Source organism: Adiantum capillus-veneris, chromosome 14 (genome assembly GCF_014529385.1).
Source record: "Adiantum capillus-veneris isolate H3 chromosome 14, ASM1452938v2, whole genome shotgun sequence".
In the NCBI taxonomy this organism is placed as follows: domain Eukaryota; kingdom Viridiplantae; phylum Streptophyta; class Polypodiopsida; order Polypodiales; family Pteridaceae; genus Adiantum; species Adiantum capillus-veneris.
In genome coordinates, this window is record NC_140944.1 from 43189568 (window position 1) to 43261656 (window position 72089).

A 72089-nucleotide genomic window follows, 5' to 3' on the forward strand; every position below is an offset into this window, starting at 1 on the left:
TGAACTCGGCAAGAGAGAACTAGACAACTCAAACTTGACGCTGAGCTCTAAAGCCAAGATGTTGCACTGAAAAATTCAAACTTGATGTTGAGCTCTAAAGACAAGAAAGTGCATTGAAAACAACACAAATGTGAGTTTAGCTCAATGCCAAGACGTAGTGTTGAGAGCAACTCAAACTTGAGGTGGAGCTCAAAAGCCAAGAAGTCGTGTGCTAAAACGACTTCGAACTTGAGGTTGAGCTCTAAAGCGAAGAGGTCACGTTGAAAAGAAATTGCAAGACCACATTTAGAAAACAAAGCCTAAGACCACATTTAAAACATTCATCCAAAACCATGAGTGAGACAAAACTATGCTGCTCATATTGACGGTCCGTCAAGTGTGCCGCCTCTACATGGAAGAATTAGGAACTGCAAGACGGCGGTTTGAGCATGGGTAGGTTTTTTAGATAGTGGACATAGCACAATATCAATTGGAGGTGATAGAGATATGGCCAAGAGTTTAGAAGCATAGCCAAGGGTGGTATGGGATGTGGTGGCAACTGGTTGGCCAACACAATACAATCAATATTGCTCTAACATCAGGCTCGCGTTTGATGCTGTGCAACTAATCCCTCTGAAGATCAAAGCAAAGGGAAAGAGAAGATCCGAGAGAAAAGATCTCTCACTGAGACAGGCTCTGGATCAACCAGCAGGAAGTACAAAACTACTGAATTGCTGAAACAATTTGAGGCTAGAACACAAAAACCAAAGACATTGACACTACAATAGAAACAACACAAGCCACTACTAAATAACAACAACAAGAAAAGTGTACTGAGCAAGCAACAACTACCATGCACCAAAAAATAGGTGGCAATAGTGGAGGAGAGGACACCAGGCATCTGACAATGGCCCAATGTCTAAGACTAGCAATTTACGCAGTGTAAGATTGGACAGGTTGCAAAGTTTACAAAAAGACCCTCTCCAAGGAAGACTAGTCATAAGGAAACCAGATTGGTATGTCTTACCCTACCCTTTTTCCATGACTGTATATGAGACATACTAGATCGATCCGGATGTCATCACCCAAGGATGTGCTGTAGCTATCCAATCTGGCTGGAATACCATTGCCAACGCCATTGGCCATATGGTAGAAGTACATGCTTCTAGTTCCAGCTCAGACACAACAAGGCTTAAGGAAGAACTACATCAAGTCAATGATGAGTTGGAAAGACTACGCAAAGAGAGTGAGGGATAGCCAACCAAACTTTTGAAATTACAAATGCAGCGACAACAAAATGAAAGAGAGATGGACAGACTGCAAAAGAAAATCAACAAGCCAACTGAGGAAAACAAGGTCCAGAGAGAAGCTGATTGCTTCAAAACCTTGTTTGAGGCCAAAAGATTAGACTACAGGAATTGTACAGGAAGCATAACCTCATGAAGGATGCAACAATGTAAAAGTACATTTATCATGAAGTAGTACAAATTTTTAAGAAGAATGGTGATCTGACCCTTAATCTGAGTGATTTGGAGAATTTTATTGAGACAACTTATTCTGATCTCCAAGGAAGGGAAACTCAGTACACCACATCTTTGGCCAATCAAGCACTCATGGAATATCTGGAAAGCCCAAAAGAATCCAGATGAAGACCATGAAGATGAGGAAGAAGATGATGATGATCAAACCCACGACCAGAGGACTCAGAAGAAGGAGGGTGATGATGATGAAGATGAGGATGATGTTCAGGGTGGACACAATACAGGGTCAGCTGCAAGCTCAACAACCGCTAGGAGTAAACCTCCAGATTATGCTAAAGACAGGCCAGTTGAGGATCAGACACCACTTGATGGGGACAAATAGAATCCATCTGATCAACAAAATGGCGGACAAGCAGACCATAGTCAGCATAAGGCTAAAGCCATTTTGTTGGAAACTGACAATGAGTCTGACCACACTCACTCCAATGAGCCGTTGACACAAAATAAGAGCCCGCAGAAATGGAAACATCTTCAAATTCAGAAATTCTTAGATGATGAGTCACTATATTTTGATCTAGAAAGATATCGAATTCTCTATATTGGAGCCAGATGCATGGTTGCAACATGGAAGTTAGCTAGTTATCACGACCAGATAGTCTGCCAGCTACCTCCAAATCCTAGCTGTGTAGAAAGAACTCCAAAATGGGAACTAACGAATGATGAAAGAGTTGTCAACCCAACGAGCAAAGACTTAACAACATCAAAATCTTAATTCATTGGGAATTCAGGTAGAATGCTATTAGGGTAACATGCCAACCTATAAGTGCATGAAGGATAAACCCATTTACAAGGTAGAGCCTTTTTGCCTTGTGGTAATTTAACTAGCTTCCATGTCTGGTTTTTATGCAGAGCTGTCATCTCTGACTGCATGGCCAATTGCCAATTCCCGGAGTCCTTCATTTGCACTGCTTCCTTGTAACATGAAGGCTCATTGCAATCAGTCAACATGACATAGTTCATAGATGGAACAAACCGATCAGGAGGTCACGTGATACGTCCAGATCTACGCAAAATAGGTGGCTCAGGCTCAGCCACAACCTGTGGTTCCAATCTATCATGTCCTTGCTCCTCTTGAGCCCTGACATTTTGTCTTGCACGTGCAGGTCCATCTTCTTGGAAGACAACTCTTCTAATCTCCTCAACCCTCTTTGGTTCAGAATGATATTTGGATTCATTAAAGTGAACATCATTGCTGCGGATAACCTTTCTGGATTCGGGATCCCAAAGTCTGTACCCCATCTCACCAGAATTACCATAGCCTAGAAAGATGCACTTTCTACTCTTTGGCTCAAGTTTGTTCCTAAATTCCTTTGGAACGTGAGTATATGCCTCATAGCCAAAGACTTTGAGATGCTTGTATGAGGGCATTTTGCCTGACCATACCATCTCTGGCACTGAATCCTTCTGCAAAACCTTGCTAGGAGATCTATTTATAAGATGAACAACTTTTGATACAGCTTCAGCCCAAAACCCATTTGGCAGCTGTGCATTAGACAACATACTTCTGACCTTCTCTTGTATGGTCCTATTCATCCTCTCAGTAACACCATTTTGAGGAGGATTGTAAGGAGTAGTAAGTTCACGTTTTATACCTTTTGACTCACAAAAGTCCAGAAAGGCCTTTGAAACATACTCTCCACCATTGTCAGTGCGTAAGCATTTAAGCTTCTTGCCACTCTGATTCTCCACAAGTGTCACAAACGTTTTGAAAACACTAAACGCTTCATCCTTGTGCTTGAGAAAGTAAACCCATACTTTCCTCGAGTAATCATCTATAAATGTCATAAAGTAAGAAGCTCCACCTAGAGATAGGTTAGGCATAGGTCCACACAAATCACTATGAACAAGTGCCAACCGTGTATCTCTTCTACTGCTTCTATGCTTATGTGGCTGCTGTGTATCTCTTCTACTACTTCTATGCTTATGTGGATGCTGTGTTTGCTTACCATACAGACAATGTTCACAGAATTCAAAATCATTAAATGAAAAGCCAGGCAAATAACCAAAACGAGACAAGATTTCCATTCCCTTCTTAGACATATGTCCTAACCGGCTATGCCGCAAAGAAACGTTCGGCTGCTCAGTTACATTGATTACATTTTTAGAGACATTTGATACATAAATCATGTAAAGTCCTCCAGACTTTACTCCATGTGCTACTGTCATCGAACCCTTGGATATCTTCCACATGTTTTGTCCAAACGTGGTGACGTAGCCAGCATCATCAAGTAAACCTGTGCTGATCAAGCTCTTTGTAATTGCGGGAACATGTCTCACATTCTTCAGCGTGAAAGAAGAGCCATTCTCAAACTTTAATTGAACATCTCCAACACCTAAGATCTCACATGTCTGCCCATTGCCTAGCCGAACATGATCTTTAGTGGTCACATAAGGGGTAAACCACTCCTTGTTTGGAGACACATGAAGTGATGCCCCTGAGTCTATAATCCAGTCACTCAGTGCATTTCCATCAGATGCTGTAAGAAGAGCTGAGTCCATTATATTCTTCAAGAAGTAGATGTCTCCTGACACTAGACTGCCATCCTCTGCAACAGTGTTTGTCACATTTATTTATTGAATCTTCACTGAGGACTTGTTCTTCTCACCATGGTCTTCAGATTTCTCTTTGCCTTTTTCTGCTTTCCATTCTCTGCAGTCTCTTTTCATGTGACCCTTCTTGCCACAATGGTAACATTCTATGTCACTCTTGCCTTTAGCATTGCGGGACTTGCTACGAGACTGATTCCTCTTTCCACCTTTGTACTTTTCTTTGGTCCTTCCCCTGACAACTAAGGCTGTTCCTTTGCCTTTGTCCATTGTCTTTCTATTGGTTTCTTCAGTAAGCAGACTTCCTTCTACACCTGCTATGTTCAAACCATCTGGAGGTGCAGAATTACTCAAAGTTGTGCGAAAAGTGTCCCAACTTTCCGGCAATGTGATCAACAGAAACATAGCTCTAACAGGTTCATCAAACTTGACACCTTGAGTTGACAACTGACTGTAGATGGTGTTGAATTCATTTAGATGATTGGACATAGGTGTCCCTTCTTTCATCTTCAAGTCAACAAGCTTCTTAAGCCAGTATACCTGTGAAGCTGCACTCTGCTTCTCATAAAGATCACTCAGCTTTGTCCATGCTTCATAATCCGACATCTCGTCTGCTACATTGAAGTAAACGCTTTCTGCCAAAGTTAGCATAATGGTAGAAAGTGCCAATTCATCCATTTTGCTCCATTCATCTTCGTCCATATCTTGTGGTTTTATCCCCTTGAGCTTTATAGGTTTTATCTGCTTCTTTTGTACCAACACGTGCCAAATCTGCTTCTTCTACAATGGGAAATTGGTTCCATCCAGCTTCTTGATATTGTAAAGAGCAGTGTCCTGTGATCCAGCCATAGTTACGCTTCACAGTAGTTTACTTTCCTGGGAAAAATTTGGCAGAGTTTCCCCTGTAAACTGACCTATGAACCAAGAAAAAATTGGCAGAGTTTTCCCTGTAAACTGACCTATGAACCAATATCAACCTGTCAAATGAACCAAGAAAGCTTCAGATTCTGTAGAAATTTCGACAGAGTCTCCTTTGTAAAATGGCTCTGGTGTACTCAAAAAACAGACCAAAAAACAGCTCAAAAAACACTGTCTCTTTGACACTGTAAGTTGCAGGTAAACCTGTCCTGCACCTGTACTGTCTCTCACTGTCTTGTCTCACTGTCCTGTAAGCATAGACTGCGACAATGCCTCAACGGTAGTAAAGCAAAGATGCAATCCCAATTGTCTAACTCACAGTCAATACATCCTAACTGCCTATCTAAGGGTGCTCGAGGGATCGCTCCAAGACCTGTATCACCGAAAGGATCTCAACATTCGAGAATCCCCCAGCTCAATAAAACCTCACTCGACCCTCAACAAAGGTTGCAGTAAATCTGACAATACATAGACTTCCCACAAAATCATACATCCACAAATTTCCCACTATATGCGGTAACCGCTGCGGCGGTTGTTTGCTGCGTGACTCACAGCCAACAAACCCTCAACAGACATACATCATCTCTGACAATACATCCCATGTGGAAGTACCTGCAATGTCAGGATGAAATCTGGAATATCAAGCAGCAAACACAAGCTACCTGATGAACTAGTGGATGTCGCCTACAGTCTGTCTGTAGATGCGCCCATGTCGTATGTGACACGCCTCCAAGAACTGTGAGCCGTCCTTCGATGTGTAGACAGTCACAAATCAACACTCTGGGAGTGCCGATATCCTCAGCACCCGCAGTCGTAGGTCGAAACCCCAAATTTGCAGAGTCGGATCTGCACCCACCCGCTGAGACCACGTAGTCGAAAATGGCCTGCGCAGAACTTTGTCGAAGCCGAACGGTGGCCGAGATGACCTCAAAATGAAATTCTGAGAACACCAAGCCCTTCGGGCAAGCCCTTCGGGCTTGCACAATATTTGGGGCCGTGTCTTCGCCTGTCAAATCTCACTCCAATCTGAGCAGGTGACTCTGGCTACCTACAAATGGTGCCCCGAGCCTCGATCTGAGCTCTGATACCAGTTGAAGGAGTACAAGCGGAAGTGTGACGCGAGAGAGAGTGCGAGAAGAAGAGCACGACGATATGGCGAACTCTCTCTACTGTAATGTGTGGAGCATAGTGAGTTCTTATTAGGTTTTTACAAAAGAATATGTGTACATACCTGGCGGCCTACCCACTTACCTGGGCGACCACATTGGGCTTTATACCCCAACAATACCCACATTAAGCTAACACCTGGCACCAAACATAAGCTTACCTCTTTCATCCAAAGGGATATCTCGTCGGATTCTTGCTAATGAACCACGACTTAAAATCCATTAGTTTTTATGGAATTTCCCCCCCCCCTCTCTCTCTCTGTCTCTCTCGGGGGATAGTTTCCCACGACGTTAAAATACTCTTCTTCTTCTCTCACAAAACAAAGTAAAAATCCAGCTGGTAGGCCGGCCTCGTTTATAAGTGACACGGGGTGGGACTCGCAAGATCTACGGTAGGGGTGATTTAACAGCAAAACGCGAGCTATGGGCCGTCAGATCGACGCAACCGGGGGGGGGGGGGGGGGGGGGGGGCAAGTTTTTCATTGCGCAAAGGCGCATTGCTTTCAACAGCGCGTGGCAGCGCAGGTGGTTAGAGCTTGAGGTTGTAGAGGGGGAGGTCGTGGGTTCAACGGGGCGACACGACGCGACGCAGGGAACCCTAATCTTTTTGTTTACATTGGGGGAGATCAACGACTCATCCATCTCCAGCCGTTGATCCCACGAGTTTTGCCCGTGTCCTTTATCGACAAGGGTAGGCCATCTCATATGCATGCTCGTCGCCCCATTCCAAGCTGAAATCTGTCATGCACTCCACCACCGAGGCACAAATTGTCAAGGCGCAGAGCTGCCCTGCAGCTCAAGTATGAGACTGAAGAGGATGAATTCCCCTGCCGTCTGCACCACCAAAACACAGACAGCGTCCTATAGCCTCCTTCATGCTCATCTCCGTCTCCTGTACAGGGGGCCTCCCTATAGAAGAGAGAGAGAGAGAGAGAGAGAGAGAGAGATTCTCCGTCTGCCATACCTCCTTCACGCTCGTCTTGATGATCTACTCAAGTGCGATTTGCTCCTCTCTCCACTAAGGCTTGCAGGGCAAGAAGCACGTAACTGCATCTTACCTTGGCACCCCTCCTCCTTCGCAATGCTCGCAGGGTGCATATAATCGCCTGTTGTCATCAAGGATGAGCTAAAAAATTCTCGTCCTCCCTCTCTTCTCAAAGCACATGGCATCTCTTTCTCTCTTTCTCTCTCTCTCTCTCTCTCTTTTTCGCATGACGTCTCTCCCTTTTTGCTCCTCGCATAAAGGAGGTTGCACAGAGGTTGGCATCTTCCTCTCCCATTGTGTGCCAATGCTACCTCACGCTTTGTGTAGCCCAACCTACTGTATGAGATCATTTGCACGAAAATTATCTCATTCTTTTAGTCTGTCATCCTCGCCTCAACACATGGCCTCTCTCTCTCTCTCTCTCTCGGTGCGAACATGCACTCAAAAGGATCGTCCGATGGGAGGAGATTCTGTGGTCCACTCGTTTTTTGGACTTTTGCTCACCTTTTTACCATCGGAGCTTCGCCGTTTGCTGCGGATCAGCTACTAAATTTAGTGAATGCATCTTCACATTGTTGTCATGTAGTGCCTGTGAACCTCTGTCGCCTACCCCAGGCTACTGGTCGGCAACTTGTCGTATGCATGTGCACTGAATGCCGACAGCTTAAATACACCACTGTCGCACCACCGTTTGTGCATGTGTGCATGGATGGGTCGTTCGGTGGATGCAGATTTGTGGCTTGCACACCGACTTGGGAGTCGCATGTGCGCAGACTCTCTCTATCTCTCTCTCTCTCTCTCTCTCCACGTGCCCTTTGGTCCCTTTCTGCCCTGAAAGGATCAAAGGTTCTCTTTAGATTTCTCTTAATCAAGCATGTCAAAAAGAATTGGGCACACCCGCCAAGATTCCTGCCCCCTTCGCTTGCAAAAGGAAATTTGGGCCTGCCATGTCGTAGTGCAAACCGGCCACTGCCCTATTGCCGTGTTGCACTTCCCATCCGCATTCCTCTCCCCCTGCCTATCTCAAGCAACGGCATTTTGTCAACCCTAGAACGCATGTTTCACCCTTTCCCAACTGCATGCGTCAACCTCTTCAGACAGATGCAGTCGACTTTGCTTGTTGCACCTGAAAACCAGGCCGGCATTCTTTAGGCAGTTGGCGACTTCCCTCTCTTATGCCGCTTACCTCGAGAGTGTGGGACAATGGAAATCTCTCTCTCTCTCTCTCTCTCTCCTGGTTTGTCCTGCTGCGCCTAGCGCATCTCTCTCTCTCTCTCTTCCTTTCTTGTCTGCTACAACACCGCGAGTTTCGTGTTCACGCTCAGAGAGAGAAACTTCCTATCTCTCTCCGTGTTCATGCTCAATTCTTTGTCCCTTTGTGCGTTCCCCGTCAGAGATGGCATCTCTCTAAACGGCATCGGCCCTTGATCTCTCTCTGTGAAATCCATTGATTTTTCTCATGTATTCTGTCCTCCCACCCCTTTCCCCACAAAATCCATGTGGTTCTCTGCGAGTCCGTCACCTCTTGCCGCCCCGTCTACAAAGTTCGTTGCCTCCCTTCTTCCAGCACGTTCCATCTTGCCCTAGAGCGCAAGGAGCAAAACTACTTCCCCATCCAATGCCCTTGCCCACATTAGCTCTACAACAGGATGTTCTGCATGCTTGCTGTCTGCTACTCCTTGGGCGACCTCCCACACACCTCCCCATCCAATGTTCCTGCAGTGCGATGCTTTGTAGCCCTACTACTTCTTCTCTCAGCATCTATTGTACCCCCCACACAGTACAGAGAATTTGGCGTTAGCAGCTCAGATCACACTATTTGTGTGTGAGAGAGAGACTCTAGTGTTGGGGGGAGAGAGAGAGAGAGAGAGAGAGAGAGAGAGAGAGAGAGAGAGACTCTAATGCTCCTAGACACACAATACAATACCTCAGCACTATATGGCACGGGCACCTTCAAATAGGATCAAGGGTTCGGAGGTTAGAATGGTGAGGTGCGCGCATTGTAGGCCGTGTGATCAGGGATTTCATTGACGTAATCACAATCATGTGATTACGTTAATAACTCTAGTATTTACACAAGAAAATCACGTGATCACGTTAATTGTTAACGTGATCTTGATGGTGACTTGCAAAAACCAATAGAGCCGGTAGGTCCGTCGGGCTTTCCCATTTTTCCGGTGGGTCCGGCCGGGTTGTAGTGTTTCATCGGCGGGCCCGCCAGGGAAATGGAAAAGCCCGACGAGCCAGACTGTATATAGTAAACCTCTTCTTACTTTGGCATTTTAACTAGGCAAATCCCTGGGGAGTATATCCGAGCGCCGGGTATAGTCATGTCCTTGTGAATTGACCTAAGGTTACAGAGTCACAAGTCCTTTTCTTGGGCCGAACGTGATTCTTAATTCGATAACCACTTCTAAAAATATTTAAATCCTTCACCGAACATAAAGGTACTAAACCAAAACAATTGAGAATTTGGAGAGTCATGCTCATCGTGACGAAACCATTGGTCCATAAAAGGGCTCTAGTTGGTTTTGGAAGATGAGCATATTCAAATAACGAGTTGATAGTCAAGGGTCAGATGTCCTGCACTAGTGTACTGGGTATATAAAGATCCTTGAAGTCTTGCATTTTTTCACATCATAGATTTGAACATTTCCACTGCACAATATGAGAGCTATAATCTTTAATTGGGTGAAAGCAGCTTTTATATATTGAATTGGATGCATAAGGGGGCTACAATCCTTGATTGGGTACAAGTAGTCCTCATTGCTTAATTGTGTAATTGTATTGAATATTTCATTGCCTTGTTTTATGCATTGGTTTATATAGGGAGTGAATTATGTATTATATTTAAAAGATTGTTAGTGCATGAGATGGTCAATCATCGACATTATTTCTTTCATGTGTATTTTGCAAATAATTATCATCATTTCAATGTAAATGTTGATGATTCTTTATAGCATGTGAAAATAGTTGTGTCTTCTTGTTTTCAGATGGCAGAGGATATATAAAATTATATTTATAATTACATTGACAATTTCATATTATTTTTGTTTCCATAATGTCATGTAGAGAGTGCATTGCAATGTGTATGTTCTCTCAGAACATATGTGGTCGATATGTGGAATTGACTAGAGTGCATTGCAAATCTCATATTGTGTAGATTTGATTGTTTTCTTAGTGATTGTTTTTCTAATATATTGAAAAGTTTTTTTTATTTATTTTAACTGAACATCTAGTTCTTATGTCTGCAGTATTAAATTGAAAGCAATGGAGAAAAATGTCGGCACCAGTGATACGAAGAAGACAAAGAATTAAAAAGCCCCTAGCAAACATGGGTTTTGAATCTCAAATCAAAACGATTGTATTTCATCCATTGGAAGTTGTTTAGTAACTTGATCACAACCTCTTTTTGTTTCCATAAATATGATCACTTTACTTCCATCCATCATTTGCTTTAGAATGAGAAATACTCAAAATTGCCAGATTTACTAAAGCGAATGATGGATGGAAGTAAAGTGATCATATTTATGGAAACAAAAAGAGGTTGTGATCAAGTCACTAAACAACTTCCAATGGATGCATTTGCAACTTTATCTGTCGATGATGATAAGAGTCAAGCTGAACGAGATTGGCTTCTTTTGAATTTAGATCTAGCAATAGCCCTATAATGACAACAATAGATGGATATGAAGGACATAAATCACAAGAAAGAAAAACAACAACAAAGACCGCACCGACATTGACAATGAGGTGATGTCAGAGAGGACATGAATTCGGAGGGGGGGAGTGTTGACCCATGGGTCAACAACACGACATAACTCAATTTCCGATATCAAAGTCTTATTTTTTGATAGTTATGATATGATGCGGATTATGGTTAAAAACATCATTTATAATGAGTAGTTATTCTACTTGTAGAAGCCAGGGTGCAATGGCACTTCATCCTAACTCTACTTCTTGCCTCCTCGTTGCATTGGAGATTCAACTGCACCATCACAATTGGATCGGAGAGAGCTACACAACAATGCCAAGCATTCCTTGCAAATTGGAGCACATGTGCTAACGCATCTACGAGCTATTTGTGGTTGTAAGTGTATCAAATGATGTTTGTTTTTTGCGTGCAAGTAGTCATTATAATTGTGGCGACACTACATAGCTCCACAACGAAGATAGTCATTGATCTCTCTCTCTCTCTCTCTCTCTCTCTCTCTCTCTCTATGTGTGTGTGTGTGTGTGTCTCAACAAAAAACACCGTACGTGCCCGATTTGGGTCCTCTATGATATTAAGCTGCAGCCCACCGGGCTCTAGGGTATTCCAGGAGGGCCCGTAGAAAAAATGCATAAGCCCGGCGGGGCCTGGCAGGAAATGGGTTTCTAGGTTGCTCTGAACCGGCTTATTTGTGATCATGTTAACTGTGATTATGTAAATATGTCAACAAGACCTTGTGATCACACAATTTTTTTGGTAATTACGTAAATATTAAATCCCTGCATGGTGCGATCGGCGACCCGAATTTACAAATTTGCACGATCCAAATATATAAGATTACGCGGCCCGAATTTTCTCGAATTTACAAATTGATCGGCATTTACATATGTGACATTGAAATGCCACATACTTCAATGAACGCATGCGGATGTAGTGGTTAGAGCACATGCACCGCACGGGGGAGGTCGTGGATTTGAGGCTCAAGGTACGGACTCGAATTTACCTATTGGCCCGAATTTATGTGTTGGCCCAAATTTACTTTTCGTCCAGAATTTACAAATCGACGTCGTCGAATTTACAAAAATGCATCCCTGACAGCTTGAATGATCCCCACCGTTGATCCCATTTAAAGGTGCCCGTGCCAAATAGTGCGGAGGCAATACAATCCTTGTTCTTGCTACCATGATTAACGTCTGCATTTGTGCCTCCATGGAAAAGACGCACACAAAATATCTCCTCTACTCTCTCTCTCTCTCTGCTCCAACATGTACACCTCTCTCCTCTCTCCACGCGCTGATAGAGGTTGATTTCCAAAATACCCCTCAAATTTCAAAAATTCTTAGAGCACCCCCAATATTTTGTCATAAATTCCCAAAACGCGCTTCAAATTTTTCGGACTTACTGTCTATCAATACAAGATGATAAAACTAGAATTTAAGTTGGTTATGTAGAGTTCAATAATTCTAGACATAATTCCTTTTCTATGACGCAATCAAGCACTCAAAAAAGATCTCAATTGTCAAAGAGGAATAAAGATTTTAGGGGTATTTTGGATTTTTTCACAAATTAGAAGCGTATTTTGGTATTACATCCCAAATTTAGCTGGAGAATATTTGACCTTTTTTTACCCAATCATGCATATCCTTGTTTCCCTTCCCTTTTAAACTTTTCACTCCTTCAAGCCTTGAAGCATCACCCAAGATACCCCTTAAAACAAATGAAAAAACGATTGTAGCAAGTAGTTGTAGCTACTAGCACTAGTAGTACTACTACATTACATTACTACTATGTCTATTCGAATCACTTCTCATTAGGTGGAATCTTCACAAGATGTTGAAAATCTCACCCACTCTCCATTTCAAAAGCCACTTTTCATTACTCACATTTGAACCCATCACGTTGTGTGCCCAAGGGTCAAGTTAAACTAGTAGGCTACAAGCCTATGAGTTTTACAATAGCTCGAGCAAGATTTCTCGAGCGAACTAAAATCCGAGGAAATATCAAAGCTTTCTTGCATTTCATTCCATGTCTTTAACATGTATTTGAGTCAATCTTTGTAGAGAGAGTATGAATAGGAGCCATCAAAAGTTTCCCAAAGTTGAGTATCCACAATACATATATTTGCGCATTATGGTTGTCTGTTTAGTATTGTCTTGCAAGGAAGGAAATAGGTTGTAGAAAACTCTTAGACATCAAGAATGACATGAGAGAGAATGATACTTGAATGGGAATTGTCCTACTACTATTTTTCTTATTTATAAAGCACGGAGCTTTTGCCATATTGATGGCTGCCATTCTACTATGAGTTAACCCACAGGATGATACATGGGGATAGAGATAACTAACAAGCCTCTTCTACATATCGAGTATAAGCTAGGCATTATATTTGTCTTGAAGTATGAAACTATATGGTAAGTAAGCATATTTAAGGCCTCTAGGTTTGTGTTGTCAAAAGAAAATAAATTTAGGAACTTGGGCTCGTTAGTGATGCACATTTAAAACTTGGGCTTTCTTATGTTGTGTGTTTTATGTGTAACATTGTGGTAGAGCAATGTGTGAAACTCTAAAATAATGGATAGATTGAGAAAGCAATGTTGACCAAAAAGGGAGGCTAGGAGCTGTCTCTAGCCCCTTGCACAAACATGAAGGATCATAGAAAACTCCTTGCTTTCATATTATTTTTAAAAAGATTTATAGCTGATCAAGTGACTTGTGGAACCAACTCAAATCAAATCGAAAATTTGATCACTAGTGGAAGGATGCAAAAAAAAATTACCTGCAAAGTGGAATTATTTTTAGAAAGTGACATTGTCATGGTAGCACAATACATCAGTCGGTCTCTCTCTCTCTCTCTCTCTCTCTTTGGACATTGAATACTCAGCAATCTCAATCATATGTAGGGAAGAAGCCATTTACAGACATATCACCATTGATTGTGATAAATTGACCACTCTGAAATCCTACAGTGGGGAGACAAAAGAATTCCACTGCAACTAAGGCAACTTGAATGGTTCTCCAACTCGCCTTAGAGGTGTCCGACATATAGTTTGCCTTGTTAAGCCCTCATCTTTAAGCACAAGGGAGCCACAATGGTTACTTGAATGCCATCCTTGGCCCACTCATAGGAAAGATTAATTGCAATTCATAGAACCTCTACTTGTAGCGTACAGAGAACCAAAACAAATTGCAACAACACCTGCAAGCTGACTGATGAAACAAAAACAACATTTCCCTTTCCCGATGCTTCTAGAAGAGGATGGGCTAGCTGAGCATTATGATAGTATGACTAGAAATTTGTGGAAATGATCAGAGAAAAATATTTTGCCGTGTACTCGACAGTAGGCAGTAGGCTTTCTTATATTCATGCCCACATTATTCACCAGAATATTGAGCTTTCCATTGAAGGCTGAGAAAACATCACGAAATAAGGCCTCTGTCTGCTCCTGAGATGAAGCATCTTCCTCGGGTGGTCCGTTAACATTTAAACTAGCAGCTTCTCACTCTTCCTCTGATCGTGCACATGTGTACACACTCGCTCCGATATTGGCCAGCTCTTCAACTATTGCGAGTTCCTTTTTTGCTGCTGGCCTCTGATCACTATATTGACTCTGCTCTTGTGAAACCTGCCGAAACCAGTCCACGCCGGCGCGGAACGGTTCCAGCAGGTTCACCAATCCAACAGGTTTTTGTTTTTTTATACAATCACCTACTTTGTGCTGCACTGCTTTAGCTTTGTTGTAGGAATCAGCTTCAGCCGACCCATTGCAGCGACCATTAGACCCCGCAGGTTACCGCGCCGCTGGGTAGAATATGAACAACAGCAAATAGGACCCAGCCCATGGCCATCTTCAAGCTTCCAAAGCGCAGCAAGCACGCAGTATACTATTAATGAGATTTTGAATCAATATGAGTTTTAGGGGCAGCAGACGCCATGTCCAAAAGTAGAGCATTGGATGAGACGTGCAGCCATTTCCCACTGTTGTGTAGTAGGTTAAGGAAGCGGTGCCTCCTTCCAATGTACAGAAAGATGAGTCGGTTATTAAGGTCATTAAGGTCGAAGAGCATGCGAAAAACGTGACAGAGCATCAAAAGGTACAAGGCCGTTTGCGCAGTTGGCAACAAGGCCGGTCGCGGCCAGTCAAGCATGGCATGCGAGTTGGCAACAAGGCAGGTCGCGGCCAGTCAAGCATGGCATGCGAGTTCCAGCAGGTTCACCAATCTAGCTGTTTTTTGTTTTTATAAAATCACCTAGGAGATGAAGTAGGCCATTGCGAGAGAAGCATCCTACGACACACACAGAGAAGCCAGGGCTGTACCAAGCGGACCACCGCCACTTTGAAGACCAACATAATACTTTTTTGTCAATAAACCCACACTACCCTCATGACCCTACCCTTCCCTGGTTTGTTGTTGCAACCAGTCCGCGCCCTCATGACCCTTCCCTCCCTGGTATGTTGCTGCAACCAGTCCGCGCCGGTTCCCTCCCTGGTATGTTGCTGCAACCAGTCCGCGCCGGCGCGGACTGGTTGCAGCAACAAACCAGGGAAGAGTAGGGTCATGAGGGTAGGGAGAATACTAGGGAGGGGTAGCCGGCGCGGACTGGTTGCAGCAACAAACCAGGGAAGAGTAGGGTCATGAGGGTAGGGAGAATACTAGGGAGGGGTAGCGTCATGCGTGTCATTTTTTCAAAACAAAAACGGGACTAGGTCATGCGGGTAGGGAGAAGACTAGGGAGGGGTAGGGTCATTTGTTTTTGAAAAAAACACCAAGAAAACCAGGGATGTGTTGTAGCATGCGGTGCCACTAGCAAAGAAAGCGGCGCATTAGGAAGAGAAAGTGGCGCTACAGACATGCAGCTAATTCAAGTGTGTGCCTCTTCGGAAAACGATGGCAAGATGGCATGACATTGAGGTGTTGACAACGGAAGACAATACAACGACACCTACAATGTGATGGCGAGCAATGCAAGGGCTTTTTTTTCATGATTAAAGGGACTAGGGCATAGGACCAAATGATCAAATCAAGCACCCTGCACCCTTCTGGAGGTCCCTGCAAGGCACCTATTCAAGCTTTATTTTAACCTTAAAATTTGCAATTAGGTCTCAAAGAATTAAGAGATAGCTTAGAAACCAATGTTACACAAGTTGCGAGGGAACTCAAGTGAGACAATAACTTTTGGTAACTAGTAAACTAGAGCTTGCCGCAACCCTTTTACCGCCTCTTTGCTTTTAAATGGACTCCTCCCTAAAATATTGTCTAAGACCTCATGCATATTAGCAGTTATGTTCATAAATCTAGAAGACAACAATTAGATCCATGATAGCTAGACATGTTAACCTCTCAATCAATTTAGCTTGCTTGTACAAGCACCTGCTAAATTTTATGAAATTAATTTTGTATAACTCAAATTTTCCACTATAACTATGATTGTATTAAGATGGTAGCTGGGAGGATGAGCCCACATCCTATGGCAAGTAGTCAGATTCTAATGAGCCTTTGCTATCGAGGATGGCATGTAGCACCATGTTGATTTTCATTCTAATGAGGGTTGCAGTGGAAAGCATTATAGCGGTGCAACTAGTTCGCAACTTTGCAGAGAAGGGCAAGGCCACGTCTATGGATGGCCAAGATGGCCTACAAGGTCGACAAGGAGACGACAATGAAGGGGAAACCAAGGGAGTTGGGCACCCTTCTAGTGCTCATAGGCTGCGTCCCCCTCTGCGCTATGGTAGTTTTTCTCTCTCTCACCTTGTTCACTGAACTCTCATGTCGCGCCCTGTCCGCTCTGCCATTAAATGTCCACACGCACCACCTCAAGGCCTTCTCGTGCATGCCCAATCGTCTGACAAGAACCTTCTAGACAAAAATCAAATTATAGAAAAAATTACCAAAATACTGTGGAAACTCTCAAAATGCCCCCTCAATTTCAAAACAGTCCCCAATATACCCCCCATATTTGTCCAAAATTAGCAAAATGCCATTCGATTTCTCCAAAATCCCCATTATACCCCTCATTAACTTCTCAAACATCTGTAACAACAAATATTTTGCAACTCTTTATGGGAAAATTGGTTCTGTCTCGATAGAAAATGATGGGACCAGGATTTAAAATGACACATCATATGAAATGGTTCATCATTTTTAACTCGACACGAACATCGATGAGACCTTGCTGCTGCTCTCATGCTCCCCCCTACGCATGCACCAACATCCTCCCTTGCCAGCCTACCTGCACGCCAACTTCTGCTGTGCACTTCAACGCACCAGCATTCACGCCTTCACCTCTGCCGTTCGCCTTCACCCTCTAGGATGGCGGCCCCTGCCCCACCTTAGAACAACTCTACAGAAGCCCCCTTGCCCGACACCACAGAGCCGACCCTTCTACCTCCTCTCTTGCTAGAAGAGCAAACGAGCTTGACTACCAAGGTGGAACGCTTGCAAGCCACCTCGGTCATCTGCAAGATCATTGGTACTCACCCAATCGAGGTGAGGTTCGGGATTTGCTTCAGGCCTGTCTCCTCTCCGATGTGGACAAGATCACCAATATGTCCAGATCCTCAGGAGAGGGTACTACCAGGTAGAGTTTGAGTCTCCAGAGACGACGGCCAATGTCATTTCGATGGTTCTGGAGTCACCGGGCACGCCAAATTCATTTTTGGCCAAGGCCGCAGGTTTGCCTACTGTGCGGGTTCTTGTTCAAGACACACACTTCTTTCCAAGGTGATAACAGTACCTCATGAGAGTGGGGGTTGGATCACACAAAGTGTCGAGTATTCGGGTCTCCCGAATCAATTCTTCATTTGCAGACAGATGGGCCATTTGACCAAGGTCTGTCCTTGCAAGAGATCTCGACCCACAACGCATAAACAACCTCTTAAGGCTAAGCATGCCCAACAACCAGACACTCAGGGCACGCAGGTTGGTACCTCGACAGAGGCCAGCGATCAGACAATTGACGGTTGGGTGGCTGTCGAGACAGGAACGGGCTCGTCACATTGCTCCCCTTGGTGGCCGACCTCCTGCATCTCAAGAGATCTGGGTTCCGATAGGGAACCACTTTGATCCCCTTCAGCAAGAACCCCCCCCCCCCCCCCCCCCCCCCCCCCCCCCCCCCCCAAGGAGGCTCCACCTACTTATTTCCGAAAATCAATTATTTTTGCAGGCTGCCATGACATAAAAATTTGCAACCCCTATGGAGATTGTAGTTTCCACCCTACTTATACACTTACAGAGAAGGTTATCCAAGCTAGTAATGAGCTTAGAGGTTTCAAGTTTGGGTTGACCTAGAAAAATCTAGACCTTGTCTAACATCAAATTGAATTTAGCTCCATCATCTAAGAGTGCTAATTACAGGCACTAGAGCCCATATGTGCCTTTTCTACCATTTGATAGCCTGGTTGGGAGGGTTGAGGTTTGACCCTGTTTTATCTCACTTTTATGGCTCAAATTTCACCTCTTCATAGGTTCTTGATGGTTCTATGAGTCTGATTTTTGTGGCCTTTTTACGAAGTTCTCTTCAAGAACTTGTGGTGTGCATGCTTCACTTATAACAAAAAAATAGCAGGTTCCTCAATAGAGCTAGGCTAAGGGGTTATGGGCATTGGATACCACATGAAAACTAGCTCCCAAGCATCAATCCGGCACATCAATGTTAAGAAAATCCATCTTTTTAGCTTGACTTAGCATGAATGTGGATTTGGGTGAAACCGTCATCGCATGAGGTGGAATTTGCCTCTTTGTTAGTGATTTAGGAGGCAATTTTAGAGGTGATGACCTATGAGATATCTTAGGCTTTGGTGCCTTCTTGTTTTTGGGCCTAGGGTCTACTTGATTTGTTCTACATTCAAATCCTTACAAGCCAAATGTTGATTTCATTTGTGCATTTTTGTCAAGCTGGTATATTTTGATTATTGATGTGTTTGCTCAATTTTGCTAGGAATGATGAATCCATTGATTTTTATGCTAGAAATGATGTCGATTGGGTGGGATTTGTTGAGAGGAAGGGTGGAATGGTATTAACGGTGGAATGGCACCTTGACTTGGGTATCGAGTGAGAGGAGGCCCCCCTTTGAGAGCTCCCTCACCCCACGGAATGATCCAATTGGATACCTTACATGCTTGATGGGGTAAAGGGAGTGTGCCTTACCTTGGAACTTGACAAAGTGCTCGCTTACCCATACCTTATTCTTTGTAAGAGTATGGGACTCCTCTCAGTTGTGAGCTTGGATCCACCCATTCTTTGTGTGTTATCTCTTTCAATGCTTACCATGCATGAATGGTGCACACTCCCACACTATGGTCCTTTCAAATGTCAGTGGAAAGGGAGCGGCATGGCTGACACGGACTTGGTAATACCATCCTCTTTGCGGCCACTTATTTGTGCACGGATCGAGCTCAAATTTGGCTATGGAAGCTCAAGCAGATTGAGGAAGGAGGTCAGGAGAATCATGAAGAACACCCTCACTCTCGGCACATACAACCCCTTCGAGGTGGCTAAGGTTCACTCTGAGCAGAGGCTTAGGTATTTGTGAGTGGATAATTGGAGTAGATTGAATAGATGGCTCAAATTTTGGCAACTCGATAGTTGTTCATGATAGTTGTTCAGTGTTTTTGCCATAACTTGAGTTAAAAAGCTCCAATTTGAAAAAGGTTTTTTACATGTGTGGAGATGATTTTGAGATCTACAAAAGAGAGTGAATTTTTCTAGGGCTTCACAATTGTGCATAGAGTGAGAGAGAGGAGGAGAGAGAGGCTGGTCTCGGCTTCCTTCGGCACTCGACATCGAACTACAATATAGCGAGAGTGGCTTGGCTCTCCTCCAATCCATCATCCTTGCCATTGATTATCTAATTCAACCTCCCACTTCGACATCGCATCATTTCTTTGGAATTGGCTTTTTGCTTTCAACTTTGACATTGTGCTTTCCACATTCAGATTTTAACTCCAGATTCACCTTGGATACATATTCCAACACACCTTGATGACACCCACTCCCCTCAGTATTTTGACACATACATGCTTTCAACTCTAGTATAGATCAAGATGGGGACTACTTGCAGTTCGTGGGAGATGTTAATGCCTGATGTGTCAAGGCACTTACTTTTTGATTGTAACTAAGGTCTTAGCTTTAAGTCTTAGGGGTTTGTTTACACAAGGACTTTATGCCTAGGTAGCTTTAAACATTCAAATGGTCATATGGAGTGTAGCAATTTTTTGGATGTAATTGACATGCAATTTTTGGCAGTTCCTTGTAGTCGTACTGTTGTTTTTGCTCTGTAGTTCAATGATGATGATGAATATATAGTGAATGCAGTACTTTCTTATCTTCATTATGGTGTTCCTTTTCATCTACTCTGCAGTTTTGTGATTAAATGTGCGTCTCTTGCCTCGTTTATCTTTATATTGTATCATTCTTGTATTGATTACCTGTTAGGGCTATGAGTCCCTAACAGGGGACAGGGGGGAGAGAGAGTGGTGGGAGACGTGCGGGGAGAGAGAGAGAGAGAGAGAGAGAGAGAGAGAGAGAGAGAGGACTTCATCTCTCCTTGTTGGACCCGCATTCGAGTCTCTTGAGAGCATTTCTTGGAGGCAGAGATTCTACATTGGCATTATAGGTGGAGAGCATTGGAGCACCAATTGAGGGACTTCTTTTCAACCAAGACATAGACTACTTCATCGACACCACAGATGGGGTTAGAGACCTGCAACATCTAGGCATTTTGTTACTGTGTGTGGCTTTTAGAGAGGGTTTTACTTGGTATCAACCATATGCATTTTTCTCTTAGTTTTTGCTCACAAATTTAGATTCCTCATAGAGTTTTGAAAATGTGGACATGGCATCACGTTTTATGCTTATGGATTTTAGCACTCATGGCAGGTCTTGCACCAATAATGAACATCTCGCACTACTGAAGGCCACCAAAAACCAGATCTAAGAACACAAAAAAGTACCCGGTCTTTGCCGTGATGTCCTTTTTCCTCCAAAACCATACCAATCTCCTCTTTGTAGAGGGCTCTCCTTAGTATCCCATCACGACCACAAACCATCATATCTTCTCCCACCAAACTGAACCTGCGAGCTTTTTGAACAATTCTTCTCTTTTGTAGCTTGGACATATCCGACGAGCATTGAATTGTACTAAAAAAATCCTCAGTCTCCTTCAAAATATCCCTACATGCATAGGTGGTGGGTGCTACATATAGCCCAATTGGTTTTGCTGTCTCTTGACATGCTTGAATTGTACTGCTTCAAAAAACCTCAACAACTTCTTTTCTGAAAAAAACTAATTCTTAAGAGAGTCCCTCTATACCTACCACTATCTCAAAACTTTCTTGATGACCAATAGTGCATCACCTTTCAGTATGAGCTTGGAAATACGAAAATCCACACTCTAGTTCAAACTCACATGGAGAGCCTAGTACTCGGCCTCATTGTTTGTGTGAACATCTCGAGATCATAAGCCTTGGAAAATATTACCTTACATGGTGGATCCTGTTTCACCGCTCCTCCTCCAAGTTTTAGCACCACCCTCCTATATGCTATGTCAAACCACATCACAAAAGCCCCTTCAAAATTAGGCACTTCACTCACTTCTTCTTGCACTAAAGAGTGTCGTGGTGCAGAACGTATGCGGTGTGTGCGTGGAAAGGGGAGAGGGAGAGAGTAGACATTGTGTGGGTGGAGTAGGGCTGAGAGTGAGCTACTCCTTATTGTTGTATATATGTACACACAATAAGGTAAGCAGTGGGCGAGCGTCCATAGCCTGGGCGATCAGGCAAGGCACAAACGTCTTTAGCCCAATAATCTTCCACTTAAATACGAATGTGCCGATAAGTGAGTCCTACTAGCAAAACTACTAGCATGTACAAGAAAACATGTGAGAGATCAACCTACACCCAGTGGCTCGCTCAGTGGATCTACATGCAATCGTATTGGCTCCAGTAATAGGCAAGTGTGTGTATCCATGCTAGAGCCTACATGTAAATCTTGCAGACAACTCTGTTTGGTCTATAAAACTCCACTATGCATCATGCTTGTGTCAGTCATCGTACGACTGACAATCCCTGCTACAAATGCTCCCATTGTAGCTGCTAGGTTGGGCCTCAACACTAGTAGGTTGTACATGAGACGCCTAAACGCTGATAGAATCTGCACAAAAGCTTGGCTATACTTGCCTCACCTGCGCTACCGGCATGTATGCATCATCATGACTTCTCATCGCGTATGGATGTGTTGATGCCGACACTGGGATGGCTATGTCCCTTTCACGCATAGGCGAAACTGTGCATCCTGGCACCAATTCATCAGTCTCTAGCATGAGCATATCAAAGAACTCCATGTCTGTCATCTCTGCTTCTGTCTCTAGGGAGCACAGTTCCTAACAACACTTGTTGTGTCTCACTAGAGCACTACCGCTCTACCTCTATCTCTACAGAGTCTACTATCACGTCTTACACAGTTAAATGCTCTGTTTTGTGAACATGGTGGAGCTCACCCATGAAGGAGACACGTCTCGTCTCTCGCTCAAAGCATGCCAACAACAAAATCGAGACCATGTTGTTTCGAACATCAGACACATGTATAGGATATACCAAGCCACTGTGGGTTACTCTGGCAATCACTAATAATCTGCAATGTATGTAGAAAGAGTGCTCTCTAAGCAATGTCTGACACCCACAATCTGGTAATTGTCTCACTGAGATCAAGCTCTGTCTCGACTGAGGAACATAACGCACATGTCGTAGACTATCGACAAACACTCAGTGTCTCAGTAAACAGATCCACAAATGGTATACATGCACTGCCAAAACCCTGGCAAACTGGCTCACTCCTGAACGAGTGACTCTATGGATGTGTACTTGTCCAAAAACACTGTAAACCTAGTACTTGCGAGCTATACCTAGCTCAAACTGTATCCGCAAATGCATACATAGCAAAAAACGCACAAAGTCGTGCTGAAACTACTCTCTGAAATGCCCCACACAATCATACGTAATTTGCATTGCAAGAAAGCGCAACCTGTGAGCAAAACTGCCTGGAATGTGGCACACTACCTCATCAATCGATAAAACACGTCGATCAAAAACCAAGTGCAAAGCACAATCAACCAACTGCGCGTGGTCGAAATCGTCGTCCGAGAGTCGCGCTCACGGGAAAAACTGCTCCGAAATGGTCCGTCGGAGCCACTATGCGTTGGTGTGTACTGTCGAAGCTCGAATCCTATGGAGACTACACCGGAGCCGGGCCGCTCCGGATGCAGGCTAGAGGAGAGCAGATGCTGCTCTCGCTCGTCTACCTCTTGGTACGTCGAAGTCAAAATGTCGAGGGATGTCTAGGATGTCCATCGGAGCCAAAACCGCTCTGGATGAGCGCATGGGATGGTAGTCGATGGTGTAGCTACTCCATAGGGGAGCCCAACTGATCCCTTGCTCTCGCTATGTCGAAGCCGAGAAAGTGTTCGATGTCACCTTCCGCCTTTGCCATCGGGCGGAAGGCGACGATGTTGTAGTCACCAAATCAATGTCGAAATCGATGGCGAGTCGATTTGAAGCCGATAAGAAAACTACCGAAAACCAAGTCGATGTCGAGCCATAGAAGAACGCCGAAGAGAAAACCGTCAATGTCGGACGTCACGAATGCGAGGGCTTACTTGTTGACGCTCACACGTGATATCTGTGTGTGCACACGACGCCGAGAGTGCATGTACCGTCGCTCGTGACCAAGAAGCTCTCTCGCTTGCTCTCTCTTTCCGCTTTCGTACCGATTGCGAGTTGTCAAAGTTCTACAATCGTCGAAGCGGGCTCTTCATCCTTGTGCTCGCTATGGAGTGTGTCTGCACACTCTTAAGAGAAAAAATGTAATTTCTCCTCTGTATTCCTCTTTGCTGAGCATTACTCAATAGTATCCTATATACATCATAAATTAATCACTTCTAAAGTGAGCCAGATATGGGCGCCGCCAGCATGGATGCTGACATTGTTGAGGAGAAAGAAAGCCTGGTCCCCAACCACAGGGACCGTTTCTCAATCTCCCACAATGCTGTTCAAGCCTTGGATTTTCAAGGCCTCACATTGCCCTTCAATTTTTCCTTGCTAATGCTCCATGGCCTTCAAGCTTGCTCAATTTCTCACGCTGCCCTAGTTGGCTCTCAATTCACTTCCTGTGAGCTCTAAATGGTGGGCTCCAATGTTTGCTTTGGCAAAGTGTGTGTGTGTGTGTGTGTGTGTGTGTGTGTGTGTGTGTTCACACACAACCTCTCCTTCCAATTCCAATTGCTTTGCTTCCAAGCTCACAGATGTGCTCAGCAGACTGGCGCGCGCGCCCCCACCCCCGCCCCCCACCCCCATTCTTTGCACACTACCTTCAATTTCTTGCTATAATTTTCTGTCTGATTTAACTACACCTTAGTAGCGCTACCACACTGTTGAAAATTCTCCTTTCGACTGCTTGGATTTTTTATTGTTGTATGGTGTGTATGTGCGTGACCTTTAGTAGCGCTACCACACTGTTGAAAATTCTCCTTTCGACTGCTTGGATTTTTGGTTGTTGTGTTGGGTGTGTGTGTGTGTGTGTGTGTGTGTGTGTACACACACGTCCATGCTCCTTGCCGCAGTTGTGTAAGAAGCTCACTCAGAGCTTCCTATCATTGGCTACTCTGTCCTGGTTTTGCAAAGCTTCCTCGCACCTTCCGCGTGGGCAACCCTCCCGTGCAAGAGATCGAATCTTGAGAGTTCTCATTGGCATCTTTGCATAAATGGAGCACTCGAGGTCTACAGATGTTGGAGGCTTTACCACCGATCCGGTTCCATGTCTGATCCAGATTTGTTGCCGCCAAGCTCAAGCTGCCATGTCGCACGCGTGTCTAGTCGTGGTGGTAGGTCTGATACCAATTGAAGAGTGTCCTGGTGCAAAATGTGTGCATTTGTTGATGGTTCCATCAGCACTAGCCTTCACCTTTTCAAGATCAACCTCTATACCATTCTGCAAGACTATATGACCCAACAAATGAGCTCAAGGTTGAGTCAACTTACACTTCTTGGGATTTAATTGACCACCTTCCTCATCATCCACCTTGGGGGTTTCTCAAATACATCAAAGAAGAGCGAATGCAGAGAGAGAGTGAGAGAAATCTCGCGTTCCCTCTGTTGTCGGCTCAACAATCGCGTATGAGTGCATGCACAGAGAGGGGGAAGCAAGCCGCCCACCGCCCTGGGAGAAGTCCACAGAGAGTTCAAGAGAGAGGGACATTTCGAGAGAGCCCACACTGCTTTGAATACCTTGAGACACGTAGCTCCTCTCACTTGTTCCTTTTTCCCTCATTACTTTGTTAGCGTAGTGGGCAATTTCAAATCCCTGGCTTGTCGTTAGCCCACATGGCTCCTCTGTAAAAACAAAAACCCAGCACTGAATAGCTCTAAAAAAAACTACGCTGTCAAAAGCTACCAAGTAAATAAAATAAAAAAAGCATTCTGCGTTGCTCTCAGGAGCAATTTGATCTTCTCCACAAGTAGTTCGCAGGTTCCCACAAGTAGCTCTACTGAAGAAATTGTTATGGCAACAGAAAGTGCTTGAGTAGCTTCCTGTCCAGAATGTCGCCTCTTGAAATGCATTGAGTGCGGAATATGCACAACAAGAACATGGCTGCTGAAAGAAGATGCCATGCATGAGACTTTCTTGGTCAATATGTATGCCAAATGTGGTGTGTTTGAGAGAGCACAAAAAGCAGTTTTCTATCCGGAATGTCGCCCCTTGGAATGCACTAATTACGGGATGTGCGCAACAAGAGAAGGGCAAGAAAGCTCTAGGTTGTTTTTAGCGGATGCAAAGCAAGTATATCTCTTCGAATTTATTCACTGCATGTGCCTTTGCGCAAGTGCTTGTAGACGGCTGGCGCATCACCATGTGGGAACGTGTTCTTAGAAGATGGGCAGTGAATCACTTAGTAATTACTAGAGTAATTACTATGGTAAACCCGAAGCATATAAATAGGGCCCATTACTTTGATATCGGGGGGCAATTGTTATCACTTGTATTAGCGCTTTGAGCTATAATTGCACTTGAGCATCAGTGGCAGTATTCTCGGCTACACTTTCTTTCTTTGTAATCATATTCACTGTAATCTCAATCATGATATATATATATTCCAGTGATACTGACTTCTCGACAGTCTTCTGAATCTGAATCTGAATCTGAACTTTATTCCAGTCTTTAAGTCTGATTCTCATTTCAGTATTCATATTTCAATCTAGTCACTGATTTCTGTCTAGTCTGCTGTCTGAACTCTTCCTACTCTAAGTAGCTGAAATTCTTCAACACTGGAATTAGCTGTCTCAAGAGATCATCTCCAATTCCATTTTGGCGATCACGGTGGCTAGAGCTGAAGCTTGTTGACTGAAAGACTCTTCTCCCAGTTGAAGTTTTCAGCAAATGGCACCAAAATCCAATCGTGGCCGGAAATCTACCAATCGTGTGGACCCCATTCCTGAGGAGTCAGGAAGAGATTCTGACCCCAAGCAAGAGAAAATGACTGACACTGAGGCTCAGGAGGAGCATAGTCAGGCTGATGAGGTGCAGGACTCACAACACTCCAGTCATTCTCGACGCAGATAGGCAGAACGAGAAGCACGAAAGGCAAAGAGTTCCAAGAGTTCTCAGTCTCGCCAGAAAGATGAGCATATCAAAGGTAGAAAGGGAAGTCACCGAACTTCTAGCAGACAAAACAGAGAGGATACTGATACTGAGACAGAGACAGAGATTGACTGGGATGCTGACACTGACAATTCCAAGAAGGTTTCCAAGCGTCAGTCTGAAGCCAAGAAGAGAACTGGCGGGATCAGTAGTAATCAAAATGATTGCACCGCTTCCCTGAAGATTTCCTTTCCCATGTTCAAAGGAGGGAAAAAGGATGATCCTAATGTTCACATACAAGCTTTTGAGCAATATGCTGAACTAAAAAACATTGATGAAGATGACTAGGGGGAATACTTTCCACAAACCTTGAAGGAAGCAGCAAGGAATTGGTATTACCATTACCCTGCATGCCAACTGAGATCATATAATAACTGAGATCATATAATAAATTACTTAAGGCCTTCAGGTTGGAATATTCTGACAATCGAGGGGATGAGGATATTCTCTGTGAATTGGATCAGATCAAACAGAGGAATTTGTCAGTCCGCAGCTATGTCCAAAAGATCAAAGAACTGACCAGACAGTTACAAGAACCGCCGTCTGAGAAGAGATTAAGGGCATGGTTTCTGAATGGGTTCAGAAGCAAGAAGCTGAGAGAACAAGAAGTACCAACCCCTACAAAGAAATTCACCGACCTGGTCCAGCGAGCATTAAAACTAGAACAGCAGGCTAAGAAAGAAAAGAGCCACAAGAAGCGAAGGACCAATAGCAGTAGTTCGTCTACTGAAGCAACCGATTCTAATGAAACATCTAGCAGCTCCGATAATCGGAAAGGAAAAATCAAAGAAAGGATCATAGACCAAGAGAATTGAAGAAATGGCTAGGCAAATTGCAGAGATTAGCCACACAAGACAGCCGGTCCGGAAGATGGAGACTTGGTGTTCAAGATGTAAATCCAAGGACCACATCTCCATGGAATGCCCACAATGTACCTACTGCAAGGCCTTTGGTCACCTATGGAATAATTGTGGCATCCGAATTCATCATTTTAAGAAAGGAAAGGATCTATGAGTGGTTGCCTACACTGAACCAGTGAAGGCAGAGCCAATCAAAGTAGCCCAAGAAGAAAGACCAGGTACCAGTGGTACTGGTCAAGGACGAGGCAGATACCAACTAGGAATGGGCAGAGGAAGAGGAAGAGGCAACTTCCAGACCAGAAGCATGAATTGCTACACCTGTGGGAAGTATGGTCATTTTGCAGCCCAATGTCCAGATGCACCGGTAACAACTGCTACTGAGGCTAAGGCACTAGAGCCAGTCCCAGTCAGAGTAGTTACCAGGAGCAAAGGAGTAATCATTGAAGAGATTCCAAACATTTCAGAAGTACCAGCCAACTCTAACAACAGCAAGTGGGCCCAACAAAGGGAAGTTTGGAAGGCCAAGGATAAGGAAAAGGTGGTAGATGAGTGGCAAGAGTAGCGGGAACTAGCAGCTAAAATCACAGAGGATTTAGCTAAGAAGCTGCCAGAGCAGCCAGAAAGTTCCGAGGCTAGAGTCATTCAGAAGATACCAGCCCAATCGACTGATAAAGATCAGTCAGTACCGGCCATGACAGAGACCATGCTGGCTGTGGTACATGGACTAGCTGGTGAGATGGAAGAGGAAGGAAAGAGTAGAAGTACTGCTAAAGAAGAATGGCAGTATGAAAACACTAGCTCTTCAAGCTCTGACAATCAGTCTGACCAGGAGCAAGAGGAAATTCAGGTGAAAATTTGTGATAGAATCGAGAAGCTGATTGTAGAGCTAGAGGATATAAGAAAGACCTTACCTGAGGTGGCCAACTTTATCAGGTAGCGTAGGAAGACTGAGGCAGAGGCCAGAACAGTAGACTTGACGGCTGTCCGGGATGATGAAGTTCCACTTATTCAGGTAGATTACAAGGTCAAGAAGCAGTGGGAACCTCTCTCAAGCGTCATACTGGATGGAGGAGCAGGAGTCAATATAATGGGAGCCCATCTTTAGCAAAAAATGGGTATCACTAACATGAAACCAACACCATTCAAAGTAAGAATGGCAGATCATCGAGTCGTACAAGCGACGGACATGATTGAAAACATGCAGATAAGAGTGGGGAGGAAAAAAATCAAAACTAGTTTCCTAGTTTTGGATGTCCAGGAAGCATATGGAATGCTATTAGGCCGCCCATGGTTAAGAACAGTACATGTTGTTCATGACTATGCCAACCAGACCTTAATCATAGAAGGGGCCAGTGGCAGAATCAAAATCCAGACCAACAACACCAGGAGCTGGAAAAAGGAACTGAGGCCGAAGGAGTTGTGTCAGAAATACCGAGCTAAGAAAATTGAGCGAATGCTAGTGGCAATGAACATCTTTCCTTTGGCAGAAATTGATTTGAATGCAGTCCTAATAAACAAAGAACAAGCTGACAAGCAGAAGAGACAATTCCCTGATCAGTTTACTAAAGTCAATACAGGGGAAAGAACCATTCAGCTAACTGGAAGAATGGAGGAACCAGCGGATACTGGCAAAATAGAAGAATCAGTATGTTCTGAAGAGTATCCACTAAATCACAATAATGATTCAGAGATGAATGGACCTTCTTGGCACTACACTGAAGATTCGACCAAACGAAAAGGAGGAGGGCCAAATTGGTTGCTTCCAGATGATCAAGAAGTGGAGGAGTGGAACCTGGGATCAGAGAAAAATCCCAGAATGATCAAAGTCAACAAGAACCTGAAACCGGCAATGAAGGAAAAGGCAAGGAAAATGTTCCAGAACTATAAAGATGTATTTGCCTGGGAACATACAGATTTGAAGAGAGTAGTTCCTGAAGTCTGTCAGCACCGAATACCACTGAAACCAGAAGCTAGGCCAGTCAGATTGCAAAGATACCGGATGAACCCCAACTATGCAAAGAAGGTCAAGGAGGAGATTGATAATCTTCTCAAAGCTGGGTTCATTACGGAGGTAGCAAGTAGTGATTGGTTATTTCCAATAGTCATCATTCCTAAGAAGAATGGGAAATTAAGGGTTTGTGTCGACTATAGGAAACTAAATGCCCATACCATCAAGGATCCGTTTCCCTTACCTTTTACTGATATGTTGCTTGATGAGATCGTAGGATATGAGATGTATAGCTTCATGGATGGTTATAGCGGCTATAACCAGTTACAGATTTCTCTGGAAGATAGGGCCAAGACCACTTTCATCACTAAGTGGGGAGCATTCATGTATCTGGTGATGCCTTTTGGCCTGTGCAATGCACCAACTACTTTTCAGCGGTGTATGATGGAGATGTTTAATGAATTTCTTCATCGGTTCCTCGCCATTTTCATGGATAACTTCACTGTCTATTCAGCTGAGGAACAACACCTTCTATTCCTAGAGATGGTTTTTAAACGCTGTCAGGAGAAAAGGATTTGCTTGAATCCATTTAAATCAGTATTTCTCGTTTGGAAGGGAAAACTACTGGGACATGTGGTTTCCCGCATTGGAATAGAAATGGCCAATGACAAAATACAATGTGTCCAGCAAGCTAAAGCTCCTAGAACTGCTTCTGAGTTGAGTTCTTTCTTGGGGTATGAATTTTTATAGAAGATTTGTACACAAATTTGCTTCTCAAGCAGTACCACTATATGAGCTTACAAAGAAGATCAGTAAGTTCAATTGGACTGCTGAATGTGAGGAGAGTTTCCAGAATTTGAAAAAAGCCATTACCAGCAAACCAGTCCTCAGGCAGCCGAATTGGGATATTATTTTTTATGTACACGTAGATGCTTCAGGATTGGCAATGGGGGCAATATTAGCTCAGCCAGATGGCAGGACAGACTATCCGGTCTATTTTGCTAGTCGGAGATTCAGTCAGGCTGAACAAGGCTATACGACTACTGAAAGAGAAGCCCTCGGAATGGTTTTTAGCGCTATAAAGTTCAGGCATTACCTATTGGGGAAGTTATTCCATTTTTATGTAAATCATCAAGCTCTTCTGTTTCTGATTAACAAAGTCATTATTCAAGGCAGGCTGATAAGATGGATGATGTTTCTTATAGAATTTGAATTCAGAATTTTCCATAAGCCTGGCCGAAACCACTGTGGAGCTGACTTCCTTTCCAGAAGTACAGAAGGATATTCAGAATCACCTCTGAGAGATGAACCAGTGGATGCTGATTTATTTCAGTTAGAAGTAGAAGAATCAGTGGATCCTGAATGGTATGATATTTATCAATTCCTTTCCCAAGGTGCCTTTCCAGAAGATTGGAAACAGAATCAGAAGAAGGCTCTGATCATAAAAAGCCTGAAATATACCATCATTGGGGGAGTACTTTATCGATTGGGTGTGGATGGTATACTTCGGATGTGTTCCAATGGAGGGAAGAATGCAAGTTATCTCAGAGGCACATAATGGAGAGTCTAGTGGACACTTTTCCAACGAAGTAACCTACAAGAAGATTCGGCAAGCATGTCTGTGGTGGCAAACAATGATTGCTGATGTGAGAAGCTTTTGTAAAACTTGTGATATATGCCAGAGAATGGGCCGACCAATAGCTGCAAACCATTGGGAGTATTCATGAAATGGGGATTGGATTTTATGGGACCTTTTAAGAAGGTGACTCCCAGGAAGAACAAGTACATCGTGATGGCTACTTGTTATGTTACAAAGTGGGTTGAAGCTAAGGCTCTTCCTAAAAACACAGCCAAGTCAACTGCAAGATTTCTGTTTGAGAATATTGTCTGTCGATATGGATGTCCAGTGAAAATTGTGACCGATCAAGGGACACATTTCATCAATGATACTATGGAAATCCTATTGGATATGCTTTCAGTCAAGCATCAGAAATCTACTCCTTACTATCCCAGATGCAATGGATAGGCTGAAAGTAGCAATAAGACAATTAAGACTATTCTCACTAAGGTGGTACAAAAGAAACCAGACCAGTGGGATTTGAAGCTTCAGACTGCTCTCTGGGCTTATAGGACAGCTTATAAGGTAACTACTGGAATGACACCATTCAGAATGGTGTATGGCACTGAAGCTGTGGTTCCTATGGAGTTTATAATCCCCAGTCTGAGAATGGCTGTAAAGTATGGACTAGACTTCAACCATAATCTTAAGAAAAGACTGGATGAACTGATGCAGTTAGATGAACTCAGGCAAAGATCTATATTGGAACAGGAAATTGTTCAACAAAGAAGGAAGCACTGGCATGATCGCCGAATTAAAGTCCAAGAATTCCAGAAAGGAGACTTAGTGCTTCTATATCAATCAAGACTGGGTCCAAAGAAGCCGAATTTGAAGATTGCCTTGGCAGGACCTTTTGAGGTTGATTGGGTCTTCTCCAATGGCACAGTCAGATTAAAAGACTTATCGGGACTGATGTTGCCGGGAGTATATAATGGAGCAAAGATCAAACTTTATTACTCAGAGACCAGAGAAACTGGGTTAGAAGAAGTCACTAAGGAACTGGAGGTTGTTGATCAAGAGATACCAGAGTCAGATATTTTTGGTCTTTTCCATGTGCAACCAGTTCCAGCTTCAGAACCAGTACCTGAAGAATCAGATCAGGCTGATTTAAGAACCAGTACCGGGTGAAAGCATGTTAACCTGTCGCGCTTTTTGTGCTAGTTAGCAGTTTCAAGTTAGCACATCTTCGAAAAGTTGGGCGTCCGGTAAATTTTTTACAAATAATATCAAAATTTGTCGGAGGTTGTACATTTGGATTCCTTGTTTCAAGTGCTTTCTATTGATATATCATATGTCATAGATCTTAGAGATGTAGCTCAAGTTATTGTACTAGTTAACATATGTCAAAATTGTGCTAGTTAGCATTGTCCGGGACATGAAAAAGCATGACAGGTTAACATGCTTTCACCCTACCAATATGGTCCAGCCAGAGTGGGAATAAGTTCAAAACCAGTATGAACACATTTTTCAAATTTTAAGTGGCCAACGGTCAAATGGTATGCCAGTGATAATTATTACAAGGATGGGTTGCAGTCTTGTCCAATGCATGTTTGCCACGTCAGCAACGACGCACACAAGTCTAGGTGCGGCAAGTGGTGGAGCTTTTATGGCGCGAACACGTATAACAGTCAGGAGAGTTATCATTTTTCCTCATAAATCTCCTGCGCGACGTTTTCCTCCTGTCAACCATTCGCCATCGCCAAGCTCCGAGGTTTCTTCACTACAGCCGCAAACTTCAACCTCTGACGAGACAGCTGACTGTCAGACAACCTTACTAGCGACACCAGGCAACGGCTTTAACACAAGTAAGTCCTCTTCGCCTTCGTCTGTTTCATCGTCATCGACCTCACAGTGTATGGGTAGAAGGAAACGTTCAGAGAAGATGCAGGAAACTCTTGAAGAAACCCAGGCTATTGTTGCAAAGGCAAAGGAAAGCCTTCCTGTTTTTCCATACAGTAAAATCCAACGATATGTCTTTACTGATCATGCAATGACTCTGCTACAACTCTGGGATCTGCGAGTTGTATTGCAAGCGACAAGGATTGCTTTTGATGCAGGGATCATCAAGCAAGTTCTTAATTCCTTTGATGCAGAAAACAGCAGTGCTATGATAAGTAATAGGAGGGTGTAAGTGACACCAGAAGCCATTGCATTTGCATTTCGGATGCCCAATGAGCCTAAACCATCGGTGGCAACTACGCAGCAAATAAGTATTGCTCTAAAGGAGGATGAAGCAGCTCGAAAGAAGCGCAAGGCAAGTGCTCAAGGAGTTCCAGTAGCAGGACTGGAAGCCTCCGCTACTTACAGGTTTGTAGCCGAAGCAGTCAGTCTTAAGAATAACCCAACTTATGTGTCAGAAAAATTATTTTCTATGCTGTTGGCCAAGATACTGGATCCACAAGTCCATATCAACCTGTGTCAAATACTCTCGCATAATGTACTTCAACAGACTGCCAAGTTGAAATCTCAAACTGTTTTCAAGGCATGGTATGTCTGGAAATTTCTGTATTGGGCTACTGCTACAGATGTTAATGAGCAGGTAAAGCTGGCTTGGAGTGAGCAGCCTATTTCTGAACCTAAGAAAATTGAACTGTCCTCAAACGACGAGGAAACGGACAGTCAAACAATTTCCAATGACCTGAAAAGGAAAGCTACTACAGAGGAAGCTAGTAGTTCAAAGAAACCAAGAATTACACTGACCAAAAGCAGTGAATTCTTGAAGCAAATCGAAAGCCAAGTAAAGGCAGCGAGCATTGAGACAACTGTACTTGATTAGACAGTTGTCAAACATACAGTTGCTACTAGTGCTACTGGGAAAGATCAGATAAAGCCAGTCACTGAGGCAAAGGTACCAGACCAATCAGGGGACAAAGGCAAGAATCAACTGGATAAGGGGAAAGGTCCAGCTTTCTCAACTATGTCACAAACAGTTCCTGTCATTTCTCAAAACCCTCTGCAACTGGTTAAAAAGGATAAGTTATAGCAAATGCAAACTCAGAAATTGAGAGGGCATCTCTTACTCACCAAAACTGATTATGCATCTCTACCTTATGTGGCTCCTGTGGCAATATATGAACCAATTGATTCTGATCCAACAACGGTCAAAGACAGATGTTCAGTACTGATACAGTCCTCTTGGAATACCATTGTCAACTGTATGGGACAATTGGTGGAGGCTGTTGGATCAGAAGATGAAGTTAAAAAACTTAAAGCTGACTTGGCAGAAGCACAACATCAGATTGCCACACTCCAGAAAGCCCAGGAAGTGCAGAACATACAACACAAGGTATTGGAAGCTCAATCAGAAAGAGCTCAGGAGTTGTTGAACAAAAAGTTAGCTAAAGCTGAGTCTGAAATTATGATCATAAAGAGTCAAAGGAATGAAGCATCGAGAGCTGCCGAGCGAGCTGAAATGGGGCTCAGAACGAAGCGGGCAGAATTTAGAAAGCTGCTATTACACTATACAGCTCTGAAGCGTTCGCTGACGGACAGATACATCTACAATAGCTTGTCTGAAATCTTGAACCCCGCAGGCAATGCTGTTTTTGATTTTGAAAATTCAAAGTCAAGTCTGCAAAGTGATTTACAGGACAAGGTGAGTGAGTTCAACAATGCTTTGATGAACCAAGCCATCATGGATTATATTGAGCAGCAGACATCCCCAGAGGAGGATGAAGAAGAAGAAGAAGATGAAGCTGATAAGGAGGAGGATGATCAAGAAGCCGGGCATACACAGGATGATGATGATGCTCCACCACCATCTCCACCCCCAGGACCTGGTACTGGTGGGACACGGCCAGATGAAGGAGGCCAGTCACAGCCAGACCAACCAGACCAGACTGAGGAACAGCAGGAAAGACAGGAAACAGAACAACAGTCGGTCATCAGCAGACTGAAGAACAGTAGCCCAGTAACACTGGAGATGGGCCAACTAATCAGTCCCATCACAACAGAGAGGCTAAAGGAAAAATGAAGGTTAAGGATGAAGGACCAGTGAATGATCATCAACATTCATTGCAGCTCATTACCTTGAATAAGCAGCTGAGACATCAACAAGACTCCATCACCAGACAGTATCTGGAGGATGATGCTCTATGGACTGATTTAGAAAGGTTCCAAAGATTATATGTGGGAGCCAGGGAAATGGTGGAACATTGGAAATCTGCTGCTTTCCATGATAAAGAAGCCTGCAAACTACCTGCGCATCCCAATACAGTTCAGCTGTTGGAACGAGTTCCAGAATGGATACTCAATGCTGATGAGAAAGTGGTAAACCCGCACTGGCAAAGACAATCTACTGCAGATTGTCACTCTTTAGCTCTAGAACTGGAACTTCTGCTGGGTAACAAACCAACTTACCGCTCGCTGTATGAAGGATGTTAGGGTCCAACTTAGGGATGTTCTGGTACAACTGCAAACTGCCAGAGGTGTTTTGGACCAGAGAGTGAAAGCTATCCCGAAGGACCAGACAACCACTAGCAGAGGACCCCAAAGGCGAATGTCAGTAGGAGCACAGGCAACTGCTCTCCGAACCCTATTCCAGCTAGTAAGAATTACTAGGAAGATGATGCAACAAGAGAACCAGGCAGTTCTGAATTTCCTAGAATTTGTGCCTGATTCTCCAGTTCTCTTGTATGCTGTTCCAGCAAGCGAAACTGAGTTGCCAAGATTTTTTCTATCGCTGTATCCTCAACATCAAGAACCAGTTGATCGACTCACATATTTCAAAATAACTGATGAGCTTAGGGATTGGTATGAGCGATCAACTGTGGAATGGAAGACTTGGCAGACATTGCTCAATGATGCTCTTCAAATCAATGACATCCAGGCAATGAAGGAAGAGCTACACAGGATTCAGCTATGTATGGGCCAGTGGAAGATTCAGGTCAGAGGATTGACTAAGATTACTAATCAGCTACTACAGCTCACGGTCGAATCTTCCAAACTGCCTAAGAAAGACATTGCAGCAAAGCCGGGTTTGGCACCGCAGTACAGGGAGATGGCTGAGATTCTTTTCGAAGCTCGCGTCAAAACCAATCAGCCTCTTCCCGAAGGATGGATCCATATTGCTTCGCATTGTCATAAACTGGCCATAACCAGATTGAGCAAGGGCAGGTGTACACTCTATGATCCTGACACCAAAACATATCATTCTCTCACACCTTATGAGGTAGAGATGACCACAGACCGGAGGGATTAGCTTGAGCAGGAGGCCATTTACCGACTGATTCAGAAGGAGAATGCTGATGCTGGGACTTCTCAGGCACCAACACGGTCAAAGAGCAAGGGCAAAAGGAAGACGGTCCAATGGAAGGATACTGGGTAGTTCTATCTCAGAATTCAGGGGCAACTTTTCTTCTCAGCAGAGGCACGGAGAGATGACAGCTCCACCTTGGCCTTTTGAGCTGCCTCTCGAAAAGATAGTGCTCTTTTCTAGAGCTCTGCATCCTTCACCATCTTCTCAATGTCAGACTCTGACAATCCACCAGAAGATGGATTGTCAGCATCAAAACCAGATGATGGATTTTTCAATTCCACATCAGAACCAGACAATGGATTTTTCAGAAATTTTGGAATCTTACCAAAATTCAAGAAAGAAGGGAAGGATGTAGACGACTGGCGCGTCACCATGTGGGAACGTGTTCTTAGAAGATGGGCAGTGAATCACTTAGTAATTACTACGGTAAACCCGAAGCATATAAATAAGGCCCATTACTTTGATATCGGGGGGCAATTGTTATCACTTGTATTAGCGCTTTGAGCTATAATTGCACTTGAGCATCAGTGGCAGTATTCTCGGCTACACTTTCTTTCTCTGTAATCATATTCATTGTAATCTCAATCATGATATATATATATATTCCAGTGATACTGACTTCTCGACAGTCTTCTGAATCTGAATCTGAACTTTATTCCAGTCTTTAAGTCTGATTCTCATTTCAGTATTCATATTTCAGTCTAGTCACTGATTTCTGTCTAGTCTGCTATCTGAACTCTTCCTTCTCTAAGTAGCTGAAATTCTTCAACACTGGAATTAGCTGTCTCAAGAGATGAGCTCCAATTCCAGTGCTCGAGGAGCTTTGTGTCCTGAGTGTGGACTCTTGGAATGCACTGATCGAATGATTTGCTCCACAAAAGCAGGGCCAACAAGCTCTATTCTGTTTTTATCAAATGCAAAGCGAGGGCCTCTCTCTAGATGCAATCATATATGCATGCATGAAGGCATGTCCAGAATGTTGCCTCTTGAAATGCATTGATTACGGGATGTGCCCAACAAGAACATGGCTATTGATATAAGATGCCATGCTTGGGACTGTCTTGGACGATATGTATGCCAAATGTGGTGTGCTTGAGAGAGCCCAAAAAGTGCTAGAGCAGTTTTCAGTCCGGACTGTCACTCCTTAGAATGCACTGATTGCGGGATGTGCGCAACAAGAGCAGGGCAAGAAAGCTCTAGGTTGTTTTTTGCGGATGCAAAGCAAGTATATCTCTCAGAATTTAGTCAAGGCATGTGGCTCTACGCAAGTGTTTGAGGAGCTTCATGTCCTGAGTGTGTACTCTTGGAATGCGCTGATCGAATGATTTGCTCCACAAGGGCAGGGCCAGCAAGCTCTGTTCTGTTTTTAGTAGATGCGAAGCGAGGGCCTCTCTCCATATGCAATCATGTATGCATGCATGAAGGCATGTCCAGAATGTTGCCTCTTGAAATGCCCATTGATTACGGGATGTACACAACAAGAACATGGCTGCTGAAAGAAGATGCCATGCTTGGGACTGTCTTGGTCAATATGTATACCAAATATGGTGTGCTTGAGAGAGCACAAAAAGTGCTAGAGAAGTTTTCTGTCCAGAATATCGCCCCTTGGAATGCACTAATTGCCAACAAGAGCAGGGCAAGAAATCTCTAGGTTGTTTTCAGCGGATGCAAAGCAAGTATATCTCTCCAAATTCAGTCACCTATACTTTCGTCTTGAAGGCATGTGGCTCTATGCAAGTGCTCGAGGAGCTTCATGTCATGAGTGTGGACTCTTGGAATGCGTTGATTGCATGATTTGCTCCACAAGAGCAGGGCGAGAAAGCTCTATTTTGTTTTTAGCATATGCGAAGCAAGGGCCTCTCTCCAGATGCAATCATGTATGCATGCATGAAGCCATGTAGCTCTACACAAGCTTGTATTGGCACAAACATTCACAATTATATTGTTAGTGAGAGGCTGTTGGATGCAAAGAGAGGGCCTCACAAAACGTGCCTGAGGAGCTTCCTATCTCAATGGCACGCAGGGTCTCTCCAGATGCAATCACCTATGCCTATGCAGGCATCTCGAAGGCATGCTGGACAATAGATGCAATCGTAGGCAGGCAGGGTCTCTCTCCCGAATGCCATCTCTTGGAGTGCATTGATTGCGGGATACACGCAATAGGAGCAGGGCCAGAAAGCTCTCGGTTATTTTCAACTGATGCAAAGAGGGGGCCTCTCTCCAGATGCAATCACATACGCATGCATCTTGAAGGCATGTGGTTGTACGCAAGATGTCGATATGGGATTGAAATTCTCTTTAATAGTGGTTGTTGCAAAAAATTTCCGTACTTGGCAATGCCTTGGTCGATATGTATGGCAAATGTGGTGTGGGATGTTGTCTCTTGGAACATTATGACTGCAGCATATGCCCGACATGGGTCGCGCCGGAAGCTGTCCGCTGTTGATATGGGCTTGAAAATTCACTCTCATATTGTTAGTCAAGGGCTGTTGCAAGACATTATCGTGCTTGGCAATGCCTTGGTCGATACGTATGCTAAATGTGGTGCACTTCAGAAAGCACAAAGCATGCCTGAGGAGCTTCATGTTCGGAAAGTAGCTCTATTGAAGAAGCTGTTATGGGCACAGAAAGTGCTTGAGCAGCTTCCTCTCCGGAATGTCGCCTCTTGAAATGCATTGATCGCGGAATGTGCACAACAAGAACATGGCTGTTGAAAGAAGATGCCACGCATGGGACTGTCTTGGTCAATATGTATGCCAAATGTGGTGTGTTTGAGAGAGCACAAAAAGTGCTAGAGCAGTTTTCTATCCGGAAAGTTGCCCCTTGGAATGCACTGATTGCAAGATGTGCGCAACAAGAGCAGGGCAAGAAAGCTGTAGGTTGTTTTTAGTAGATGCAAAGCAAAGTATATCTCTCCGAATTCATTCACCGCATGTGGCCCTTGCGCAAGTGCTCGAGGAGCTTTGTGTCCTAAGTGTCGACTCTTAGAATGTGCTGATTGCATGATTTTCTCCACAAGGGCAGGGCCAGCAAGCTCTATTATGTTTTCAGCAGATGTGAAGCGAGGGCGTCTCTCTAGATGCAATCACATACACATGCATGAAGGTATGTAGCTCCACGCAACAAGCTGATATGGGCACAAGAGGTGCTCGAGGAGCTTTGTGTCCTGAGTGTGGACTCTTAGAATGTGCTGATTGCATGATTTGCTCCACAAGGGCAGGGCCAGCAAGCTCTATTCTGTTTTCAGCAGATGTGAAGCGAGGGCCTCTCTCCAAATGCAATCACGTACACATGCATGAAGGGATGTAGCTCCACGCAAGAAGCTGATATGGGCACAAGAGGTGCTCGAGGAGCTTTGTGTCCTGAGTATGGACTCTTAGAATGTGTTGATTGCATGATTTGCTCCACAAGGGTAGGGCCAGCAAGCTCTATTCCGTTTTCAGCAGATGTGAAGCGAGGGCCTCTCTCCAGATGCAATCACGTACACATGCATGAAGGCATGTAGCTCCACGCAAGAAGCTGATATGGGCACAAGAGGCGCTTGAGGAGCCTCCTGTCCAAAATGTTGCCTCTTGAAATGGATTGATTACAGATTGTGCAGAATAGGAAAATGGCTATTGAAATAAAATGCCATGCTTGGGACTGTCTTAGTTGATATGTACGCCAAATGTGGTGTGCTTGAGAGAGCACAAAAAAGCTAGAGCAATTTTCTGTCCGAAATGTCGCCCCTTGGAATGCACTGATTGCGGGATGTGCGCAACAAGAGCAGGGCAAGAAATATCTAGGTTGTTTTTAGCGGATGCAAAGCAAGTATATCTCTTCAAATTTAGTCAAGGCATGTGGCTCTATGCAAGTGTTCGAGGAGCTTCATGTCTTGAGTGTGGACTGTTGGAATGCGTTGATCAAATGATTTGCTCCATAAGGACAGGGTCAGCAAGCTCTATTCTGTTTTTAGCAGATGCGAAGCGAGCCTCTCTCTAGATGCAATCATGTATGCATGCATGAAGGCATGTCCAGAATGTTGCTCTTGAAATGCATTGATTACGAGATGTGCCCAACAAGAAGATGGCTGTTGAAATAAGATGCCATGCTTGGGACTGTCTTGGTCGATATGTATGCCAAATGTGGTGTGCTTGAGACAGCCCAAAAAGTGCTAGAGCAGTTTTCAGTCCAGACTGTCGCCCCTTGTATTGCACTGATTGCGGGATATGCGCAATAAGAGCAGGGCAAGAAAGCTCTAGGTTGTTTTTTGCGGATGCAAAGCAAGTATATCTCTCCAAATTTAGTCAAGGCATGTGGCTCTATGAAAGTGTTCGAGGAGCTTCATGTCCTGAGTGTGTACTCTTGGAATGTGCTGATCGAATGATTTGCTCCACAAGGGCAGGGCCAACAAGCTCTATTCTGTTTTTAGTAGATGCAAAGCGATGACCTCTCTGCAGATGCAATCATTTAATCATGTATGAAGGCATGTCCGGAATGTTGCCTCTTGAAATGCCCATTGATTACGGGATGTACACACCAAGAACATGGCTGCTGATAGAAGATGCCATGCTTGGGACTGTCTTGGTCAATATGTATGCCAAATATGGTGTGCTTGAGAGAGCACAAAAAGTGCTAGAGAAGTTTTCTGTCCAGAATATCGCCCCTTGGAATGCACTGATTGCGGGATGTGCGCAACAAGAGTAGGGCAAGAAAGCTCTAGGTTGTTTTCAATGGATGCAAAGCAAGTATATCTCTCCAAATTCAGTCACCTATACTTTCGTCTTGAAGGCATGTGGCTCTACGCAAGTGCTCGAGGAGCTTCATGTCATGAGTGTGGACTCTTGGAATGAGTTGATTGCATGACTTTCTCCACAAGGGCAAGGCGAGAAAGCTCTATTTTGTTTTTAGCAGATGCGAAGCAAGGGCCTCTCTCCAGATGCAATCATGTATGCATGCATGAAGCCATGTAGCTCTACACAACCATGTATTGGCACAAAAATTCACAATTATATTGTTAGTGAGAGGCTGTTGGATGCAAAGAGAGGGCCTCACAAAACGTGCCTGAGGAGCTTCCTATCTCAATGGCAAGCAGGGTCTCTCCAGATGCAATCACCTACGCCTATGCAGGCATCTCGAAGGAATGCGGGACAACAGATGCAATCGCAGGCAGGGTCTCTCTCCCGAATGCCGTCTCTTGGAGTGCATTGATTGCGGGATACACGCAATAGGAGCAGGGCTAGAAAGCTCTCGGTTGTTTTCAGCAGATGCACAAAGGGGGCCTCTCTCCAGATGCAATCACACACGCATGCATCTTGAAGGCATGTGGCTGTACGCAAGATGTTGATATGGGCTTGAAAATTCTCTTTAATAGTGGCTGTTGCAAAAAATTGTCGTGCTTGGCAATGCCTTGGTCGATATGTGTGGCAAATGTGGTGCGGAAAGTTGTCTCTTGGAACATTATGACTGCAGCATATGCCCGACATGGGTCGCGCCGGAAGCTGTCCGCTGTTGATATGGGCTTGAAAATTCACTCTCATATTGTTAGTCAAGGGCTGTTGCAAGACATTGTCGTGCTTGGCAATGCCTTGGTCGATACGTATGCTAAATGTGGTGCATTTCAGAAAGCACAAAGCGTGCCTAAGGACCTTCATGTCCGGAAAGTAGCTCTATTGAAGAAGCTGTTATGGGCACAAAAAGTGCTTGAGTAGCTTCCTGTCCGGAATGTCGCCTCTTGAAATGCATTGATCCCGGAATGTGCACAACAAGAACATGGTTGTTGAAAGAAGATGCCATGCATGGGACTATCTTGGTCAATATGTATGCCAAATGTGGTGTGTTTGACAGAGCACAAAAAGTGCTAGAGCAGTTTTCTATCCGGAATGTCGCCCCTTGGAATGCAGTGATTGCGGGATGTGCGCAACAAGAGCACGGCAAGAAAGCTATAGGTTGTTTTTAGCGGATGCAAAGCAAATTATATCTCTTCGAATTCATTCACCGCATGTGGCTTTGCGCAAGTGCTCGAGGAGCTTTGTGTCTTGAGTGTGGACTCTTAGAATATGCTGATTGCATGATTTGCTCCACAAGGGCAGGGCCAGCAAGCTCTATTCTGTTTCCAGCAGATTTGAAGTGAGGGCCTCTCCCCAGATGCAATCACATACACATGCATGAAGGCATGTAGCTCCATGCAAGAAGCTGATATGGGCACAAGAGGTGCTTGAGGAGCATCCTGTCCAAAATGTCGCCTCTTGAAATGGATTGATTACAGGTTGTGTAGAATAGGAACATGGCTATTGAAAGAAAATGCCATGCTTGGGACTGTCTTAGTTGATATGTACGCCAAATGTGGTGTGCTTGAGAGAGCACAAAAAAAGCTAGAGCAGTTTTCTGTCCGGAATGTCGCCCCTAGAAATGCACTGATTGTGGGATGTGCGCAACAAGAGCAGGGCAAGAAATCTCTAGGTTGTTTTTAGCGGATACAAAGCAAGTATATCTCTCCAAATTTAGTCAAGGCATGTGGCTCTATGCAAGTGTTCGAGGAGCTTCATGTCTTGAGTGTGGACTCTTGGAATGCGCTGATCGAATGATTTGCTCCACAAGGACAGGGCCAACAAGCTCTATTCTGTTTTTAGCAGATGCGAAGCAAGGGCCTCTCTCTAGATGCAATCATGTATGCATGCATGAAGGCATATCCAAAATGTTGCTTCTTGAAATGCATTGATTACGGGATGTGCCCAACAAGAAGATGGTTGTTGAAATAAGATGCCATGCTTGTGACTGTCTTGGTCGATATGTATGCGAAATGTGGTGTGCTTGAGAGAGCACAAAAAGTGCTACAATTTTTTGTCCAGACTGTTGCCCCTTGGAACGCATTGATTGCGAGATGTGCGCAACAAGAGCAAGGCAAGAAAGCTGTAGGTTGTTTTTAGTGGATGCAAAGCAAGTCTATCTCTCCAAAGTTAGTCAAGGCATGTGGCTCTACACAAGTGTTCGAGGAGGTTCATGTCCTAAGTGTGGACTCTTGAAATGCTCCGATCGAATGATTTGCTCCACAAGGGCAAGGCCAACAACCTCTATTCTGTTTTTAGTAGATGCGAAGCGAGGGCCTCTCTCCAGATGCAATATGTATGCATGCATGAAGGCATGTCCGGAATGTTGCCTCTTAAAATGCCCATTGATTTCGGGATGTACACAACAAGAACATGGCTGTTGAAAGAAATGCCATGCTTGGGACTGTCTTGGTCAATAAGTGTGCCAAATATGGTGTGCTTGAGAGAGCACAAAAAGTGCTAGAGAAGTTTTCTGTCCAGAATGTCGCCCCTTGGAATGCACAGATTGCGGGATGTGCGCAACAAGAGCAGGGCAAGAAAGCTCTAGTTTGTTTTCAACGGATGCAAAGCAAGTATATCTCTCCAAATTCAATCACCTATACTTTGCTCTTGAAGGCATGTGGCTCTACGCAAGTGCTCGAGGAGCTTCATGTCATGAGTGGACTCTTGGAATGCGTTGTTTGCATGATTTGCTCCACAAGGGTGGGGCCAAAAAGCTCTATTTTGTTTTTAGCAGATGCGAAGCAAGGGCCTCTCTCCAGATGCAATCATGTATGCATGCATGAAGCCATGCAGCTCTGCACAAGCTTGTATTGGCACAATAATTCACAATTATTTTGCTAGTGAGGCTGTTGGATGCAAAGAGAGGGCCTCACAAAACGTGCCTGAGGAGCTTCTTGTCTCAATGGCAGACAAGGTCTCTCCAGATGCAATCACCTATGCCTATACAAGCATCTCGAAGGCATGTGGGACAACAAATGCAATTGCAGACAGGGTCTCTTTCCCAAATGTTGTCTCTTGGAGCGCATTGATTACGGGATACACACAACAAGAGCAGGCCCAAAAAGGCCTCTTTTGTTTTCAACAGATGTAGAGAGGGGACCTCTCTCCAAATGCAATCACACACATATGCATCTTGAAGGCATGTGGCAAGAAGGGTCTCTATCGAGATGCAATCAACTACGCTTACACAAGAATCTAGAAGGCATGCAAGTCAACAGATGCAATCACGTACGCAACCATAGATATCATAATTCCCGATATGATCGCTACGTTTGTTGGGGATACAATTTCATGCTTGGTGGTGGTTTGATTGATATGTATACAAAATGTGGTGTCCTCACAATAGCACAAAACTTCTTGAAGGGTATCCTTCCTAGGGTGTCGTCTTTTGTAGCGAGTTAAGTGCAAGAGATGCCCAACATCATTGATGCAAAGAAGTCCATTGGCGATGGACATTCAATCCTACGATGAGTAAGCATTATCGTTTTTTGATTTTTGACACTAAGAACGCAATTAATGAACGCATTGAAAATTGCACGCTGTCGTAAGAATGGCACATTCTTTTGTATTATAAAAATTTGAGAAGATTGTGCAAACTCTCCCATGTAAGGAGATTTGCATGTTTTCTTTGTTTTGAAACATAAAAATGAAACAACAAACAATAACATTAACATTTTGTATAATCATGAACATTGAGCTTGACATTACATTTAACACTCCTTGTGGTTTTTGGCGAGGTATTTCTCTGAAGTATTACGTTCAATAATCAATTTTTGTGGAGGTACACCATTGAACCACGAAGATTGGTATCCCAAACGCTCTCAAATAAAAAAATCTAACACTCTTTCATGAAATCTCTCTTCTCTCTCTCTCTATCTCTATCTCTGTTTCCAATGTTTTGTTCGATGTCAATTCGATGGAACATAGCTAACGAAGCACTCTAGTTTGCCACTTCCATTCAGTGCTCAAAAAAAACATTTTTCCAAAAACTTGACAAACCTACATATTTGAAACAACAAAGGTAAATTGACAAAATTTGAAGGTTGTAACATTGAATTACACTAATTTTTTTCAAAATTTTGTAGGTTTTATCCCCTTCAAATATAAAATTTAGAGGTAAATTTTAAAATTTGTAGGTGGGATTACACTAAAGCTAGGTTTCTTTCGAGCGCTGCTACCATTTCAACTTTCGAGCATCATCGATAGATTCTACCTTTTACTACTTTTGTAGAATCGTCCACATATTTACCACATACTGTTTCTTGTTGTGTAATTTTTGATATCCTCCCTTACCCTCTCCTCGTCTAAAGTCCACGTCAGCCCTCCACCACCATCGCCTTTGCCCTCACCGTCGACCGCGCGCGCGCGAGAGCGAGAGAGAGAGAGAGAGAGAGAGAGAGAGAGAGGTCTGCCTGCTTTACCTTAAATAGCGTGCACGTTGGCAACTTGGCCCCCCTCGTGAATTCCCAAAGCCACATGCATTCCATCAGCTACTAGAGCCATGTATGGCTTTTTTCCGCCCTTAGTCCAACTCCTGTGTCCAGTTGAGTTTTCAGGGTACCACCCAACCAAGATCCCCTGTTTGGATTTTAGATAGCAATGGCTTCCTTGTTGACATCATACCTCCCGGTGTACTTACATTGATCTCCTGAACCCTGCAGTGCAAACAAGAGGCATCACTGCCAAGACTGCGAAAGACAGTAACATCATAGACAAAATGGAAATAAAGAGATACAACTGATTGTAGCTGATGCTCGACTGCACTAGGCTGACACACAGCTGGGGCATTGGGGGCCTATCGCCTTTATAGCAGTCCAAGTAAAAGAGCAAGAACTTAAGGCTATCTAGTTGAACCGATAAGGAAATTGCCTAACAGCAAACTAGCTACCCAGGGTTCTTGTAGAGACCCTCTTTTACGCCTCTTCTTTGGGACCCTTGTTGTACAGCCGATGCTGCTACCAGCTCATGTGGCGATGACTCGACAGCAGACCGACGTGTTGCATCTCCCCACACTTGCACCTTTAACAAGGATACAAAAGGAGTCATTCTACTTGTTTTATCCCTGACATCAGAGTAGTAAATGCATTGACATTTAGTCACTACCTGCCACAAGAAACAGTAGAGCCATACCAGCCTGGCTGAATGCACTGTCTCTGAGTAAGAACCCTCGAGTATAGGCTAAGCTTATTGTACACAACCAAGCAGCATTCCCATTAAACTGAAAGATTAACTTGTAGACTTGCCCAATACACTGGTCAATAACTCAAGAGGTTAGAGATATGTGTAAAAAACTGCCATGATAGCAGTTTTAACTGACGCATTTTGATGACAAAGCGCTATAGATACAACGCCTAGACATGCTAATCGAACCCGCTGATCTTATAGGACTCGTGTGAATTGCCTGCTCAAATGGAACTCCCGCATCTCGAAGTCAGGAAAGTGATCTGCTACTATTTTGATGAGTGCAAGAGCTCTAACAAGCACTCACTGTATACATTAGTGATTTCGTAAGTACACAAGGAAGAATTGATAGCCATCTTTCACTGAAGAGCAGCTTGATGATGAGCTTCAAGCCCTCGGCCTTGCTATACAAAATGCTCAGTTGGGTAATCGTGTTGGTAGCCATTATAGTCGTAATACAGCCGCTCTCCTTTGTGTATGTCACGAATGGCAATCAGCAGAGCATGGGCCTTGCCATTGATATTGAACCTCACACTCTTAAGGTTCTGTTTCTTCCTTCCTTCTCTGCAACAAAAGACGATTACTTCTGTATGAGGTAAGGTTGTGCATATAAACCAGTCAGATGTATACTTCTTCGACATAACAAATATGCACATCGCGATTCGCAAGTACCTGGTGTGATTATTGATACCAGATACAAATCGAGCTATGTTGCCCCGCTTGTCGGGGCAAATAACCAGGTCATTGCTACTCGACTCAGTAAAAAGCAAGCCCATAATGCTATCTCCATCATCATTTTCTCGCTTGCTCATGTAGTCTACATCCCCCGTATACTCTGCTACGATAGTCAAGTCCTTGATCAAACCATCAGCTTCCACTACAAAACTGCAAGTAAGACATAACAACAATGGTGATTAGATCCTCAATGCTCAAGTATATTTATTATATGACATACAACACCATTCCCGGCCCATGGTCTATGCTGACTGTCTGCTTGGTATTGTGGCACCGTGGAATAGAGCTTAATATAAAGTTGAAAAGATTCTATTGTGCCTTTGCCAGGTCCTATTGTTGAAGGCAAACTATTGTTTCACCAATACCATCCCAGTAGTTGGAAGTGGCATTCAGAAAAATTCAAAAGGTACGTACCCTTCGTGAGAATCAAAGGTGACCATCAAAGGAGGGCAAGCACCTCCTCTAGACATCTCCTTGCATTGATCATATGAAGCTTTGTCCTCTTTGCTCATGACCTGCATGAAGCACACACATTTAAGAAGGCGGTGGTTAAGCTTCCATGAAAAACTTAAGGCACAGAGCTACACCCATTTTTCACCTGCATCCCCCCTTTCTCCAAGCTGGCATCATTTGCAGACCTTGGAGCCAAGCCAGGCATATAAGTAAGCACATCGCTGTACTCCACCCCAGAATTTGTCATGGCAGTTGCTAGAGAAGCCATCTGCTTCAATCTCTGTGATGGGTCTTTTGACGGAGTGAAAGCGAGCAGCCTTCTGCTTTTCTTCTTTAAAAAAATGCCGGAATTTGTTTTCCTACGTTTTCTCGCACCTGTGCAAATTGTTTGCATCATTGGTTGTCATGCATGGAGCATATAAGTTGCACAAAGGCAAGAGGATGATGATGGGATAAGCCGTACCTTCAGCAAGATCAAAAGGACGCTGTATCCTGAAGAAATCAATTATCTTGGTTTGTACAAGGGGAAAATCTGATAAGACCACATAAGGCATCAATCGGAGAAATATTGGTTGAACCAAGCGAAAAAGACGGAAAAACCAGACAATAAAGAAACAATGCCTCACACACACACACACACACACACACACACACACACACACACACACACACACAATGTGAACCTACGCACATGAAAACCTCTATTACTGTTGGAAACGGGTTGCCAGCAACAGGAAACTGATGCATAATGCACAGAAAACCCCAAAAACGAGATATTTGCAAAGCCATCGCAGACACAAAACAAGTTTACACACACAGGGAAACAAGGAGAGGAGGAAGTTTAGCATGAGTGATTCAAACCTGTGATGGATCCACGATGTGAGGAGGAGCAAAGGGGACAAAGCCAGGACCCAGAGGGAATGCGAAAGACGATGGGACGGAGGCACGTCGAATGAAAGCCACGGTCACAGCCATCGCAAAGAAGAAGCTGGTTTTCCCGATCACCAAGCTTACAGAGCTGGCAGGCGATGTCTCCATTGTCCGTTTGGGTTTTTTCCTTGCAAGTTAACTGCAATGAGAACCCAATTCCGGGATCAGCAGCCAACACGCGCTTGCTGCTCCTGCTACTTCTGCGAGCCATACGTAGGTTGAAGCAAGCTCCACAACCAGCTTGGCTTCGCACAAGGTGTTGTCAACACCCGTGGGTACTTCTCGGGACAATTTTGGCGGGATAGAGGTTTTCGCGCCTTCTTGCATTGCATGGGTCGCACCTAACATAACCCAATTTATTGAAAATTCTCATTAATGGGAATCTTCTTACGATCCGGGGCACCCTTAGCCGGGCCTTAAATTTGGAGGCCATTTTGGGTGTCATTGACATTTTGGGCATCAAATGAAGGCTAAAATGGTCCACAAAAGCTTCCCCGTGAAACTTTCTTACTAGGGACAAGGTGTCATTAGACTCCCAAGTGTAAGGAATAAGGTGTCACTTATACATATACATATATATATATATATATATATGTGTGTGTGTGTGTGTATATATAGTGTTGTAACTTGTGTATTCTTATTATGTCAAGGTTAGATACTTCAAAATACTATGCAATTTTGAATATGAGCTCTCTCATGTTTCAAATGTTTATTATGAATGCATGTATGTGTAGAGGTGTCACTTGTTCTATTGTAGTGACATAGTATCGTACAATGTTAAGCGTCATTTGACCTGCACAACTCAAAAATCGATTGACGCCCAACTTTTATAGGCTGAGTGTAATTTGAAGCTCGATAAATGTAGACCAGGAGTCGTATATATTTAACCAAAATCTAAGGGAGGGAGTCAACTTTAAGGCCTGCCCTTAGCTAAATGTAGCATGTCCGCGGTGAGTCACATCATGGGGCATATAAGATGCAGCTTGCTTTGAATATTCCAACATTAATTAGTTGCCATACATATCACTCATCATTAGTGCCCTTGACATATGTGTGCAACAAGACTTGAAGACTAGAGATTGCATACCCCTAGTCCCAACCTTTCTACATAAAGAAAACTATTATCTCCCGCTTCATATTGTTTGGATGTCAAATGGGTGCACATGGACATGGTGGTGGTTGCATGATCTACTATTACGATTAAGATACGGATAGTTGTTGTTGTTGTTGATCATTGGTGGCCAAAGTTGACATGACACTACTGCTAAAACAAGCCACAAAATTTTCTTTGGGCAACGGGGCTGAGCTTTTTGTACACCCTATCATTGGTGATAGGGGTGTTACAGACAAAAAATAGTTAAAACGAGCTTCAAAAAAAGGGACTAGAGTACCTAGTAGGTAGGTGCCTTGACTGCCCCTGCTTGCCATCACTTAATCTCGACATTCTTTCCACAGCATAAGGACCATAGAAAAAACGCAGAGAAAACAACCTCATGTGGTCTATTGGAAGAAATACGCCCCATTTTTTTAAAAAAATTGGCCATTAACATCCCACTATAGTGTAAGTTGTCATTGTGCCTTGGGCGTGATCTTGAAAATCAATGCTAACAATTGATTGGTTTCCACTCATCATTAAATTTCATGATGACACCGAAAGTTGGTTCTAGTAACCACTCATCATTAAAATTCAGCGGCTTAGTTGTTGCCAATGTACTCATTTCTTGGCCATCATTTGTGAGAGGCCACTTTAGATGGATGCTACACTTGAACTAGATTTTAAACAGAGAAACAATGTGAGAATTCTCTATTATATGAATATTTTAAATAGTTTTATGTTTATGTAAAAACAGCTTCCAAATAAGTAGCAATAACAAGCACACATTTTTTTTTTTTGGTCGGGCACTGCTAGGGAGATAGATTATAATCTTTGGGCCATGTTGTGGGTAGAACTTGCTTTTGCAATTAGAGAGCAGGTTTTATGAGCTCAAAGTGTTTGTTCTCAAACAACATGTTGAAATCTTATGGGGCACAATCACATTGCACCTCTATAGCTGATTGGGGAAGATCTAATTATAGAAGCTATGCACAATAGTGATGGTGAGCTTCTATACATTCTAGATCATGCAAAATACCAATTCTTCAAAGTTGTGAATATGTAAATAACCACACTCTTTGTTGCAGACTCAGAGCAAAGTAGCCCAATAATATTGAAGGGTGGAGAAGAGCAACTACAAAACGTTATTCAGTTAATACAAAACATGCCAACACAAAGCAACCTCTTCATAGCCATCTGTCAAGCCACAATAATTCTTAAGGTGAATGAGATTCCATTTCATTATGATGGATATGTTGCATTTGAGTTATCCCCTTCTTGTCGCGCAGTAGGAATGGTTGGAATGGAGCAAAGGCATGACAGTCACATGTGGACAGAGTACATTACATGTAGTAGTGATTGCTTCCCAAGAGTTGTTAGATTTAGCAGATGTTCTCGACATCTTCAATGTATCAATGTTGACTGCTCTTATTATTTGGGAACGTGCATGCATAAAAACTCAGTGGTGGCGAGGAAATCTTTCAATGTGTTTCCCTAAGGAGATGCTAACATTTGAATATGGTTCACTAGCATGTTTGCATTGCATAATGACATGTCCATCTATTATTGCTTGCCTAGAGATAGGCACACGTACAATAGATGTGCAATTCATCTTGGTGAGCACAAGCATCCATGTGTTGAAGCAAAAAGAACGTAGTCAGAGCAGAAGGTGGATTTCACTCTCAAACAAAAAGCTACATCAATCAGATCCTTTCACCACAGCAAAGCAGATGTAGCACATCACTACCCAAGATCTCATAGTGGATCAGCTTATTGCACAAGGATCCCTATGCTGCATCATCTGATATTGAGTTTGCACAGTTCTTGGATTCAATGACCCCACTATCAAACATACAAAGAACTGAGAGAAATATAAACTATGCTAAAAAGATAACATTAGGAGAACTTTGGACTCACTTTTGAGCCTTTAGTTCTAGAGAGAGCGTGGCGCTCGACCAATGAGGAAGAGACTAACATTACGTTGAAAATTGTCATTTTAGAGCAAAACTCGTTGAGAAAATAAGGAAAAACAAAAATTTTGTTATTCGAATTATACAATGTCACACTTTCAAAGCGTAAATACCGTAACCGTACTAACTTTGTACCGAAGAATTTCAAAACTTGCATTGAAGGCTCCATCCAGTATCTATGTTCCCATCCAAATGTTAACTTGAGTAACTCTACTTCCCTCTCAAAACTATCTTCCCTTTTTCATATTTTTGTTAACTCTACTGTCTATTCTAGTGCACATCATGACTACCTCTCGAAGGCCTAGCACTACAATTGACTTTGTTATCATTTTTAATAGTTATACTACAAATGATCAATCATGGATACAATCTAGAATAACTATTGAGAGTTGGATACTATTGCAGACAAAGAGGAGGAAGAGGAGGCAACGCAATCATTTTGTGGAGGTTTTCAAGTGTCAAGTTAAAGAGTTTAAAGTGTGTGCACAAAGCAAGCTGGTGAAAGAGGTCCTCATACAACATGCTTTCCAACATGCAGACTTATGGTTGCCAACAACTCTTCCTAGTTTTCAACGGCATCGACAAACAGTATGGTATTTTGAGCATATATCTCATTCAGTGCATGTTTATTTTTGAAGGCTTATGGTTGATATCATGTTCGATATGGTGTAGATATTTATCCATCAAACAGGACGGACCGGCAACTAGTTGAGAGCTTAGTTGGGATTTTTGATTCTTTCCATGCATTTATTGGTGAGCAAATGTACCGAGGAAGATCGCACAAGCAGCTTGCAGATAATGGAATATTCTTTTATAATATGTCATATTTGGAATCCCAAACATCGTCTACATGGTTCGTGTGACTCATTTGTCCCTTCCATTGTTTGACAGCAAGGATTGGTCTTTGCCAGCATCCCAAACTAGTGAAAGCTTCAGGAATAGGTTGTTCCAGGATATACAGAAGTCCCTCAAGTATTCGATTGCTACAAAGATTGTTAGGCTCACTCTATTTATGTATATTGAAGTGTTTGTAGATTTTTTCTTCGATGAGAAAATAAGAACTACCACAATAATGTTCATTTTCAAGTCTCAGATTTGTTTGGACTTTTTAGAGGATAATTGGGATAGGAAACGGTTGGAGGGCAAAAGATGTATTTTGCAAAAGAAGTCCATAATTTGCAAGTACATTATAAGCTCTCCAAATTTCATAGTGTCATTTTACTATTTTAGATATCATCTTCTTAGTGGGAAGTTTATTCCACTCGACCAAGATATAGAATCTAACTTTGAACACAAACCTTTAGCAATGGAGATCTACTTTTGAGAGAGCCTACTTACTGTGATGGACACAATGTCAAGAACAACTCTTGCACAGCTTAGGGTAGATCTTACATATGAATGTTGGAATTAGGGTTGCAGAGAAACACACACAGCTTGGAGAAGACGAAGGAATCTCAAGGCACACAATAGAGAGTGTGTTACTTCGTATTCAATAGAAAGATAGATAGCCCTAGAGTGATGGACATATATACAATGCTCGGGGGAAAAAACCTCCTAAAGAGGGAAAAAATGCCTCGGCGGTCCTAGTGTGTTCACACACATCACTACCACATGTATATGGTAACAAATCCCCCCTGGAGTGATGCGGTGAACGAGAGCTGGCACATGAGTAAAGGGAAGTGCCATGCCCTGAGGACATGATCAGTCCACAAAGGGGAGTAAACCCAAAGCTTTGCGGAAAGCTTCAAGCTTCTCACGGGACAATGCCTTTGTGAAAAGATCTGCAAGGTTGTCATGTGTTGGCACATAAGCCAAGCCGATCTCTCCTGCTGAGAGCCTCTCCCTGACATAGTGGTAATGCACCTCAATGTGCTTTGTGCGAGCATGAAAAACTGGGTTCCTCGCAACTGCCAATACGCTCTGACTGTCAGTGTAGATAGTGTTGGCAGTGTCCTGTCCAACACCCAAATTAGCCATAAGGTGTCTAAGCCATACACACTCAACCGTAGCTGTGAAGACTGCCCTGTACTCAGCCTCACAACTCGAAGTGGCCATAGTAGGTTGCTTCTTGCTCAACCATGATATACATGAACTGCCAAGCACAAAACAAAAAACCACTTGTGGACACTTGCGTGTCAAAACAACCAGCCCAATCTGAGTCCAAAAAAGCATGTAAGTCTGGTGGCAATGGTCCCCCCTTGGGATAAAACAAGCCAAGATGTAAAGTGCCACTAAGGTAGCGGAAAATCCTCTTGACAGCCTGCCAATGCTTAGACCATGGGCTATGCATAAATCTGCTGACCTGTGAGACTGCAAACTGAATATCTGGCCTCGTGTTGCATACATAAAGGAGGCAGCCAACAACAGTTTGCTAAAGAGTGACATCAGCAGGATCGCCAGCATCATGTAGACTCAACTTCAAACCTGTTTTCATGGGAGTGGCAATAGGTTTGCAATCCTCAAGTCCAAACTTTCATAGCAATGTCTCTATGTAACTTTTCTGACACAAGGCAATACCACCATCACACTGCTTAAACTGTATACCCAAGTAATGATGCAACAACCCCAAATCTTTCATCTTGAAAGTAGCATTCAAATCAGCCTTAAATTCAGCAATATGTCTCTCATTTGGTCCAGTGATCAACAAATCATCGACATAAAGAACCACAAAGACAAGTACATCACCCTCACGCTTTACATACAATGTGCTTTCTGTTGGACTGTTACGAAAGCCTCGTTTAACCAAATGAGTGTCAGCTTTCTTATACCAAGCACAAGGAGATTGCTTCAACCCATACAAAGCCTTCTTACATGTGCACACTTTGTCCTCTTGTCCTTTTATGACAAAACTGCGAGGCTGCGTTACATAAACTTCCTCAAATATGTCACCATTCAAGAAAGCAGTAACAACGTATGATTGATGTACATCCCAACCAAAATGAGCAGCCAATGCACATAGAAAACGCACAGTAGTCATATGACAACTAGGAGCAAAAGTCTCTTCATAATCTATGCATTTTTGTTGTGCATAACCTTTTGCAACAAGTCGAGCCTTATGGCGATAGATCTCGCCATCCGGCTTGCGTTTCAACTTGTAAACCCACTTTGTACCCATGGCCTTTTTTCTAGGAGGCAAATCACATAAAGTCCATGTGTCATTTGTTATAAGTGTATCATATTCTGATTGCATGGTAGCCATCCAATTTTCTAAATTCTGTGCTTCATCAAAAGACAGAGGCTCCTCAACATCATGTAAGCTAGACACAGCCAAAGCATAACAATCTGATGCATAAGATGCATGGTGAGAGCCTGAACAAGTATGAGTAGACAAATGTGCATCCAATTTACTGTCACACAAAGTGTGTACCAGTCATTTTGGCATACCTCATTTTCAGCCCTTTCCGCATCAAGTAATCATGTACAATTGCATCAGTAATAGGCTGATCTGTAACATTTTCAAAAACCCCCATAGGTTGTACATTTGCCTCATTGGAACTTACATTTGTATTTCCACCACTGAAAAGAGACAACAAAGTGTCATAAATGTCCTGTGAGCTTACATTACTGTCTCTAGTACATGACAGCAAGGGCTGAACAGAATCTTCCACAAACACTACATCTCGTGAAACCAAAATACGTTTTGTTTTTGTAGATGATACAACCTGTAACCTTTGCTTTCAGCACTATAACCAACAAAAATACATTTGACAGCCTTATCATCCAATTTTCTGCGCTTTGTTTGTGGCACCAAAGCATATGCCAAACAGCCAAAAACACGCATGTGCTCAATAGAAGGCTTTCTATCATGCCATGCTTCATATGGAGTAATAGGCTGCAAATCTTGTGTAGGACACCTATTTAGTACATAAGTGGCACACATGATAGCCTCAAGCCAGAAAGAATGCGGCAAAGCTTGACTTTTGACCATACATCGTGCCATTTCCGTAAGTGACCTGTTTTTCCTCTCAGCAACACCATTTTGCTGAGGTGTATAAGGCACTCTACATTGGTGTTTTATCCCACGACTAGAGAGAAATGCATTAAATTCATGAGACATATACTCCCGCCCTCGATCGGAACGGAGGGTGCCCATAGTAAATTTCGATACATTTTCAGCCATAGCCAGAAATTGTTTGAAGCACATAAAAACTTTGGACTTTGCTTTAAGCGGAAATACCCATGCATGCCTGGAGTAATCATCAATGAAAGTCACGAAGTATAGGTAATTGCCCAAGGGCGGAGTTTGCGTGGGCCCACAAACATCTATACAGAAGCTGCAACCTGCATGTGGCCCTAACTGAGCCATCCTTTGGAAACTTCGGACGCTGCATCTTACCCAAAATGCAGCCTTCACAAACATGTTTGACAGGTGCTTCAAGAGGCGGCAAAGAAGCAACCATATCAGATTTTTGCAAACGCAACAAACTGGCAAAATTCAGATGATCAAAACATACATGGCATATGAAATAGCCCTTGAATCTGCAACAGCATTTGCAAAATTTTTCCCGCACTTGTCATACAAAGTAAGCTTATACAGCCCACGGCACAAAAGGCTAGATACAATAATTTCATCACCAAAACTGAGATAATGAACTATACAGCTGTCATCCATAAATTTGACTACAAGTCCAAGTCTAGCAAGTGTGGATACAAACAAGAGATTCTTCTTGATCCCAGGTACATAAAGTGCATCAACAAGTGTGAAGGAGCTGCCATTTGTAGCAGTAAGCACAATCTTTCCAACTCCCTGGACCGGATAAGAGGCATTGTTGGCACAAGTGACTGAATTCCCATGAGGGACAACTCGAGAGAGGTAAACAATTCACGACGTGAGGTAATGTGCTTTGTAGCACCACTATCGAAATACCACACATGTGAATCTGCAGCAACTGACAAGCATGCATCATGGACAACAAGATTGTAAGTGCACTCTGCGCTAAAAGCCCATTCTGCATCAACATTAGCAACACAGTCTCCTTTCACAGAAGACTCAACAATGGCTGCATTTGTAGTGGAACCAGCATTTGCAGTGGAACCACCGTCTTTCTTCTTAGCCTCTTTGGCCTTCAACTTAAGACACGACTTGATCAAGTGATCATTAGCTTTACAATAATGGCAATGCATCTTCTTTTTGTCCTTATCACCAGAATTGTCAGACGAATTGCTGCCAGCAAAAGCATTAGGAACAGAAGTTTTGCCACTCACAACAGAACCATAAGAAGTGGCTGCATTGCTATTACCACCCTTTCTTTGAGAAGCAATAAAAGCGTGTTCAACTGCACGCTGTCTAGTCTTGTTTTTTCTAGAAAGTGACTCTTGCAACAGCAATGTGCATAATGCATCAAACTTGACAACTTTTGGATTTCCTTGGGTCATAAGTCTCCAAGTACTAGCAAAAGTCTCGTAAGAATCTGGTAAGGCATCAAGAACAGTCTGCACAAGGGAACTGTCTAAAATGACTTCACCTGCAGAAATAAGTTGCTCATTGATATCCTTGACACTAGCAAGGAAAGTGTCCATATCATCTTCCTCATGCATAATCTTCGACTCCAACTCTTTAACCAGCAAAGCAATTTTAGCCTCATTGCGGCTTGCATAAAGACTAGCCAAAATATCCCAAGCCTGTTTTGCAGATTTTGCTGAACAAACGGAGGAACCATGGTGTGCTTCACAGAAAACGCAATCAATGCATGAGCCTGTGCATCCTTTACATCCCAACAAGATTGTTCCACCGTAGGCAAAACAACTCTAATAGCAGCAATCCTTGCAGCAAGACCTGCAACATCCTCAACATCGCCTGCATCCTCAGAACCAGGACGTACATCAATGCCCTGCACAATATTCTAGACGCCCTTTGACACAAGAACATGTTGCATCATGTAAGCCCACATAGGGTAATTGTCCCCATCAAACCTGTCCTCAACAACAAACATCTTGAAGACATCTGTGTTGTTGTCAACCATGGTAAATGTTGCTCCTGATGTGAAAACTGCTCGAAAATAGGAGAAACGAGCGGGAACAACACATGTTATATAGCACAAACCGTAGAAGACTATAAAGCACCTGTTATGCAGAAAACGACACTGACAAAAATTCTGCACAAAATGACGAAATAGCCTGTGCAGCATTGCCTGTAGTGGAAATGGAGGCCGAAATGAGCCCGAATCAAAAAGCTCACTGAAATCGGAGAAAGTGAGCAGGCGTGTACTTGAGCAGCTGGTGACTAAGCCCGGGAGGATGCAACCTGCTCTGATACCAATTGTTGGAATTAGGGTTGCAGAGAAACGCACATAGCTTGGAGAAGACGAAGGAAGCTCAAGGCACACAATAGAGAGTGTATTACTTAGTATGCAATGGAAAGATAGATAGCCCTAGAGTGATGGGCGTATATACAATACTCGGGGAAAAAAACTTCCTAAAGAGGGAAAAAATGCCCCGGCGGTCCTAGTGTGTTCACACACATCACTACCACATGTATATGGTAACAATGAAGACCTGCCACTGTTGCAAGAAGTGTATGCATTCAGTCTCAACAATAGAAAGGTACTGACTAAATGGATAAATTTCACTTGTCTTTAATGCCTTAAAGATATAGATACTAACACTTTGTTTTTCTTAGATTCCAAGACGCAAGGAGAAAACAACATTGTGCAAGGAGTCCCTCTCAAATACACTTCACTTGATTGCTTCATCTGGAGGCTAGGTCACAAACCATGTGCACACAATGAGTTTTATTGCCATGCCATTCAAGATGTACACCCCAAAATGATTAATACAAAGACATTTTGTGTCGTTCAAACATTGTCTCAAAATTGCAAACTTTCTATTGTTCAAGGCTTTATACATTGTAATTTTTCATTTAAAATTTATACAAAGGGGCAATGATTATTGCCCCTTTCCCGTGTTGCTATCACTGCTCCCCTGTCCCTTGCCTTAGTTGCTACCACTGCTCGTCTGCCCCTGTTGCTACCACTGTTCCCTTGCCCTCTCCCCCGGTTGCTGCTCCTTCTCCCTCAAGGGACGTTGGTCTAGGGTGCCCTTTCACGTCTCTCAAATGCCTGGGCTTCGTCCATGGCTTCCCGTGCATCTTGAACCTGTGAAGCTTCACTCTGCTCTCTCTCTTGACGTTGATGTGTAACCCAGTCCTCTACTTCTATGGAGTCTGCATAATATTGATTGATTGCTTCTTGCATGTTTCGAACCTCCGCTTGAGTCTGCTGGTACCTCTGCATGATTTCTTCAATGCGGGCTTGTTCAAACTCCTCAGCTCGTTCGCTTTCCTCTCTTGACCGACTATGCACCGAAATTATAATATATTGAATGGCCATTACAAAATAATTGTGCACATCATAGGGGCTATAGTCATGTAATTCAAGGTCCTATAGATGCATGATAATAAAAAAGTATCTTCTTTTCATAAAGGCATTGCAGCAATACAAGCACTAAAACAACATGCGTACTTACGTTTGGTACATCCAAAATTTGGCTTAGAAGGAGCATAGCAATCATACACATCCTCTAGCCACAGCTGAGATCATCAGTATGAGTGGGCACACTGACCCGTCGATGCTCAGTGGCAGCACCTAGATCATGTTCTAACAAAATGTGCTCCACAAAGCAAACAAATTTTCTCATGGAACTACATACATAAGCACTTGCTCAGTAGGGCATTAGAAACAGACACTACATGCAAAAGCATAAAGATAAGCCTTACGCCTTTACACGCCCATGAAATCTTCTGATTTGCTTGGAGTTTCCATAGTAGATGACCTTCGCTTCAATGTCTAATAACACCAGACTCCAATGTTCACTACACAAAAAGAAAACATCAAAACTATCAATGATGAGAAATAGTAAGACCCTAAATCCAACATAGCTTTGCATACCGGCATAAAACTCACCTTTGATTGTAGGCAGTCACTAGAAAGCGCGCTAGATCCCAGTTTACTCAGCTGAAAAATGTCAAAAATGACATTCCATCGTTCTGAAGCATAGGCGATATAAACGGATCTATTACATTGATTTTGTCATGCAAGCAGAAGCGAGATAGCGTGCTTGACATGAAAAAGAACTAGCCTTTAGAATGGTTACTCGATATATAGAGATAGGTCAGAACAAAGCGAATACGGATCTTGAAATGGTCATATAAATCCCTAATCACTTGGTTCTCACCCGGGTCAATACCAAGCGATTAGTGGCCTTAAAGATTTCCAAGTGTCTCTATTCGCTTGGTAATGACCCCAAACCAAGGTCAATAACAAGCGAATAACAACCTTGTAAATATTTAAGGGTCCCTATTCGCTTGGTACTGACCCCGACAACGTCACATAATAACCTTATCTTTACCACATAGCAGCGGGGACGACTACATCCGTTGCGTTGGCGTTGGAGAAATCGTGTATGTAGAGAAAATCTTGTCGATCGAGGTTGATAACGGAGGCCGTCTCTAATCATCCGAGAAGAGGAATATGTGCTTGAAGAGGTGTTGAATTGACAAGCATTTGTAGTTTCTCTTCGTTTTCTTTCTTGATCGGCTCCACAATATGCTAGTCTTCTTGCACACATTCTTGCTCTTCGCTAGATTGTCGTTGCTCTATGTTGGTTGGCCCTTGCAAAGAGGTACTTGCTTGTTGCTTTTCTTGAGCAAACTCTGCCTAAAGGGTTGTGGGATCCTCTCTTTCCTCCCTGGTGGGCTCTGGTTCTATCTCTGCGGGCTCCTCTCTCGTTGGCTCAGGCTCTAAACCGGGTTGCTCCTTCTTGATGGTCTCTATCTCTACTTGTGCGGGGCTCCTCCATGGCATGTTCAGGCTCCTCCCTCTTACCCCTGATCTTGTGCGTCTGTTGCTCTCAACCCTTGAACGCTTTGCCTGCCGTGCACGAGGATGGAGGGGGGAGGGATGTTAAGAATATCCATTGTCCTGTTGTCCCAGATTGGCACTGGCTGAAGCAGCCCATCATAGTGGAAATGCAGCCTACGGAGGGTGTCAAAATCCCTGGGCATAATCGTGACACGATGTGCATGGGCCACCAGGATGTAGCCATCACTGAAAAATTCAACGAGGTAATCTTCTGCAATCTCATGTAGGCAGAAAGAGCATTGCTGGCCCATCACATGCCCACTCTCCAATTCTCACATATCTCTCACGCCTTGGAATGGTGGGTTGCATGTGCCTTTCGATCCTACGCAGCTCCTATAGGACGCATCTGTGCGTCTCGTATCACCGTCTTCTTGCTTGAGCATGAAAGGACTCATTTGTCGCCCTTCTAGGTGTGGCATTTCCACGAGCCATCTCTACAAACACAATAACAAAGAAGCAACCACATTATGTGAGTGAATGTTACTTTCACATAAGGAGATCCACGCGTCAAACACAACTACAAATAATATGGTCAGTATCAAGCGAACCAGAGCATCAAATACATTAATGATGCTCCTATTCGCTTGGCACTGACCTTGAAAATTTGAACTGCAAAAAAGAATAAAAGATCTACAAACAGCACAACAAAAACACAACTGCAAGGAATATGGTCAATACCAAGAGAATTAGAGCCCAAAACATAGTTCTACCACCGCTATTTGCTTGATATTGACCTTTCAAATTTGAACTGCACAAAATAATGATAGAATACGTGAGCACTGTGTAGAGATAAATCTGCGTCGACAAATCGAGGCAGAAGAGGATGCGGCAAGTGGGCAGGAGTACTTGTCCTTTTACTGTTTGCACACTGTATGAAGGCTCAATTGGGGCAGGGGTAGAGTTAAAATGCGAGTCGAGAGCAGGCTGACACTCAAAGGCGGGGTTATCTACCTCTAAACTTTGGCCCATGCGCCTCCTTAATGAGCATCATTTCTATTTTCATGGCGTTTGGTGGACCGTACTGCATGAGTTTACACTAGTTGTCCTTGTGTGAGGCCAACCCACGTGTCCTTTTGGAGTTAGGGGTTGGCATCACCATATCCTAATACAAATCTTGCCTTGCCTTTTTTGCGATCTTCCTCTCAGCCACCTCTCTCAATATTTATCTCAACGACCTCCAAAGCTTTGAGTCTGTTACTACCACATCGCCATTGCCCTTGCCGTTGCCTTTTCACGATCTTCCTCGTGTGACCATAGCCTATCTAAGACCACTCACTCACGATGCCCAAAGAGAGCATTAAATGAGAAACCATAGCCTAATCGCGATCTTGCCTATTGATAACTAAGCCAACTATTCTCAGACAGAGTATCAAATGAATAACTAAACCTCTTGCATGGCCTCTCAAGGCACGGGTCGGAACCAAGTGAATAGGGGCCTTAATAATTTCCCAAGGGCCCCCTATGCTTGGTTTTGACCCTTTGTGCCGAATGGACGCGGAGATACCGTGAATTGTTCCGATATATTCTGTTGGGTCAAAACCAAGCAAAGAAGGGCCTGAAGAATCCTTCAAGCCCTCTCTTCGCTTGGTTCTAACCCCAAATATGCATGGGTGTAGCGTGGATAGTACCGAGACTATTACATTGGTTAGAACCAAGAGAATATGGTCCTTGGGGGATTCTCTACATCCCTATTCGCTTGCTTTTGAGTTTTACCATGTCCTTGACTCTACTAAACAAGCGGGTCAGAACCAAGCGAGTAAATACCTTTAGTGTGTTAAATGCATAACTAAGCCTCTTGGATAGTTCTGACTAGACCTCTCAAGGCACGGGTCAGAACCAGGTGAATAGGGGTCTTAATAATTTCTTAAAGGTCCCCTTCGCTTGGTTCTGACCCTCTGTGCCGAAAGGATGCGGATATACCATGAGTTGTACTGATATATTCTCTTAGGTCAAAACCAAGTGAAGAAGGGCCTGAAGAATCCTTCAAGCCCTCTATTTGCTTGGTTCTAACCCCAAATGGGCGTGGGTACAGCGTGAATAGTACCGAGATGATCACGTTGGTCATGTTTATTAAATGATAGTAGCTTTGTATTGTTGTTTCTTTCAGACAAGCGGAACATAGCTCAGCACTCTAAAAAGTGCCGCTTAGTGGAATTCAACCATGGTTTTGTGTGTTACTTGTACCTGTTGATGGATGGTGAGTCAGAGACTTCCCAGTCGTCAAATTTTGGTAGTTGCCCATTGGCACAGGAGGAAGAGGTAGAGGATGTGGAGTTACAATTTGACCGAGAAGAAGAGCGTTTGAGGTATTGAAGAAGACGTTTGATGCAGGCAACTCTTGCTTCTCTTGCGAATGAAGCACTTGGAAGCAAGCAAGAAATCCCAAATGAGGAAGGGTCTTTGCCTCTAAATTGTGCTCCCAATTTGCTATGGTCGACAACATTCACTACATTCTCCTCTCAGATATTATGTAGGAGCTGAATATACGGAAGGACTACTGTTGCAATTGCAAATTTTTGTGTGGGATTTGTGGAGGATGGAGTGGACAAACATCTCCTTGTTGACACATCTGTGCACGACACACAACTCACTTCAGGGGGTCAACTGATTAAAGATATATTCAACGAAGCAAAGTCTGGAGAAGCCAATTTGCCAACAGAAGAGTAGTTCCAATCGACCACAAGACATCTCGACTTAGAAAACATGGGTATCCTCGTGGCAACCCTGGTCCATCTGGCGAATAGCCACTTAATTCACTTGTGGGGAAGGTCCATTCTAGAAATGGACGAGAATCAGATGGTAATTTCTTTAAGGCATGCAGATGGTTTTGCCCATGTCCCAATGATGCAATATTGAGATAAATCTGATTGTTGACAAGTGCTTGTTTATGATGATAGTTTCCTTAGAAGAGCAGGAGGCTCGAGGCAAGGACTTGTCACTGGAGTGCAAGGCAAGGATGCGGCGTTGTCTTAGTACATCGCGCTTTTTAACCACAAAAAGGTTTGTAGAAACAATTCAAGTACTGTGACACTATTGTACACATATCAATAATAACCCATGAATGTTTCGATATTGTTTTGTAGATCATAATATACCACAAGGAATACCTTGAGGATAATGCAAAGTTCCCTTTGTTTGCAGTGAAAGTTATTACAAGATTGTGTGTGGGTATCCCGTGCCACTGAACATAGAAAGGATAATCATGATAGAGAAACAGTTTGCTCTACCCATTTTTGGCATCGGGTATGGGTGCCAAGCACTTAGAGGCCCCTATTTCATGTTGTACACAACTCATGTACTAGCGGCGGGACTCGAAGACCTGGAGAGACTGGATCCATATAACAAAAGGCTATTTTTAAGGGATAGAAGACGCTTATGCCCGCGGGGATGCTGCCATCAATAGAGGAAAGAGATCGGGCTAAGGGGCGTGCACGTCAAAGAGGTACACGATGAGGAGGAAGGGGGTGCAACAAAGAGAATAAAAACGATGGGATCACACCCATCTTCTCCTTCTCCGGACTCGTGACTATTTCCACCTCGCATGGTGCTCCCCCGCATTTGAGTTTCCCCAAGCCCTTTGCTTTCTCTCTTTGTTGGATGATTTGTAAAGAACGTGTAATTTTTGAACTCTTAAGAAGCTCCTTCTGCCTTGCTCTATGTATAAGTCGTCTATAAGTCCATTGGTGTAATTCTAATAGGCTATTGGCTCTATCTTTGTCTCCATCATGTCTATTGTGCTTAAAGTAACCTGTTCTTGCCATGTAGTGGGTCTTTTCCATGCCTTGTGTGGACCACATTGACAACGAGCCGTATGTTTTGACAAAATAAGGACCACGGTTGAACAGTATGTGCTGCATTGGAATAAAAGAAAATGGTGAGTTTTTTGCATATGGTGAGTATATGCATATGTTGTTTGCATATGGAACGTGCTAAATCACCATGTAATGAGTGATATGTTGCCCACCCCACCCTGCTAGGTATGCCTTCTTCCAATCCAGCAAGGCTTCTTGAAATGATGTGAGCTTATTTTCGCCCCACGAAAGCTGCTCAATGTAGTGGAAGATTTTATCAAGTGATTTCCACACGTTTGCCTTGTGATTTTGGATTGCCCCACCACCAGCATTGTCTTTAACCACTCTATGTAACTATTTCCATTTGTTTAACATGTTTCTCTTCTCCTCTCTATCAAAATTTTTGAGGCTAAACCCATCTTCTGGCCTTCATGCTGCCTATCGACGCTTTCCTTGGTACCTTGTAACGACCTTGAGACATCTTAGGGTCCTCTTCAATTTTGACATTACCTCCATGCAAACCAATATCTGAGAGCACTTTCGTTTGATGCTTTGATGACTCTTTTTGACTTAGTCACTAGCTTTAAGGTCCATGCAAAACATATGTACAAATGAACCACCTTTTCGATTATTCTGCAGAGTGCATGGAGTGTACAAACATGAACTCTACATAGGGGAATATCAAGCACTGACCAAAAAGATTCATCTTGAAGATGTCTGTTGGGAGCTCTACTCCATTGCGCACTCTCAAGAGATTGTGCATCAGCCATGCAATATAAACATGGATTTTCCATAGATGCACCGTGTGTTATGTTGTACATGCAATTCAGAGTCTTTAAGTCACCTGCCATGTGCCTTGTAGTCACCAAATCCTTCCACTAAAAGCACACCTCTGTTTCTTTGGTCACTTATGATAGAAGGAATCTGGGTTTGACTAAAACCCAATGGAGGATTTCAAAACTTTCTTTATTGACCTGTATGTAAAAAAAGGAACATAAAACCAAGACCATACATGCAATATTTTTGTTATTATAGATTGAACCAAGTTTACCTCAAATGAACCTAGCGTCAGAATATTATTTTGGACTGCACACTGAAATACCGTGGGTTCTCTTTGGTTATTGATGGATCCAAAGCTCTGTTCATGAGGATAATGGTGACTCTCTCTAGCTTCCTGTTCTTCAGGACCTCACACTCATCGATCTTCAAAGAAAAATTGAGAACCCCATTGCTTTCCTCTCGACTCATATCAAAGAAGTGAACTGCATACCTTTGCAATGCTTCAAGATCAACATGAATTGTTATGCTCATTATACTATACCTCTCTCCCCCCCTTGTCTATGAATGTTGCTTCAATATGGAATGGTGATCCAAGTTTCTCAAACACCTCATCGTTTACGTGTTGACGTGCAACCTTTACATGTGATGGCTTTGGAAGCAATGATTCTCTCTATAATTTATTTTGAGACTTTTTAGCTAATATTTTGAAGAGAGCCCTGTATCCCATCTGCGAGATGCCACTCTCATCAAGTATTGTTTGCACTTCCATTGGCTCCAAGTGATTCTCCTTTATGAAGGAGGTAAGGAGCCTCCCTTTCCATTGATCAAATTTCTTCTGAGTTATCATCTCTTCAACTGCATGTTTTGGAACTAGACGACTGTAATGCACACTGGCATTGGAACCTATTCCGTTCGAGTTTGGATGTAGCAAAGTCCTGCAAAGAAAGCATCATGCGTCATGATCAGTAATAAGAAAGTGTAAAGCATTTATATGATACAAAAGCAGAACCAAACTTCGAGTCATCTTAAAGCTTGTATTCGTTTTTTCAGGCCGCCACTACCAATCTTCATATTCTCTATGTTAGATAGATCTCGTTTTCCTTTACGACTCCCTAAGCACGATGTCTTTCACACGCAAACTTGTTACCTTCTTCTCAAGGATTTGGATTGTCTCTGTGTTCGATGAAAACTTTTGTGCGCCTACTTCATTAAGTTTCTTCAACTGCATGTTCTCCATCGCTAGGAGGTTTATTTGCTTTTTTGCATTCAATCCTCGCGTTTCCAAATGTTTAGTGTATCCCAGTACCCATCCATCCTTGCCATCCCTGTGAAACGTAAAAGATTAGTGCTATTAACAAAGGGAGGTGGCGCATTTGTTGTAGGATCCTTTGGGTAAATAGACCCATCAGTCCACAAATCCAAATGATGTTTCTTTTTTGTCCTTCTAAGTTCTTTCTCCCTTTGGGATAAGAAAGACTCCTTCCTATATTTTTGCAATGGTGCATACGCTTGCAATACATCAACGTGAAGATGATGTGTGTTCTATCTTCGGGTAAGTGTTGAAGATAAAGGGGCTGGGGATTGCAAGTTCAAATTGATGTTTTCATCAGGAAAAGAAGTGTTGTCCATTCCTATGACTAACGAAATATCTCAAGTTTTGGTAGTGAAGGCTTGGAAGCTCGTGCTTGAAATCAATGTAGTCCCATGTTTAGAGTTTATAGAGTTCTTATAGCTTATGTTTTTGGAGGGAACACTTGTAAATTGGTGTTTCAAATCATTAGTCATACAATTATTTAGATTCCTGACAAGAGAATGAAGGACAAGAAAAGAAGACGGCGGCTACCTAACAATGAATGTCATTTTGGCTGTTTGTTGGTGCAAAAAAGCGTCACCTAAAATATATTATCTAACATTTCTATTTTCACTCTCTAAGATGACGTGGAACTTATTACATGGCCCCAAAGTGAGTCCAAATTTCTCCTAATGTATAACTGGAAAAGGCTTGGAAGTTGTTTTTGAGCTCAAGAGCAAATCAAGAAATTCATATATTCACAGTGCATTATTTTCCAATCAGCTTGGAGAGGAGCAACAACCACATATCTTTAAAATGTCTATTTTAGGTCCTAGTAGTGGGGTGGACTTAGTGAACAAGATGTGCCCTAGAGGAAATATAGAGAACATGTGGATTCACTTTGACAATGTTCAAAAATCTCTATAATTTTGTGAAATTACAGAGATTCATCAACTTTGATTTGCTTCCTGTGCCTGCTTAACCTTCATATCTTTGAAGAGCCTGGGGGGGGGGGGGGGGGGGGGGGGGTGTGTGCACCGTGGCACCCTTGGGATTCAATTTTCAAAGCATAAAAAGGGTGGCCTTGCTTTGGGCAACCACCATGTGAAGATAGCAAGATTTGAAATGGTTAGCAATGGTGAGCAGCGAGCCAGAAGGAAAATTGTTTGCCCTACTAACTAGAGACCTCAAGGGCAAGCCTGACTGTGTCAACTTTTCTCTCTCTTTACAAAGAAAACTCGTCAAGCCAATCTCCGTGCGATTTGGGCTAGCCGATGGTAGCTCCCCTCTATTGCTAAGTGGCTATGCATGCGGGTCGTCTTCCTTGAGAACCCCCAACTAAGAGTTCCTTCATTCACGACTTTTCTAAAATTAACTCCATGACTAATCTTACTCTGATATCACTGAGAGACGGTAGGGATGCCTACTCTCCACCCAACATTAGCCCTTCATAGGCACCCTTGAACAACGTTCAAACCAGCCCTTGGATTGTCAATGATCACGCTCTACAGCTTCTTTTGGCATAGATTCACTCATCCATTGGTCAGCATGGAAGAAAGCATCCATCTTACACATCTTGCACATGTATGTGTTAGCGTTTGTCAACATCTTATGGTATCTCTTCAACGAAGACTTTGTCTTATTCATAACACAAACATAGTTACCAAGTTTGTTGAGATATAAGGGTGCAAGAAGTCGTTGCATGTGACCGGTCCTCCAAGCCTTTGATGGGTTGATGTATATACTCTAGCGAGGCCCAACTTGATCATAGAGTACTTGCAAACAACACCTTAAACACAAATTTTTTGTGAAAATTTAATCTTATTAAATAAAGCTAACATAAAAAACATTTTGACAGGTTTTGAGAAAACTTCTCGTTGAAATTCAGAGTTGTCCAAGGTAAGGAGGCTTGCTTTGATCAATTTATACAAATGGCAGGCAGTAAAAGAATCAATTTGATGCTAAAATTCTATCCACGTATTCTAATCACCATAGTTTTCAATAGAGAGTCAAAATCACCAACTTTAGAAGACAAAAAATCTACACTATCTTTGGCTTGACAGTTTGTAGCAAGTTGATTATTTGTTTCTGCAAAGAATAGAGGGATGCAAATAGGTTAGAGGGCTGCACAAAGTAGCTTTCTTTTTTACAATATTCAAGCTCAATTACCTTTACAAAGAGTGCAAATCCGCATTCTATTGGTTGTTAATGTTTAAGTTCCATTTTATTTATGTAGTTGGTGTTGGTATGCAGTCGTTGTTTTTGTTCCCTCTCCCCTCCTATTATATCTCTTCATTTATTCTCTCTCTCTCTCTCTCTCTCTCTCTCTCTCTCTCTCTCTCTCTCTCTCTCTCTCTCTCTCTCTCTCTCTCAAACTCTCTCAAACAAGCAAAAATATGTACATGGCTTCTTTTAGTTGCGTATATGCCTTCCCCCAGTCTCTTATTCAAAAAGATATCGACCTTGGATTTTTTTAATGTTGATCCACCTTGGCATTTTTAATGATGATCCTTACAATAATGATAGTTTTATTGTCGAGCAAAATAATTAAGTCTCATTCATCATTGCAAAAATTAAAGACTGTCGCAATAGACTCAATAAAAACTTATCTAAAAAGACATACAATACCAACACCTTTTGTATCACGGTTGATTCCCAACATATATCTTTTCGTAGCAGACAATCATAACACATCTATTGGCATTATGCTTGATATTATTCATTTATTCTCTGTCAGCTTTGATATTTTATGTGATGTTTCCCTTCATGATGTGCCACTATACCCAAAAAGACAATATTTAAGAGTGTTTCCACTATTTTGCTATTACATAGAATCATCATAGTTGAGAGAAATGGGTGTCTATTATTATACTTGGGAGAAACTCAAAACATGCACAAACTAAAGTATCATATTTGGGATAAAAAAGAGACGGAATCATTAAAGTTTTTAATTCTTCGACATCCAAATGAACTCCCTATTTTCATCATGATGCATGTTACTAACCAAAGCACTAAGAACATCCTTGAAATAGGTGCAATACTAGTAAAAGTCTTTCAAATCTTTAACATCCAAACGAATTTCCATCATGATGCAAGTTACTAACCAAAGCACTAAGAACATCCTTGAAATAGACACAATAATAGTAAAAAGCTTTTAATTCTTTAACATCCAAATGAACTCCCTATTTCAATAACAGTAAAAATCAAAAACTTAAAAATAGGTACATCTCGGCCGTAACTCACATAGAGATATTGAACAATCTTTCCACCCAATAAAGCTATACAAAAATATATAAAAACGGCAAATGATGTTCCTATATGTTCATGTTCTAAATGTGGGCACTTAAGTCTCACAAATGGCACGGAAGAGTCATAGATCAGCTATGGCAAGATCAAAAACTAATGAAATACATAAAACATATACATGTACATCTTGCAAATGTAGTAGACAAGGGCATGGAGACTTCCTTGCTCAAATTAAATTACTGGACGTAAATCTACGAAGATAAGCTAGCCATAAAGCATTGGGTATGTGCAAGAAAAAAAGGATTAATTGATAGAAAAAAATAAGTGTGGTGGTGGTGGTTCTAAGTGTGTTAACAAGAAACGAAACAAATTCTCCCTAAGAGTGATATGGTATGAACTAAACATCTTTTGCACGAAGTCCATCCTTTTGGAATAATGTACATGCACCCAAGCACAGTCTTTGTGATGACCAACATACTCTAATGTTGGTGAAGACAGTGGTTGCAATATTTGAAGCAATCATAGGGCATATAAGTCAAAGACATCCATTCGTAGATATCGTCTAAGCTTCACAACTAGAAGCAGCCATAGCTGGCTACTTTTGGCTCAAGGTTGGCTCACAACCTTGGCATGCACAAGCTTCCACAAAGCATGAGACAAAGTCCAATAATGGATACTTGTGCCATAGCGACCAACCAAATCCAAATTTAAATCATCCTTAATATACATGGATAATAGGTAGTTACGGCAACCAACATTTGCTAAAAAGGAATGACAACCAGCTAGAAGAGGCCATAGCTAGCTGCTTTTGGCTCAAGGTTGGCTCACAACCTTGGCATGCACAAAGTCCACCAATAGTGAATACTTGTGCCATAGCGAACAACCGAATCCAAATTTGAATCATCCTTAATATACATTGATATAGGTAGATACGGCAACCAACATTTGCTAAAAAAGAATGACATCCAAGTAGTTTTAGTATCTTGAATGTTCCACTTTGGACCCTCTTCAAAATTTTAACATTGGTTTTGCATTCATGAACCTAGAATATATTTGCAAGACTCTTTATACTCTATTTGACAAAAAGTACTACCTCTTTTAAAGAATTGATTTGTATGTGCAGATAGCATACTTACAAGGAAACTCCATTTCAGGGCCTACCAAAACAAGAACTCTTTTTCCAAGGTCCCTCATTCCTCGTTTCCATTTTGGCCATTCTTCGAGGAGTTCTAAACGTTTTATAGATAGTATACTATAAAAAGCCATTTCTAGACCGTCCTAGTGAAATAAGTAAGTTGTTTCCGTCTTTAATGGCCTTGCCAGTCTCGTTCTTATTTCCCATTCTCGGTGACTATGGCAAATGATGATGCAAGAAAGAGGCACATATCTACCAACTCAAAAGATACATTCAGAATCACCAATGAAATAACCAATATTGGTCTTCATTTGAACCAATGAAGTACATGTCTCTCACACAAAGAACAAAACCCACAAAATAGGACACCCCACCCACTTGCAAGGTGCTCTCATTTCCATTGTTTATTACATCACATGTCCTCATTGAATCGATTTATATTATAATGTAGTCTCTATGTCCATATATTTCTATTGTCCATATTTCCTCATGGCTTCAAAATAAATAAATTCACGACCTACATAGTGCAAGGAAACTCTAAAGAGAAGAAAACGCTAAAGGACAGGTAAAGAAGACTTTATATGGACATGAGAAGTCTTTTGACTTTTTGTTTTCATGGGGCTTTTCATTTTCTTAACGCACCCTTCACTTATGTATTTGAGATGTTTCGAAATTATCTTTATTTTTCTAAGATTGGGGGACCCCGATTGCACATTGCAACAATTAAATTCTCCCAATACATTAGTACCACAAAGGGTAAATTAAAGATTACTGTGAAGCTTGCATTCTAGCTTATGATGTCAATTTGAAACACCCATTACAAGGATGTAACAGCATCCTTTGCATCTTGTATGGCAACAATCCGAGTTTCCGAATTTTACAAAGCGTGCAACAAGATATTTCTCATCACACGTACTCAACATGGTCAATAGATCATGTAAGATACATGCAAAGAACTATAGCAAGTACCAAACGTAAAGGTGTTTCATAATTACAATCACATAAAAAATGCACCAATCAATTAGGCATGATCTAAGCTTGCTCAAGTTATATCCTATTAATCGCATTGTGGCTGTCCCCTGTATTTTATGGTAAACTTGAATGTTCCAATTTTATGCCTCAGCATGCTCTACATATGATTCTCTCTCAAACTCAAGGAAGCAAAGGACGCACATCTTTGGCAGAGACATTTTCACTAACTAAAATATGTTTAAATACAATGACACAAACAGTAATCCTTAACTTCCAAGCTGAAAAAATACACCTTTTTCACAGCATTATCATCCATAGTCTCAAAATGTCAGACAACTGCCAGAGAGACTAAGCTTGACTCTCAGTAGTACATCATGCTGACTTGATGGGAGTTCCTTTTTTCCTCTGAGTGACACCATTATCTTGAGATGATAAGGCATCATGCAATGGTGCTCCATCCCATATTTGGCCAACTTGATGTACAAAAACATTTCAAAAGTAGCTTTCGAAAATCCTCCTGACTTATGGACCATACATCAATGCAAAGGCATAGAGTGGACTCCAAAATGAAGTTCCCAATACAACTCAAGGAAGAGAACAATATCTATGCATGACATACATTAG

General features: G+C 42.9%; 2 protein-coding genes and 1 pseudogene across 2 annotated transcripts; all 3 read right to left on the reverse strand.

Moving 5' to 3' along the window:
• Positions 1–13734: 13734 nt before the first annotated feature.
• LOC147442282 (tropinone reductase homolog At5g06060 pseudogene) lies at positions 13735–14636 on the reverse strand (annotated as a pseudogene).
• Positions 14637–44733: 30097 nt separating this feature from the next.
• Positions 44734–46328, reverse strand: LOC147442283 (uncharacterized). The gene is made up of 4 exons (XM_086529354.1): positions 46323–46328; positions 46134–46208; positions 45919–46049; positions 44734–45685 (listed from the first exon to the last, which is right to left on the reverse strand). Exons 1-4 carry the CDS (start codon positions 46326–46328, stop codon positions 45583–45585), a joined length of 315 nt encoding a protein of 104 aa, XP_086385480.1. The 3' UTR covers positions 44734–45582.
• LOC147442284 (putative Histone-lysine N-methyltransferase ATXR5) lies at positions 45935–48638 on the reverse strand. Its single transcript, XM_086529630.1, has 6 exons — positions 48261–48638; positions 47863–47931; positions 47545–47774; positions 47361–47461; positions 46884–47096; positions 45935–46775 (listed from the first exon to the last, which is right to left on the reverse strand). The coding sequence occupies exons 1-6, from the start codon at positions 48538–48540 to the stop codon at positions 46616–46618; spliced, it is 1053 nt and encodes a 350-aa protein (XP_086385756.1). The 5' UTR covers positions 48541–48638; the 3' UTR covers positions 45935–46615.
• Between the last annotated feature and the right edge of the window lie 23451 nt (positions 48639–72089).

What these genes read in the sequence shown, in the direction of transcription:
- LOC147442283 (XM_086529354.1), bottom strand. An exon ending in TCTACTGTTTCTTGTGGCAG is followed by an intron (nt 46,050 to 46,133) that starts GTAGTGACTAAA and finishes TCCTTGTTAAAG; the next exon opens with GTGCAAGTGTGGGGAGATGC. An exon ending in GGTCTCTACAAGAACCCTGG is followed by an intron (nt 45,686 to 45,918) that starts GTAGCTAGTTTG and finishes TTTGCACTGCAG; the next exon opens with GGTTCAGGAGATCAATGTAA.
- LOC147442284 (XM_086529630.1), bottom strand. Translation starts at nt 48,540, where the DNA reads ATGGCTCGCAGAAGTAGCAGGAGCAGCAAGCGCGTGTTGGCTGCTGAT. An exon ending in TGGAGAAAGGGGGGATGCAG is followed by an intron (nt 47,462 to 47,544) that starts GTGAAAAATGGG and finishes TGCTTCATGCAG; the next exon opens with GTCATGAGCAAAGAGGACAA. An exon ending in GGTATCAATAATCACACCAG is followed by an intron (nt 46,776 to 46,883) that starts GTACTTGCGAAT and finishes CTTTTGTTGCAG; the next exon opens with AGAAGGAAGGAAGAAACAGA.